General features: G+C 46.8%; 2 protein-coding genes and 1 long non-coding RNA gene across 8 annotated transcripts in view; 1 reads left to right on the forward strand and 2 right to left on the reverse strand.

Annotated features, from left to right (window-relative positions):
• Positions 1-6,394: 6,394 nt before the first annotated feature.
• On the reverse strand, positions 6,395-18,990 carry LOC119567009. The gene is made up of 4 exons (XR_005226643.1): positions 18,757-18,990; positions 14,740-14,921; positions 13,806-13,882; positions 6,395-8,766 (listed from the first exon to the last, which is right to left on the reverse strand). It is a non-coding gene; the product is annotated as an uncharacterized LOC119567009 (long non-coding RNA).
• Positions 18,955-59,426, forward strand: TMLHE (trimethyllysine hydroxylase, epsilon). 6 transcript variants are annotated; one of them, XM_043521959.1, is made up of 11 exons: positions 18,955-19,115; positions 20,030-20,137; positions 35,075-35,354; positions 35,683-35,765; positions 39,291-39,472; positions 43,469-43,645; positions 45,894-46,173; positions 47,621-47,740; positions 51,637-51,873; positions 54,588-54,726; positions 56,122-59,426. In XM_043521959.1, the coding sequence occupies exons 5-11, from the start codon at positions 39,292-39,294 to the stop codon at positions 56,251-56,253; spliced, it is 1,266 nt and encodes a 421-aa protein (XP_043377894.1). In that variant the 5' UTR covers positions 18,955-19,115; positions 20,030-20,137; positions 35,075-35,354; positions 35,683-35,765; position 39,291; the 3' UTR covers positions 56,254-59,426. The 6 variants fall into 6 exon arrangements, with proteins under 6 accessions (XP_043377894.1, XP_037763995.1, XP_043377895.1 ...); XM_037908067.2 differs by lacking the exon at positions 35,683-35,765; XM_043521960.1 differs by lacking the exon at positions 35,075-35,354.
• Positions 59,427-68,847: 9,421 nt separating this feature from the next.
• The window catches only part of LOC102948186 (probable G-protein coupled receptor 34), a 2,374-nt gene continuing 167 nt past the window's right edge, over positions 68,848-71,054 (reverse strand). The window contains exons 1-2 of the mRNA XM_027818613.2: positions 70,446-71,054; positions 68,848-69,097 (exon numbers count right to left, since the gene is read on the reverse strand). The exon at positions 70,446-71,054 is cut by the window's right edge and continues 167 nt beyond it. Coding sequence (XP_027674414.2) covers positions 68,848-69,097; positions 70,446-71,054 — 859 coding nt within the window. The remainder of the gene's footprint in view (positions 69,098-70,445) is intronic.

A 71,054-nucleotide genomic window follows, 5' to 3' on the forward strand; every position in this document is an offset into this window, starting at 1 on the left:
ATTGAAAGGAAGTGTAGGGAAAGAGCTCTTATTAGCAGCATCACAGCCATATATTATCCTGTGGAATTACTGCACAGGCCAGCGGGCAGCCAGCCAAAGTGGCAGCTGCTGCACAGGGTGCTGGGCGTGACCTGGGTTTGCAGAGACACAGGGACTTGTATGGTGCCCATGGACAGCCCCCCACAACCACAGAGCTGCCCCCGCTCCCTAGGGTTAAGGAAGGGCCAACCTCTTGGACTGGAATGGACACTGATAGACTGATGAATGGATACTGGCAAAGCCACCAGCAAACTGGCTAATGGGATCCTGATCAGCAACATGGTCCCTGTAAGCTCACTGTACAATGTTATTCTTGTTTAGTGCTGAGAGCAGGTGACTGGCAGTCCGGACACCGGGTTCCGTGCTGTGCTCTACACTGGATAACATTGGGCAAGTCACTTAGTGCCAAAGACTGCTCTCCGGTGTAAATCCGGGTAATACATTGGCTTTGTTAGAGTTGCTCTGGAGTTACACCACTGTAACAGAGAACAGACTTTGGCCCTTAATCTCTCTGTACCTTGGTTTCCACTACAGCTGTAGATTGGGGATAGTAATACAGACCTATCTCCCAGAGAGTGGGAGGCGTCAGCCACCCAAGTATATAAAAAGAAAGGGAGTACTTGTGGCACCTTAAAGACTAATTTCAGGTTTCAGAGTAACAGCTGTGTTAGTCTGTATTCGCAAAAAGAAAAGGAGTACTTGTGGCACCTTAGCGACTAACCAATTTATTTGAGCATAAGCTTTCGTGAGCTACAGCTCACGTCATCAGATGCACAAAAGCTTATGCTCAAATAAATTTGTTAGTCTCTAAGGTGCCACAAGTACTCCTTTTCTTTTTGCGAATACAGACTAACATGGCTGCTACTCTGAAACCAAGTATATAAAATACTCAGAGTGCTCTTGCATGAAAACTGATTCTGAGATATGAAGTAAAATAAAATGGCACCTGAGTGTCCCAGCTGCAGGAGACCCCACACTAATACATCGTAGGGCCTTCTCTAACCCCCAGTACCGTGTGATCTGCGCTCCTCACGGTCTGGCACTGTGATGGTGGGACGTGCTGCTACAGATGGAGACTGAGACACACAAAGACTAAGGCTGAGATCCTGAAATATATTTAGGTGCCTAACTCCTGTGGATTTCAAAGGGAGTCAGGTGCCTAAACTCCTTTGAGGATCTGAGCCTAGGTCTGTTCTCATCTATGAAGGTTTCTGTACCATGCTTATCGCTGTACTATCTGAGCGCTTGCCAGCTGTACATGTCTATCACCGCTCAGCCTCTGCCCAGAGGGGGAATTATGGGGAGTGTCTTGTTTTGGTAGAGTTTTTTAATTGTTTTATAAATAAAGATACGTGTTGCTTGTTTATCCTAGAGAAAGCAGGTCAAAGAAATGGACCTTGCCTTTGGAGCAGAAGCTGGGGAGGTTAACAACACTCCCAAGTTCCTGGGGGAGTTCATTCCACAGATCACCCCAGAGGAGTTTTACTTTTATGGTTGAGAGTTCCCTGGAGCCCAGGGACACCACTGTTGACCACAGTCTTAGTCTCAGAGCTCAGGCTGGTCTGTTAGATACCTGTGGCCCAGGCCATGGAGCACTTTGAAGATAAGGATCATGGGGATGTGAGAGCTCAGTGACAGTGAGGAATCTAAGTGTGCTCTGAGACGCGGCCAAGGTCACAGAGGACAGCCATGGCAGAGCAGGGCCTTGAACCCAGTCTCCCAAGTAGCAGGCTAGTGCCCTAACCATTAGGCCCTCCTGTTTCTCTAGCCAGAGCTCTGCTAATAGCTGAGAAGTGCAGACAGTCGAACCTTGACATCTTTGGCCCAGTCCAACACCAGACCCCTGTGAGGTGACTGGTGTGCTTCTCTTTGGTGAGGCACTCCCTCTTTCTAGGGATCTTTGCCGCACTCCTTACTGGAGCCATAGCAAGACAGAGGAGCTCTCTGACTGAGCAGTCCCCTTTGACAATAAATAGGATGACAGGAGCTCTCAGGTGGCGACAGTGATTGCAAGTGAGGTTTGCCAAGTCCCACTGAAGCACAGGGCAAAATTTCTCATCACAAGGAAAGTAAGAGGCTTTAAAAACTGCCCAAAGGAGGAGCTTTGGGTGCCCTTGTTGCCCAGGAGGAGGGAGATCAGGATTATCTGCCCTGTGGGCCCGCCCCCTCAGAAGAAGGATGGAGAAACCCCTTGTCACATCCCCGGAGAGCCAGCTCTCTGTTCAGAGGGAAGCTGGTAGCCACTGTGGTAGGAGAGGGTTCCACTACAACTCCCATGATTCCTGCTGTCAGCCCTGGGGAGCCTGGCATCAGCTGAAGGGGGTGGTAGGCTGAACTGCCAGAGAAAGGCAACATCAGAAAACAAGCTTGCTACCTAGGACACTCTGATCTGGCATTAACCCTTCAGTCACAGTTGGAAATTAATTAACTGTTATTAACAAATAATTCTGTCTTTGCCCTTCTATTTAAGCATTTCTATTTCTATTTCAGCAAGACCTGGCTCTCTGTCCTGACCCTTCGGCATAAGAGCTTTATACCAGGATGTTAATGAACTGAATGAGCTAGTGCTGCAGCTTCCATTTTTCTTGGAATTTAGTCTCTCAGCAGCTGGACCCTGCCCAGGATTGAAAGGCCCTTCCAGCTCAGCTGAGTGAGTTACGCTCCACTCATCCATTTATATATGGCATATATTCAATACCCCATAAATATTTTCCCATTATGGGCCATGCCAAACATATATCATACCTTGTAGGAAACGGAGAGTTTACAACCTAATGGCTCTAGTCAAGAGCTGCAAAATGAGTTACTGACAGGTTTTCAGACCTGCACAGAGCTCCTCCTCCCATGCCTTTTAATAGCCCATGCATGTTTAAATCCACTTGGTCACAAGGATGCTACTCAGCTAAACAGCCATGCAGGCTGGCATGCTGTATCCATGCTCAAGACTGATTCTTTGAAAAGGAAACATCAGTTCTTGCAGCTCATGTGCTGCAATGTATTTTCAGACATTCATGGTATTTGTGTTTCACATCCATACCAGGCTGCAGAGACACTACTTCTTTCCTGGTGAACATGAGATTAATCTCCGCACAGCTCCCTCTCCCTTTGCATGGGTGCTGGGGCAAGGTCTATGTGAGGGGCTGCTTAGTAGGAAGAGAAAGGGGAGTGACTTTGGGGAGGTCATGCTCTGGGGATAGCCTCTCCAAGCCAGGGAACTAACTGTTTCCTTTTCTGCTTGCATTATCATGCTTCCTTGTCGGGAACGTTACCCCTTGAGGAGAACACCTGGCTGAATAATGAAACATAACAATATTTTGCGCGATATTCACCTTAGTCTCAAAGCACTTTACAAAGGAAGTAGGTATCAGCACCCACATTTTACATATGGAGAAACTGGGGCATCAAAGGTGAAATTCACCCCTTGCCTGTGGGCCAACATAAGGCAAAATTGCCCAGTGGGTCCTAAGTGGTGCCTAGGCCCATGTGCTGGCCCCTTAAACTGGGGCAAACTTTATCCAGAAAGAGTAAGTAATGTGAAATCACACACAACTGGTCAATTCTTAGATTCACAGATTCCAAGGACAGAAGGGCCCACTGTGTTCATCCGGTCTGACCTCCTGCATAACACAGGCCAGAGAACTTCCCCACAATGATTCCTAGAGCAGATCCTTTAGAAAAATATCTTGATTTAAAAATTGTCAGTGATGGAGAATCCACTATGACCCTGGGTAAATTGTTCCAACGGTTAATTACCCTGACTGTTAAAAATATATGCCTTATTTCCAGTCTGAAATTGTCCACCTTCAATTTCCAGCCATTGGATTGTGTTACACCTTTCTGTGCTAAATTGAATACCCCATTATTAAATCTCTGTTCCCCATATAGATACTTAGATAGACTGTGATCAAGACACCTTCACTTTCTCTTTGGTAAACTTAATAGGTTGAGCTCCTTGAGTCTATCACTATAAGACAGGTTTTCTAATCCTTTAATTATTCTTGTGGCTCTTCTTTGACACTTCTTGAACTGTGGGCACCAGAACTGGACACAGGATTCCAGCAGTGGTCACACCACTACCAAATACAGAGGTAAAATCACCTCTCTGCTCCTACTCGAGATTCCCCTGTTTATACATTGCAGGATCACATTAGTTTTTTTGGCCACAGTATCACACCTGGAGCTCATGTTCAGCTGAATCAAGGACCTCCAGATCTTTTTCAGAGTCTCTGCTCCCAGGACACCATCCCCCGCCCTGTAGGCATGGCTGGCATTCTTTGTTCCTAGGTTTGCACGTCCGCATTTAGCTGTATCAAAACACACAATGTTTGCTCACGCCCAGGTTACCAAGTACTAGAGCTGACAATGGAACCCAGGAGTCCTGCTTCCCAAGTCCCTGTGCTAACCATTAGAGCACGCTGCCATTTAGGCAGCAGCTCCCTGATCAGGGCACCCCTCCATGAAGGCTGGCTGGCGTCTTCCAGGCTTCTGCAGTGCAATGGCCTTTGCCGAAAGATGTTTCCGTGAATCCTCGCACTCTGTGCTCCCTGCTTTACTCCGAGACGCCAAGGTTCCATTTGTTATCAACCCCCCAGGAACACTGCGACAGGCAAAAGAATATCCAGGGTGAGTGGGATTGGGAGAGCACGTCCCCCAGGCTGAGCTAATCATAGAGGAGCCATGACGCAAGGATGGGGGAGAGCGGGGTGTTGACCTTTCCCAGGCTCTGCTGTGCTCCACGCTCCAGTTCCCTGCCAGTTTATTGGCCACTGGAGCGAGACCAAGGGAACATCAGCCAGGACAGAACGAATAAACATCCGAGCCTGGGCTTCCTTCCTTCCTTCAAGTAACCAAAAAAAGGGGGGCAAAATTAAATTAAATGTAAAAAACGAACACAAATAAATAAACAATTGTGTCTCGATGGGGACACAGTGCATTCTGCGGGGAGGGGGCAGGCTAAATTCAGAAAGGCGCATCTCAGAGGAATCCTCGTGAACGGTGAGGCCCCAGTGTCTTTGAGAAACCAGGCAGGGTAGCACTCAGGGTGAGTCCACACTGCAATTAAACACCCGCGGCTGGCCTGTGTCAGCTGATTCAGCTTCATGGGGCTCAGGCTAGGGAGTAATTGCAGTGTAGACATTCGGGGACCTTCCCCGCCCTTAGCACTAGCCCAAGTCACCTGACATGAGCCAGCTGCGGGTGTTTAGTCATCATGTAGACATACCCTTAGAGCCCCTGGCTTGCCCTGGTAATAGTCTACCTTGTACTATAAGCCTGAATAAGTCTGATCCACATAGCCCATGAAGCTTTTCCATTCTCCAGTGGACTTTGGATCAAATGGTATGTACACTACTGCACATCTGCTTTAGCTAGGGATGATCTTTGTGTTGATTTTTCTTTTACTATGTTCCTTGCAAAATTGCCTGGAAAATGTACCAGCCAGGTACAAAATTTTCTTGCCTGCCCTGTGCCAAGGCAGCAAGAAGACAGACTAGCTAGCAGATCCATCAGAACAATTGCTTGTCCTGAGTCAGCTGAATTTGGCAAGACTGTGTTAGATATTAGCTGCACAATGGCCTCCCCCAACCTGGGAGTGTGGAAGATTCACACCACACACACCTGGATTTCCTTAATAAGTGCTTAACCTCTATCTGAAAACAACAATATATTTTCAAAGAGTCACAGAGATCAAAATATTGGCTCAGTGAGCAAGCACAAGTGCAGGTGAGAACATTAGTTGCAATGTTGTGTCAGATCGTACCTGTGTAATTAGCCATTTCTAGAAAATGGCTGATTGTCTTTAATGTGTGTCGGCAGGGCAGGGGGCAGCTTTCCAACAGGAAGCTCTTTTGCACAGGGATCGTGATGCGGCAAATGGAGTCCACACGTTGCAGCTGGACAGCTCAGCTTAATATGCAATTACCACCTCCTGCCACTCTGCCATGAGCGGGGAACGCTGAGGCACTGAATATTATATATATAAGGCCACGTCCCACAGCTCTTACTCCTGTAGAACTGAGTCCAGCGGTGTTGGAACCCAGTTTACACTGCTGCAACATCCCCAGCCTCCACTGATATCCCCCAAAGCCATGTTCCCTCCCGCCTCCAACTGTTAGAACAAGCCAGGCTCTGTGGTATATGATACACTGTGAGTTTAAGGAATGCCTCTCACCTAAGACACAAGGATGACAAAGTGTATTACCCAAAGCTGGTGGAAACAAGTTCGAAGGAGCAATTTTCTATTGGACGATGCAGTTTCATCAAAATCTAAACATTTTGTGGGAATGTGTCAATTCTGAAAAAGTCAAAAACCGTCCTTTAGATTTTTTTTGCATTGTTTTGATGTCAGAATCTCTCATTTCAATAGCAAACGTTTCATTTTGTCTTTATCGTTTTGATTAATCCAGTTAGATTTTTACATTATATTAATATGAAAAGAACATATTATATTTATACAATATATATGGCATTTAATGTTTTATTTTATATTATGTTTTGAGGTTATCAAAGCAAAATGGTTTTACCTTATTGAAACAAAATTATTTGACATTATTAAACAGAAACGTTTTGATCGTCCTGAACTGAAACTTTCCAGAATTTTTGTTCTGTGGAAAATTTTGAAATTTTGGGTTTTCATTCCATTTTATGTTGAATGGCAATCCCGTTTTCTGACTAGCTCTAAAATCCCCATTTTTAGTGGAGGAGACAGGGGCCCAAGAGAGAGGAAGTTTAGTCCAGGGTACAGCCAGGAATAGAACCTAGGAGTCTTGCTGTGACCACTACCCAGTGCTTCCACCCTGGAAGTATACTTTGACCAAGCATGGACTGATGGCACAGACAGAAGAGCTCCCTCTGTCCCTTTCCTAACCAGACTGCCTGGAGTGGAGCATCATGATGTTCCTTACACTGGAGAATACAACTGAAGCCTCCATGTGCCAGCAGAATTGGTCACATGACCATCAAGGGTGCAAATGAATAGGAAAGGTAAAATAAAAAGGTAATTGTCTTTCACATGGCAAGTTGTTGGAGAGGGCGCAAGCTGAGGAGAGGATGCATCTGTAGGATATGGAACGGCTTTCCTAGCAACACAGTGATGTGCTGCTGACCTCAGAACTCAGGAGTGATGGATCTGCAGGCAGAGCTGTCAGTGTCTTTCCCAGGCAGGAGGCTAATTCTGTGTCCTAGAAGCCGGATGTAACATCCCATCATTGCTCCTCAGCCCAGGGAAGGAAACAGAAGCATTATGAGGGCTGCTGCTTTTTTTTAAACAACTTGTGACCCATATAGTTGCCTCTAAATTAGAGTAATTTATGGGGGAGGGGGGAGACAGTAAGTTCCCAGGTCCTGAGCTTTGCTGGGGAATCCACTGCAGGCTCTTGTGCTTTAATCAGCCCTAGGTACATCTACACTGCGATAAAACTGGCCCAACTCAGGTGACTTGGGCCCACGGGGCTTGGGCTGCAGAGCTAAAAATAGCTCTGTAAACGTCTGGGCTCGGGCTGCAGCCCTCCCTCATCGTAGGATCTCGGAACCCAGGTTCCACCCCAAAACCAAACATCTACACTGTGATTTTATAGCCCCATGAGCCCAAGTCAGCTGAGCTGGGCCAGCTGCAGGCCTTTGATTGCCGTGTAGATGCACCCCTAGAGGCCACCATACATCTCTCTGTGATAATCAACACGAGACTCTTGAGATACATGCCCCACATGTGGCTCCTTCTAGCCAGGCATCCCAGGATGTCCTGAGGCTGATGAATCATCTGCTACAGGAACAAAAGAGTTATTTAAAACCAAGCAGAGAGAGACACATACGCGCTTGTAGAGACGCACACATAGACATGTGCTATTGGGGTCCAGGCCTTTAAGAGCTGAGACTCTGGTCAGGGCGCTGTGATGCTCTTGTTGTTGTGCACAGCCAGTTGGAACAAGGCAAAACATAAAGCAGAGCTCTTGCAAGCACTGTAAGCACTGAGTGCTCACTGAACACCACAGATATGAATTCAGTGCCTTGAAGAGGACCAGAATTCTCAAATTCTCTACCTAGAATGCCAGATCCCTGCAGAAGTCCTAGCTAGTCACTGTTCCCTGGTATTAACTATTCAATAGTACTTATATTATTGTTTTTAATATTTGTGCTATTTGGTAGCAACCCCACCAGGATCTGTGCCAGGAGCTGTACAAAGATGTGGGAAGACATGATCCCTGCCCTGAAAATGTTACAGTCTAAGAAGGCAAATGACAAACAAGGGGTGGGAAGGGAAGGGCAGGTGAAATGGAAAATGATAGGTCTGGATTTTCATTATTATTATTATTGTAAATGAATAAAATAAGTGCTAGATAGCCCATCTTCTGATCAACCATAACATCTACACACTGGTACTATGTAATAAACTTGTCATACCCACAGCTGCATTTTCAATGTGCATTCATTACTTATGTAATATTATTGTTTATGTGCATCACCCTAGCATGTTGGAGCCCCAATCATAGACTGGGACCCTGTTGTGCTGTACAAACACACAACAAAAAGACGGTCCCTGGCCCAAGGAGCTTCCAGTAGCACCATCTCCTACTAAGCAGGGATCTGTGACTCTGTGTCAGTCTCTCTGTGCAGTTCTCTTTGATGACAAAGTTGGTCTTTGGAAGAAGCAGGTCGAATGCTGTTGGGCTATGGAAGGGTGGCTGCTAGGGCTCAGCTATCACATGCGAGCATTGCAGGGAGCTGTGACAGCTGTGGATGAGAGAGCCAACAGGGAAAGGAAGGGATAGGTTAAGAAGATTCATGTACTGAGCCTCACACATTGAGCAATCAGTTGCTTCACACCAGCGGTGCAAATCTCAAGTTCTCAACTTCATGCCCCGCTTCAGCTTGACTGTATGCTGAAATACTTATGAGGCCAATGGGATGTCACCACTCCATGATATCATGAGACAACATGGCATTGCGGCATACCTACATGATGATACATCTCAATGCAGACCCATCATATTGCAATGTCTTAGCATTGTGCCACAGGGTAACAATGTGCTATTGCAAAGGAAGGCTACTACCACCTTTGGGGAGGTGAAGGAGGGTAGGTCTTTTTCCTCGAGACACCCACTGAGATCCCCTTTCAGCCAAAGCATTCTGCAGTATAATTGCAGAGAATGCTGGAGCAAAAGAGAGAGAGGGCTGGAATGTTGGCCAAGTGTATGACGAGTGGGAAAAGGAGCAGGTAGTTAGGCTAGACAATGGACAGCAGTTGGGAGGGGGGAAAAGATTAATCCTAGGATCATGGGATTTGTCATTGTCCACAGGCTGGTTGGTAGATATCTCCTTTATAGCCATTAGCATGGACACACACTCTCTCTCTGGAATCAAGGGGCTGCAACAAATTCTCATGGATGCTGAAATACCTCAGCTCTGAGCTCACTCTGAGTGACTAACTTGTTTATCTCCTGTGGGAGCTGCTCTGCTGTAATCAAGCATTTGGGAAGCATTAGATCTCAGCCAGCTCCTCTCGAAGTTCCAGTCACATCCCCCTCCCCAAAGAACATATGCTAAAAATACAAAGCCCAATGACACATCACTGTGTTTTTTCTCCTAAAAGTAACTCATTGCTAATCACTCCATTACTTTACTACATCCTGTTGGATTAGCAGTAGAAATAGTTCAAAGACTCAGAACAAATGACAGATGTCAGGGAAATCAGACGCTTTTTGCAGAATTCACAGGCCTGAATTTCAGACATTAATACATGCAAGTTACTGCTATTGCATGTACAAAACAGGTATTGGTGAATGCAGAAGGTTAGTTATATGCATAAATGGCCATCTGTGCAAAAAAATGCCCAATTTGCAGGTGTAATCATAGTAACTGGGTGTTTCTGTTTAGATGCACAGTTGCATTTACTTTTTTGTTTGTGTAACTGCATGCATTTTTGAAAATCAGTCCCTATGCGTTTTTAATTTTCTTATTGCATGGTAAAGTAATTGCACAGTTAGCAGTAAGTTACTCATAGGGGGATAAAGTTAATGGTAATGCTCTGCCTGAGAATAAGGGAGACCACATTCATAAGAGCTTTTGTAACTGTTCAGTTTTGTACTGTAAAGAGTCAGATTCTCAGCAGCTTTCAGCGCTATCATAGAATCATAGAGTCCAATCCCCTGCTCAAAGCAGGACCAACGCCAACTAAATCATCCCAGCCAAGGCTTTGTCAAGCCGGGTCTTAAAAACCTCTAAGGATGGAGATTCCACCACCTCCCTAGCTATGTCTCATGCCTATACCTTCTGTATCTACATGCAAGGCACTGAAAATGTACCTTACGAGTTACACTAAAATCAGGCTAACAATTCTATTTTTCAAGTCACCTGATTTATTTAATATCAATGCAACAAAAGCTGATGATTTAAAAAACAAAGGTGTTAGGAACCAATTATGCAACCCTGCCATGAGTCCCAGATGTACAAATGTAGGGCTTACCAGCCTAGTTGCCTCAGCTGACTCGACTGTCAATCCAGGGTCTAGAGAGAGAGACAGGTGTCTCAGGTACTCTGGACCTAAACCATCAAGATCTTTATAGATCAAAGACAATAGCTTGAATTCCAGCTGGAAATAAACTAGAAGCCAGCTCAATCTAGACACCTCTGGTGTCGTGCATGCAAGAGGAGAGTTTAACTACTGGCCAGAACCCAGATACAGCAGATTATGTTTGTCTTCTCCTGATGCATGAAGATAGAAAGAACATCCAGTGTCACTGCTGCTATCTCGACTTCCAGAAGCAGATGGAGATTTAACAGGATCTCTAGGCTGTAAATCTTAGGCCCTGTCTACATACACAAGTTGTGCCAGTTTAACTACATCTATTTAAAACCACACCTTGGTTGAACTGGTGCAACTTTGTGTGTGGACCAGGTCTTACTAACAACAGGCAGGCATATCCCCTCAGCTGAAAGGGCTGAGATTGCTTCACCGTCTCCTTGCTTTGGTTGCCTTTCCCAGCCTTTCATTATCATCTCTGTCAAAGCTGGGGTAAGCTTTCTCCAGCCAGTTCTCATCCAAACCTGCCTCTAGGCTAGACACAGGGAAAGATAAGTAACTAAACTGTGCAGACCCATGAAATAAAGATGCACAGCTGAGTACTAGCAGAATATTGATTATACTGCACTCCAACCCAGCTAAAAAGAAAAGGAGTACTTGTGGCACCTTAGAGGCTAACAAATTTAGAGACCAAACCACCTATCACCTTTTGCAACCTCATATACACATTGAGCAGGAGGGACACCCACAGGAAAAGAAGAGCAATACGTCTGCCTGCATCCTTTCCAAGAAAAATGAATGGACCTTGTCATAAATATAAAGGGAAGGGTAAACCCCTTTAAAATCCCTCCTGGCCAGAGGAAAAATCCTCTCACCTGTAAAGGGTTAAGAAGCTAGGATAACCTCGCTGGCGCCTGACCAAAATGACCAATGAGGAGACAAGATACTTTCAAAAGCTGGGGGGAGGGAAAAACAAAGGGTCTGTCTGTGTGATGCTTTTGCTGGGGGCAGAACAGGAATGGAGTCTTAGAACTTAGTAAGTAATCTAGCTAGATATGCGTTAGATTATGATTTCTTTAAATGGCTGAGAAATTAAGCTGTGCTGAATAGAATGGATATTCCTGTCTGTGTGTCTTTTTGTAACTTAAGGTTTTGCCTAGAGGGATTCTCTATGTTTTGAATCTAATTCAATTGAATTAGAATCAATTTCAATCTAATACCTGTAAGGTATTTACCATCCTGATTTTACAGAGGTGATTCTTTTTTACTTTTTACTTCTCTTAAAATCCTTCTTTTCAGAAACTGAATGCTTTTTCATTGTTCTTAAGATCCAAGGGTTTGGGTCTGTGGTCACCTATGCAAATTGGTGAGGATTTTTACCAAACCTTCCGCAGGAAGTGGGGTGCAAGGATTGGGAGGATTTGGGGGGGAAAGACGTTTCCAAACAACGCTTTCCTAATAAATAAACCCAGATAAACGTTTGGTGGTGGCAGTGGAAGTCCAAGGGTAAAATAGTTTGTACCTTGGGGAAGTTTTAACCTAAGCTGGTAAAAGTAAGCTTAGGAGGTTTTCATGCAGGTCCCCACATATGTACCCTAGAGTTCGAGTGGGGAAGGAACCTTGACAGACCTACTCAAGGGTGACTCTTTCTATTCCTGTTATGGTCTGTGGTGGATGGTATCACAGTCTAATGGAATCAACAGGTTTCAGAGTAGCAGCCGTGTTAGTCTGTATCCATAAAAAGAAAAGGAGTACTTGTGGCACCTTAGAGACAAACAAATTTATCAGAGCATAAGCTTTTGTGAGCTACAGCTCACTTCATCGGATGCATAGAGTGGATGTGTCATTACACAAAGTAAAACTATTTCCCCTTATTTCCCCTCCTACTGTTCTTGTAAACTGCTGGAAATGGCCCACCTTGATTATCACTACAAAAGGTTCCCCCCACACACACCCCACCCCGCTCTCCTGCTGGTAATAGCTCACCTTTCCTGATCACTCTTGTTTCAGTCTGTATGGTAACACCCATTGTTTCATGTTTTCCGTGTATATAAAATCTCCCTACTATATTTTCCATTGTATGCATCCGATGAAGTGAGCTGTAGCTCACGAAAGCTTAAGCTCTAATAAATTTGTTAGTCTCTAAGGTGCCACAAGTATTCCTTTCCTTTTTTTTTTTTAATGGAATCAACATTAACATTTGACCTTTGCCCATCACCAGAAGGAGGTCATCACTGGCCAATGAGACCAGCATCACTTCTTTGTCATACTCATAGATATCATACTGGAAGGGTTAAGAATCTCTGAGACCTTCAGATGCTGCCAGGGACACCTCATCCAATCCTTCTCTATGTTCTGTCCTATAAAAGGAAGACTAGAAATAGGGTGTTATAGGGGGAGACTGTTGGTTTTTTGAGCATGAGCTTAACAGTCGATCATTAAGAGTTGCCCTCCCAAAGGGAGGTAAAGCCAATATGCACCAGTAATGGACACAATGTGTCTCCACTGGCTCTTGCCAACCAAGAAGGACATTGCTTCAGATCACAACTGGCAGTGTGAAGCTCTCCAGAACCCCAGTGGCCGCAATTGGCCAGGAACCTTGGCAGAGAAGATGTCACTTTTGCCTCCACATTTCCACCACCATGGAAAGGACCAACCCAATTGGAATCTAAGCAATCATATCTATAATGTAGATATAAAACTCCTTAACAAGAAGAGCACTCAGGACTGTTTCTGGGCAAAGACAACTGGGGTTCACTAGGTTGTCCACCATGCAGAACAGTGCCACTGATCAGGACTTAGGTAGAGGTGAAGGTGAAAAGGGAAAACCCCTTATTCACCTTTAGTTAGTGTGATATGTTAAAATGTGTTTATATCATGATCAGTGATGCTAACCTTCCCCTTTCCAGCTTTATCTATCACATTGCAGCTGTATACCAAGGAGACCTGTCAGGATGGGGCAGATGGAGGAGCATTTAGGAACCACCTCACTGAAAGGGGTGAATAGAAAAGAATCACAATGTCCACCTAACCATCTATAAAATTATCTATCAAGACAAGTGGTCATATGTGAAAGGAGGTTGGAGGTTTCAAGCCTGGTTCCTCGTGGACATTTAGCCACATCAGAGAACTAATGCAGTTTGGCACAATTTTCTGTCCTTGCTCAAAACACACCTGATACTGAAAATAGGAAGCATTATAGATTAGTACTGGTAAAACTGTAAACGTCTCCAGGACTGGAATATCATACCTCAGGGAGAAGAGGACTGGAATATGAAGGAGGTCAGCAGTGAGGTGAATTTGCAGAGCTGGGAATGGGAGCCAGGACTGGAATAGACATGAATTAGCAGAGCTGTGTGGGAATCCATTATAAAATCATAGAATCATAGGACTAGAAGAGACCTTGAGAGGTCATCTAGTCCAGTCCCTTGCTCTCATGGCAGAACTAAGTATTATTTAGACCATCTCTCATTATACAAGTGAACACTTTGATTTCAACAAAATATATCTGGTCTCAGGAACATAGAATGAAGGATCAACAGGAAGAGACATCTCATTCTCTGGCTGTAGTATGCAGTCCACATATACATTCACTGGTGTGAACTTCTTTTGAATAGACAAAAAGGATTCAAGTCCAAAAATCCTTTGACAATGAGGCCCTCTAGTGGGCAGATAGAAAAGTCCCACAAATAGTTTGCATCGAGTTCATACATTAGGAAAAACTCATCTTGATTTATTTTAACTTTCTGGATCCAAAATATTCCTTTTATTTCTAGTCTTCCTTAACCAGTGTGCTACAATATCCATCTTTTCTTCCAGTTCCAAAGATTCTTTGTCTTACATTTCTTGAACTTTGATCTTAGCCCACAAATTCAACCATCTGAGAGAGCAAATCACCCTGTAGATTCCTCCAAGAAATATGATTCCCTTTTCTCTTTTTCTAAGTGAATTTGGTGCCAGATTCCCAGCTCTGGAGACTAAAGCTGTCGCTATATTCACAGAACAGGCATACCAGAGGCTGGGCCAGTACAAGCATTCTTATTCATGCTGCAATATGTTGAGAAATGGGAGGAATTGCTGAGCTTGGACCATTTTAAAAATGTGAGAGCTGTGTCCTCAACCAGTCATAAGGCAAGTAAGTGCCATGAAGGAACCTCTCCTTGATACATCATGCAATCTCTTACCTGTTTATGATCTGAAACAATGAGAACCCAGAATAGAGAGTGCAGGCCAAAGAAATGCTGAGGTCCTTTGATACTATAATGGTCTTCTCCATGCCACCTCTCCCTTTGATATATGATTCACAGATTATTAAATTCAGCTAAGTTGTGCCCAGTCATATCAGGTCTGAATTTGATCAAAGAATCTAGAGATGGAAAAAACCTGTTAGATCATCTAGTCACAAATCATCCTTCTTTCTCTTACTGAAGGTAAGGTTGGTACTACATCTGCTTTTCTCCCTTACCCCAATACTTCCCCAAGACTTTAAATAAATAATTGTTCTTTTCACAGTCATATGCTCTTCAGTTTGCAGACTGAGAAGTGTAGCAATTTACTATGAAATCCACCTGCAAGACCTAAATGTCTAAATGATCTAGATGTCTCCATGGTTATGTAAACATGCAGAGATGATTGGCAAGAGGGGAAGGGTGTAGGACTGTCTTAAATTCAGCCTGCAAGAGGTTTAGGAGAGTTTGATGCATACTGGATCCTTACTGTACATTCTGCCATGTGACATAATGCAAATACTATGATGTGGGGATGTGGCACTGTCACATGTGACACAGGGAGCTTGTGCTGTCATGCAAGACAAACACCATGACAAAGAAGCTGGGGGAGCATGAAACAGCCCCCGGCCATGTCCCCACCCTCTGGGCTTCCCGCCTGGCCCAGGGCAGGTGGAGGATCTGTGCCCCTTCCCCACTCTGCCTCTTCCCACCCCTGCTCCGCCTCTTCCCCCAAGGCCCTGCCCACCCACTGCTCACTTCTCTCCACCCGCTCCCTCCAGGCCGCCCTGCCTGCCACTCACTCCTCTCCACCCCGAGGCTCCCCGCACCGCTCCTCTCCGCCCCCTCCCACGAGCTCCCCCAGCCGTTCGCTCCTCTCCACCCCCTCCCCCGAAGCCCCCCCACCTGTCACTTGCACCTCTCCACTCCCTCCTCCGAGGCCCCCGTCGCTCACTCTCCTCTGCCCTCTCCTGCCTTAAGGGTCTGTGATGGGGGGGAAAGGGGACAGAGAGGAGCGAGCAGCAGGCAGGAGCCTTGGGGGGAAGAAGTGGAACGAGGGTGGGAAGAGGCAGAGTTAGGGCGAGAAGAGGCACAGCGAGGGCAGGCCTTGGGAAGAAGAGGCACAGCGTAGGCAGGGCCTCAGGGCAGAGTGAGGGCAGAACACAGGAAGAACCCTGGTCCAGATGCCACTGGCCTCCTTGGTTCTCCAGAACTTCCAGCGGTGGCACTCCAAAAGCGGCAGACTGGCACACCTGCATCTGGCATTTCTTGCCCTGTGTGGGGAGGCTAAGCCTCACCAAGCCTCTTAAACCTGCCGCCTATGTCTTCTCTTCTCCAGACTAAAGAAACCCAATTTTTCCAATCTTCCTTCAGAGGTCATGTTTTCTAGACCTTTAATCATTTTTGTTGCTCTTCTCTGGACTTTCTCCAATTTGTCCACATCTTTCCTGAAATGTGGTGCCCAGAGCTAGACACAATACTGCAGCTGAGGCCTTATCAGCACAGAGTAGACAAGAAGAATTACTTCTTGTGTCTTGCTTACAACACTCCTGCTGATACATCCTGAAATGATGTTCATGTTTTTTGCAGCAGTGTAATACTGTTGACTCATATTTAGCTTGTGATCCACTATGACCCCCAGATCCCTTTCTGCAGTACTCCTTCCCAGGCAGACATTTCCCATTCTGTATGTGTGCAACTGATTGTTCCTTCCTTAGTGGCATACTTTGCATTTGTCCTTATTGAATTTCATCCTATTTACTTCAGAACATTTTTCCCATTTGTCCAGATCATTTTGAATTTTAATCCTATCCTCCAAAGCACTTGCAACCCCTCCCAGCTTGTTATCGTCCACAAACTTTATAAGTGTACTCTCTATGCCATTATCTAAATCATTGCTGAAGATATTGAACAGAACCAGACACAGGACTAATCCCTGGGGGACCTCACTTGATATGCCGTTCCAGCTTGAGCTGTAGCTCATGAAAGCTTATGCTCAAATAAATTTGTTAGTCTCTAAGGTGCCACAAGTACTCCTTTGCTTCCAGCTTGACTGTGAACCACTGATGATTACTCTCTGGGAACGGTTTTCCAATCAGTTATGCACCCACCTTATAGTAGTCCCATCTAGGTTGCATTTCCCTTGTTTGTGTATGAGAAGGTCATGCGAGACAGTATCAGAAGCCTTACTAAAGTCAAGATATACCACATCTACCACTTCCCCCCATCCACAAAGCTTGTTACCCTGTCAAAGAAAGCTATTAGGTTGGTTTGACATGATTTGTTCTTAGCAAATCCATGCTGACTGTTACTTATCACCGATTATCTTCTAGGTGTCTGCAAATTGATTGCCCTAGCCCTGATCCCCCTCCCCTCCCACCCTCTGAACCCCTCAGTCCCAGCTCGGAGCACCCTCCTGCACCCCAAACCCACCTCAAAGCCCACACCCCCAGCCTGAGCCCTCACCTCCCCTGCACCCCAGCCCCCTTCCCCAGCCCTGATCCCCCTCCCACCCACTGAACCCCTCGGTCTCAGCTGGAGCACCCTCCTGCACCCCAACCCCCTCATCCCCAGCCCCACCCCAGAGCCCACATGCCCAGCCAGAGCCATCACCCCCCCCCCGCCCCAACCCCCTGCCCCAGCCCAGAATCCCCTTCCGCACCCTGAAATACTTATTTCTGGCCTCACCCCGGAACCTGCACCCCCAGCCCAGAGCCCGTACCCCCTCCCACACCCCAACCCCTTGCCTGAGCCCAGAGTCCCCTCCCATACTCCGAACCCCTCGGCTCCACCCCCCATCCCAGAGCCCCCTCCTGCACCCCAAACCCCTCATCCCCAGCCCCACCCCAGAGCCCGCATCCCCAGCTGGAGCCCTCACCCCCTCTGGCATCCCAACCCAGTTCCTTGGCCCGGAGCCCCCTCCTGCACCCTGAACTCATTTCTGGCCTCACCCTGGAGGGTGGAGTGAGTGCAGAGCAGGGGTGGGGCAAGAGGGAGGAGGGATGAATTGCTCTGTCACTCGGTCTCCCCACCCCCCACTCGCTCTTTTTCACTGGGCTGGCTCAGGGGTACAAGGAGGGGGTGAGAGCTCTGGCTGGGGGTGCAAGCTCCAGGGTGGGGCCAGAAAGGAGGAGTTCAGGGTGCAGAAGGGGGCTCTGGGCTGATGCAGTGGGTTGGGATCTGGGAGGGGTTCCAGCTGGGGATGAGGACGTTGGGGTGCAGGCGGTGGCTTCAGGCTGGGGCATTAAGAGTACAGGAGGGGGCTCCAGGCTGGTGCAGGGGGTTGGGGTACGGGGAGTGTGAGAGCTCCAGCTGGGGGTGCAGGCTCTGGCGTGGGGCTGGGGATGATGGATTTGGGGTGTAGGAGGGTGCTCTGGGCTGGGACCAAGGGGTTCAGAGGGTGGAAGGGGGATCAGGGCTGGGGCAGGGGGTTGGGGCGCTGGAGGGGGTCAGGGTGGAAGCTTCAACTGGTGCTTACCTCAGGCGGCTCTCGGAAGCAGTGGCATGTCCTCCCTCCAGCTCCTACATGGAGGTGCAGCCAGGTGGCTCTGCATGCTGCCCCGTCTGCATACGTCGCCCCCACAGCTCCCACTGGCCACAGTTCCTGGCCAATGCAAGCTGTGGAGCTGGCGTTTAAGATGAGGGTAGCACACAGAGCCACCTGGCTGCCCTTACACGTAGGAGCTAGAGGAGGGCCATGCCACTGATTCCGGGAGCCGTGCAGAGCCACGGCAGGCAGGGAGCCTGCCTTAGTCCCTCTGCACGGTCGACCGAACTTTAAACAGCACGGTCCGTGATGCTGACCTGAGCCGCCAGGGTCCCTTTTTGACCAGGCATTCTGGTAGAAAACCGGACACCTGGCAACCCTGCATGCCAACTTCACATGTAACACAAATGCCATGACACAGGAACCACAACGCTGGAATGTGGCCCTGCCACGCAAGGCCGACTCCACGGAGCCCACGTGTAACCCACCCTGGGCGGAGAGGAGAGACCCGCTTTCCCCTAGACAGGCGTCAGCACACCCTGTGGTTAAGAGAACTCCCACCACTGCTCGGGGTCCCTTTCTGTAGCCAGGACACCTCCACCGCCGGCTCATAGCCGCTCTGTCCGGAGCCCGCACTCTCTATGGTTAGGAGGGTGCCACGCCGCTCTGTCCGGAACCCGCATGTTCTATGGTTAGGAGGCCTTCTTTCACCCTCCGGTACCGCTCTGGCAGCTGCTCTCGATGGTTCGCAGGCCCCACTCCTGGGCGGGACCCCGCGGGAGGCGGGGCGGAGCGGAGCGGAGCCGTTGTCAGGGGGGACCCGTCTGTGCTTCGGACTGCCTGGCAGGTGACTTGAGTGCAGGGCGGCCGGAGGGGGGCTGTGTTTGGGGGAAGCTGGGGGTGGCCGGAGGGGGGGCTGTGTTTGGGGGAAGCTGGGGGGCCGGACGGAGGGGGGGCTGTGTTTGGGGGGCGGCCGGAGGGGGGGGCTGTGTATGGCAGGGTGGCCTCTGGACCCAGCAATCCTGTGGGCAGGAGTGAAAGCCCTGATGAGCCAGATCCGGTCTGTGGGCTGTAGTTTGCCCTCCCCTGCTATAGTGAGATAATTACTCCATTATAGCTCTGCTGGTCAATTTTCCTGTGTAGACAAGTCCTTAGTGAACGCTAAAATAAATTGTGTAAATGGGCCTGCAAAAATCTAAGGTGATCAGAATTTGTAAATATCTTATTCTTGTTTTTATCTTTTATTAGTAGGGAGATTTCCTTTCAGTTTATCCAGAACTTGCTAATGCCTCTTTTGGGTTCTTTTTTTATTAATTGGTTTCCTTCCCCTTGGTAATAAAGGCCTGTTTAGTTGCACGATTACCTGACTACTGGCTCATCAAAGATGTATAAGTTGCTTCTGCTGCCTCATTCGTGTGTTACAACTCTATTCTTCTCCTATGCATAGGCTTAACTTCCTAGTATATAACAGTAGTTGAGCATTCCTGGAGATGAGAATAGCTCCCCCCAAGTGTCAATTTCATTCCTCACTGCTTACCACCTTAACAGTAATCTAGGATCAGGTAGACTTCTTCATCTGAAAATTCAGTTGCTGGTGAATCTCATTTTCTGTTCTTCCTGCTTCACTAATGTTACAAGTAGGGTGGTTTCAAATATGAGGGCAACTGTATCATCTTTGTGTTTCAGAATTGTCAAATCTTTTGCATGTGTTAACTGAGCTGCCTACCTAAACTCAGTACCCTTCCCTTTTTTTTTTTAAAGTTCCAATTTGGATGTCTTGGGACAATCATAGGAGCAGTTCCAGGCGTCTCCAAAGACACATCTGGAGTTTTCGGTGTCTAGCAAGAGCCACATAAATGTATTAAAAATGTGAGTAATATGCTTTCAGATAACAATTTGAGCTGTTCAGCTTCTGAGCAGTTAAATGCAATTAATCTGTCTGTCTAAGCTGTTTTCAAATGTTAAATGTCCAACTGCATAGCCATGATTGAATCCAGGCCACTTTGCCCTGCTAAGTGCATAAAACCGGGTCTGCAAGCTCTGGATGTGGCAGTCAAAGTCCCTCCTGCTTCTCTTGCATCTTGACAATATTTTCTCCCTCATAAGCAAACAGATTTATGTTTTTTTAAAAAAAAAAAAAAGTTGATGCACAAACCTCAGGAGTCTTCTGAGCAGTGGGGAAGCATATGATTCGAAGGCGTTATTTTAATAGCATTCATGATGAAATTCATGTGCAGATCTCTCAAACTCAGCTACCTTTTGGACATTGAATTGTACTAGTCCTGTCTTACCTTTGAGTTGTCTCAAGTTTTAGATATCCTCTACAAATCTTGCTGTTAAGCAGCCCCCATTGGAAAGTGGGTCTAGAAGTCTAGCAGGTTTTGGTGCCACTAAAACCTGTTCCACTTCAGATATATGGGTATAAGTCTTTGAAATGAAGCCCATTGTGTTCATAAGAGTTGGGGAGCAATTTAACGAAGTGTGGTGTTTGCTAATTTAAAAGCTGATGTCAGATAACAATGCTCTTTTTTAAATCCTGTTTGGTTTTGTTATCAATTCTTCCAGCTATTGTATAATATATCTTAACCATAAATCTCTTGTTTGTGCTTTACTCTTTTTCATCTTCCGTGATTCTGAGGCCCAGCTCTCTGTACCTGGGCTTCAGCTGAAAACAAAATCTCTACTACTTTTCTCTTTGAAATCATATCTTCTCCCACTTTGTTTGTTGGTGAAATAAGCATACTTCACAGTAATCGAGTTTTCTCTGAGCACTCCCACCACCTGGTAAATAGGAAGTAAGGAACCAGAGGCAGCAAGACCCATCCCATTTACACTTGAACTACTTGGCATACAGGCCAGGTCTACACTAGAAACTTTTGCCAGTATAGTAACATGAGTATGGGGTGGGTTATTTTACAACAATGCTATACCGACAAAAGCCCTAGTGTAGATGCAGTTGTGCTGGCAAAAAGCTGCTCTTGCTGGTATAGCATAATTAATTGGATGAACCAATGTAATCTATACCCGCAAAAACTGCAACTACGCTAAGAGAATTTGCCAGTATAACTATCCTGGCAAATGTTTTTTAGTGTAGACTAGGCCTACATTTCTTTGCTCTACATTTCATTCACCTCTTCTATATGGGAATGTAGCGAGGCGATGACTCACGAGTGTGGCACCTCCTGCTGGTCATCTCCAGAATTAGCTCTTTCTGGCCCAGAGCGCCCTCTGCAGGCCGGTGTCTTGCCTGCCGCTGGTCCTGTGTCCCTTCCAGACCCCGGAGCCTCTTTATCTCAGGGTTCTGCCCCAGCAGTACCCCCACACTCTGGGTCTCCCCTCCCAGGGGAACCCCCAACCATCTAAACCCACCTTGCCTCAGTGGCTACAGCCAGTCATCATCTAACCCCCACTCACTGGGGAAGACTTCAGTGTAATGGCCACTCATCATTGGCAAGGGGTTAGGACCAGCTGCCTCCACCTGTTCCCAGGCTGCCCCTCTGCAGCCCCAGTACCTTTCTGGGCCTTTACCAAGGCCTGCAGCCTGGGGGTTTACCAGGTGGGAGCTGCCCCTGCCCTTGCCCACGCCCACTCAGGCACCTTCAGCTCCCAGGCAGCCAGGTCCTTCTCTTTCTACAGCTAGAGAGAGACTCCTCAGCTTCTGGCCCATGGCCCTCTTATCAGGGCAGCTGGGCCCTAATTAAGCTGGCCACACCTATGGTCAGCTACTCAGTCAGTTTCCCCAGCTGTTCTTAACCCTTTTACCCAGCTGCAGCCCTCTCCAGGGCTGCTTTTAACCCTTCCAGGGCTGGAGCGGGGTCACCACCCCGCTACAGGGAACTTGATAAATGAATTGGAAGTTAGCTTGGTTTCATTCTAGTGTCTGTAAATACCTCTATGTAATTTCATAGAGCAGTGCTGGATGAATTATATTAGATATCCTGATATACCACACATGGCATCAATACACTTTTAAGTAATGGACAAGCACCAGTGTTCTGAGGCTTCTGTAAATACTCCTTGTATGTCCCTCTCTTATAAGGGATGAAGGGAGTTAAGAGATACAGAAAATGTGGGTGTGAAAAATCTGTCTTATTAGCTGGCAGCATTCTTCCTCAGATATTGGAAGGGTTTAGTTTGGCGTGGGAGGAGGGGAGAGGGAAATGTTGAAGGATGGATTAACACATGTACCTGCACAAACAAGAGGAGATTTTGAAGATGTTTTGGATGTGAAAAGTAACTTCTGAGTTTCTAGGCAAAAGTGCATATTGCTAATATGGACCAGAAAGGCGGCTGATTTCAGAATTATTGCAGACCAACAGCTTTTAGTTGAGTCAACGAATGAGATCATGTCACTTACACATCTGATTTCAGATAGTGACAATTGTGGCAGGGAAGAAAAAATTCCCCTTGAAAGATTTCATTCTATATAGTTGGGAGGGAGAAAATATTTACAGTAAACCAAATGTGTTCAGAATCCAAATGAACCATCACCTCTTCATTAATGAGCAAGAGATGAAATAGTAGGGGTTAGCTTTTTTTTTTCAACATTCCCTAGTCCATGGCATGATACAAAACCCCCTTCAGGGTGTCGTGGAAAAATTAACCACTCATTGTGTTTGGATCAGAACAAGCCTGAAGCTCCTTTATTGATTACAAGCGCCGGGGGGGTAACAGCTCTAAGTAGCTGCCCCCCGATGCAAAGCACACACAGCTTTTTAAAGCTTAAAACCACAGGCAAATTACACATACTTCCATATTAATTACCTTATTTGGAATACATTGCAAAATTAACACTGGTCAAAAGCAAAAACAAGCGTTTCCCCCACTAGGCCCTTCCTGTTGTTCACTGTCTGTTCTTTTGCAGTCAGTGACCTTTCTAACACAACTGTTGTGGTTATATATTTCATAAGCTTGTCTATTGCAAATTTGTTCTGTCTGGGGACTTTTCCATCATGCCCCTTCATGCCCCTTATGTACAGAAAACCATTGTTCTGTTTTGGGGACTTTCCAATGTGCCTTCTCCTACCCCTTGCAAACATAAGCAAGCAGGATCTCAGTTTACGGCCTGCAGGCAAGCTTGACCAAAGTCAGGGCCTTGACCTGAGTTTTATGCCCTGTGAATTTTCCCTCACAAGGGTATAGATATTTGCTCATTATATTTGCTCTCGTTCTCATTTTCAGTGTATTCCCATATTTTATATAGCCCTCTCTCTCAGAAAAATTACACACCTTAATTCCTCTTCTTATTCTAGTGCTTGCACATGTCCATTCTTATTTAGGTGTGTGCATGCCCCGAGCACAGCTGTCAGAAATTTTTCCCCTAGTGGTATCTGTCAGCTCAGCTTTAGTGCCCCCCTGGTGCCGCACACTCATAGCGCTGGTATAAGGGGGCCCCGCCGATTCATCACTCCTCAGTTCCTTCTTACCACCCATAACGACTGTTCAGAACATCCCTTTCTTTGCCTTGGCAAAGAGTTTTTGGCGGTTGTCCTTAATTGGCTATTTATATATAGTTGTAGTGTTTTTTAAATAGGTAGTTTTAGTAGATTCTTAGTAAGTTAAGGTTAGCAGGGCACCTCTCCGTGTCTGGAGAGGAGGTCCCGGCACCAGTGCCTGCCTCATTCCATGGGGTTTAAGGCATGCTCCTCCTGTGGGAAGCCTATGCCCAACAGTGACCCACACTTGAGTTGTCTCAAGTGCTTGGGAAAAGGCCATAGAAAAGACCTCTGCCAGATTTGTCAGGAGTTCAAACCCAGAACATAGAAGGACTGGGCAGCGAGACTTAAAGTTCTCCCTATGGAGGCCACGCTGAGACCTGCCTCAGAACCGAGATCGGACTCAGCGCTGAGCACATCAGCATCTGTGCAGAGTGCACTGCTAACTGCTAGAGGCCCGCGGCGCCACTCCCCAAAGAAGAGGCACTTCAGGCATCACAACAAGAGCTGTCCACTGGCACCAGAGAGCAGCAGCAAGGGAGATAGGGATGCGGTGAGACCCAGGATGGTCCACTTTCCCGCAACGGCAACCAGCCCCAACAACCATGCCGGTGCCACAGACTCTACAAAAGGAGCTGCACTCCAGCCAGCACTGCGCCGACTGATTTGTGGTCCCTTTAATGACAGAGGTGTATGCAGCAGCCAGGGACCTTTTGACTCTGCTGATACTGGGATCCCCTGGTGGCACCAGGAAACATTGAGGTTTCCACCATTGAGAGACTGGTGCCAAGACCCTTCTCTAGAAGGAAACCACCTCTGATTGCCTCTCCTCCAGCTTCACCGCGGCACCGTTCACCAGCACCGGGAGGGTCGGCAATGCTGTGGGGACCACACTTCGTATGCCTCTTCCTCCCTGGGGTCGGATTCAGGCACCTATTCCGAGTACCAACAGAACCGTCGGCGCTACAGCCACCACTCCCCATGACTATTGGTGGGTTCCGGAGCTACAGGGGCGATGAATGCCTGGCCTATAGACCTATGGGGGATGAATCCCATGCAATGGCCATTCTAGAATGCGTGGGTTTCCCCTGGGCCAGGGTACCAGTTTGCGGTGCTCTTTCTCGGTCCGGTTGGAGACTATGGCACCACCGTGATGAGAGACGCTGGAACCGACCAGTACCAAGGCAGGAGCTGCACCCAGTACCAAACACGGCATGGGCCTGGGCTTGCAACCTGGTACATACCCTGGCGTGTTTGGTAACTGGTACCGAACAGCCGGCTCAGGCATCCCGAGTAGAGGAGACAATGGAAGAAAGGACAGCTTTTCATGCCTCTTCCTCTGTGATCTCTGGACTGGTGATCTGCTAGGTCACTTCAGTCCTTGTTCTCTGGGAGCCAGCCTTACCCTGCTCTGCTGTGAGAACCCCCACTCCTGGGCTGTACACGCACAGCCTCTGGCATGTAAGCTGCTCTGAGCTACTTGTAACTGAATGACACTAGCCAATACCTCCGGTCCCAGAGACAACCCTAGGAACCTCCGTCTTGCAGTGCCCAGTGCCTCCGTCTTGCAGTGCTTGGATGCTGCAAGCTTATATGAGTTTATCAATTTCACAAAGAAATTGATATGTACCAGGCTTGTTCTCCCAAGGGGAGCCTCTGACATGCTTCAAAGCAAACGCATTGCTTCAGGTAGAATAAACAAACAGATTTTAAGTGATTATAAGTCAAAGCACAAGAACTCAGATTTGGTCAATTGAAATAAAAGCAAAACGCATTCAAAGCTGATCTTAACACTTTCATTGTCCTTACAAACTTAGATGCTTCTCGCCACACGCTGGCTGGTTGCTCTTCAGCCAGGCTCTCCCCTTTGATCAGTGCTTCAGTCGCTTGGTGTGGTGTCTGTAGATGTAGGTGGAAGAGAGAGGAAGAGCATGGCAAACATCTCTTCTTTTTATCATGTCCTTTCCTCCCCCTTGGTTTTGTGTCTCCCCCCGCTCCCCCCCTTCAGAGTCAGGTGAGCATTACTGAGTCTCTCTAAGCTAAGCAAGGTTGAGCAATTCCCGTGGTGTGGCCTCATGCAGGTGAGTCATTGCATTGTAGCTCCCTTGCTGGACAATAGCTGTTGATGGGTTGTTTGATACCTTGCCCGGGCATTGGTTACTTTCCTTGCTGTTGCCTCTGGGGAGCAAATATCCGGCTGTTTCCCTCAGCTTACAGCATGTTTTAGTGGCAACCATACTACACAATTCTCATAACTTTATACGCATTAATGATATACATATATGGATAGAGAAATGACTTTCAGCAGATCATAACCTTTCCCCTGATACCTTACAAGGCATGCTTTATACGTAAAATCACGGTTATATGAAAATTAGGAATATGGGGGTTACAGCCCACTCCCCGAAGATATAGAATGTCACATCCTGCTTTTCACTGGATGACGATCTTATAGCAAAGAGGGCTTCCCCTTCCCCCCCACCAAATGATTTAAGAACCCCCAAGACTTGCTAAAGCAGGTGGCTATTTTATCAGCATCAGGGCCTGCAAAAGTTGTGCTGCCACTGCGATGAGGCAATAATGAAGCCGATTAAAGTCCTGTGTCAGACGCCTGCCTCCCTCCCACCCACAGCCAAGAGAATGGAGCACAAATATTTCATTCCAGCTCAGGGCTGTGAATTATTACTTTCTCATCCCCCGCCGGGATTTCTCATGGTGGTGGTGGCCAACGAGAGGGACCGGCAAGGACAGATGGATCATGTGCAGAGAGCAAAGGAGCCAAAGAAGTTAGACTTACTTGGCAGAAAAGCATACTCGATGGGGGTGGGGAGGGCTCCAATTTTGCATAGCAACCCAGCAAGCATTGCTGGATCGCTATGACTTCAACATGTGGGAGTCAATGGGCAGATTTAAAGCGAAACTCCCTCAAGACAACTAGCAGGAGTTTTCAGCAATGGTGGACGAGGGCAAGACAATTGCCAGGGCTTCCCTGCAAGTGGTCTTGGATGCTGCTGGTTCTGCAGCTAGATCCATGGCCGTGGTGGTTACCATGAGAAGGAAATCTTGTTTGTGAGACGCTAGCTTTCCTCAGGAGGTCCAGAAGACACTGCATGCAGGAATTGCCCTTTGAAGGCTCTTTGCTCTTTTCAGAGCAAACAGACGCTAGGCTTCACGGCCTTAAAGATTCTATGGCCACATTAAAATCTCTAGGGCTACATAACCTGTCTCAGCCTAGAAGGCAATACAGACCCCAGCAGTTAAGCGCTATTACACCCAGGAGCCTAGCCATAACCAGAGGAGAAGGAGTAGGGGATTCAGTAGAAGACCACCTCCACCCTCCTCCATCACAGGACCTTCTTAATTGGGCCCACACTGCTCAGGCAACTCGAGACACTCATTTTGACAAGATTCTTGAGGATGACATCCAACCCCCGCAATCTCAGGATCCATTCCCTATCTTTTCTGACTGCCTTACCCACTTCCTCAAGGCCTGGAAACGGGTTACTTCTGACTGCTGGGTTTTAAACACAGTAGAATTGGGGTGTGGTTAGATGTTTGTCTGCGTTTGTTCTCCCTGTGTGCTGTCCCAGCTCTGTGCGGATAGTTGACACAGCAGACCTCGAGAGAACTGCCCAAAGACCACAAAATCTGTTAAGGTACGAAGGCATCCGGCCAGGTTTATTGTCGACGAAGCACGGTGCTAGTATCACGCAGACTCTACCGGACCACTAATACATGTATGCCCGTGACAATGGACACAGCTCAGTCAGTGACGGGACTTTCCACTGCCCCGTAGGCTGGCCAAAGACACTCCCTCTGAGATACATCTTTATACACCAGTTCAAACAAGTTACATATTACCCCTGATATATCAGGGTGCCACCCGTTGCCTTGTACATGTTGGTTTGATCAAAACATCTCTGTCCATCATGCTGTCATCCTGACCTTTTCTTTAGGATGGGTCAATGTGTTCCTGTTATCTTTGGGGAATGTGCTGGTATCAAGGTGTTCTGGTACCACCCTTCTGGAATGTGCTTGTGTGAGTACTCTGTGCCCAGCGCTTCTTAGGAGTATGCGTTTTGCAATATTAGCCCTGTGCTTGCCAAATTCTGTGACCAGGATCTGCCTCTTGCTCACAACCTGACTATGCTTCAGCAAAGTTTGACCGCTACTTTAGTTCAGGCCTCTGATACAAGACCTTATGTTTCAGGCCCTCTTCTTGCTACACAGGGTATACCCTCCAGTTTCTTTCTACGTTCTCCCCCACCCCTTCCCAGTCCCTCTTCAGGGACCCTTCTCATGAGCCTCTGCTAGAGCAGAAGGTGCAGTCCCTCCTTTGAATGGGAGCTATGGAAGAGGTTCCACATCAGCTAAGAAGAAAGAGGTTCTATTCCAGTTACTTCCTGATTCCCAAAGCCAAAGGAGGCCTGAGGCTGAGCCTAGACCTGCACAAACTCAATCGTTACCTCAAAAAGCTAACATTCTGCATGGTCTCTTTGGCATCCATCATTCTGTCGCTGGATCCAGGGGACTGGTATGCTGCCCTCGATTTGAAAGACTAATATTTTCATATTTCGATATTCCAAGGTCACAGATGATTCCTGAGGTTTGTGGTGAATCAGGGGCATTATCACTTCACTGGCCTCCCGTTTGGCCTTTCAACTGCCTGGCAGGTCTTTACCAAATGTATGGCAGTGGTAGCAGCATTCCTAAGGAAAAGAGAAGTTCATGTCTTCTCGTACCTGGACAACTGGCTCATCAAAGGCTGGCCCCAGCACAAGTACAGTCCGACATTGCCCTTATACAGTCAACCTTCTGGGACCTGGGCCTTGTGATAAACATACAGAAATCAACTCTAACACCTGTTCAAAGAATAGAGTTCATCGGGGCTCTTCTCGACTGGATGTTGACAAAGGCCTGTCTCCCAGATGAACGTTTCCAGTCAATTTAGTCATTAATACGCTCCCTTCAGTCCCACCCCATCACAACAGTCAGACTGTGCTTAAGCCTTCTCGGTCACATGGCTTCCTGCACATATGTAATGCAGCACACAAGGCTGAGACTCGGACCTCTCCAGGCTTGGCTGAGCTCGGTGTACTCCCTGTCCAGGCACCATCTGGACAGGATCCTCACTGTGCCGCCTCAGTCCTTGACTCCCTTAAGTGGTGGCTGGACCCCAGAGTATTATGCAAGGGAGTACCCTTCACAAGGCCCCAACCATCTGCACATCCAGTCTCTGACACCTCAGTGCTAGGTTGGGGAGCCCATCTAGGTCATCTCAGAACACAAGGTCTATGGTCACAGGAGGAGCTATTGCTCCATATCAATATCAGGGAACTCAGGGCGGTCTGTCTAGCTTGCCAGGCATTCCTGCCCCATATTACAAACAAGACCGTTTCAGTTCTCACGGACAATACGTCAGCCATGTATTACATCAACAGGCAAGATGGGGCCTGTTAATCCCCTCTGAGTCGGGAGGCAATCAGTCTATGGGATTTCTGCAGCACTCATGCAATCGAGTTGTAGGCTTCTTATCTGTCAGGGGTACAGAACCACCTCGCAGATCACCTCAGCAGGTTCTTTTCCGCTCACCACGAGTGGTCCCTTCACCCGAATGTCACATGGGACATCTTCCGCAGGTCGGGTTATTTCCAGATAGATCCGTTTGCTAAACGTGCCCACAGGAAGTGTCAACAGTTCTGCTCCGTGAAGGGTCACAGCCCAGGATCCATCACAGATGCCTTCCTGCTGACATGGTCTGTGTTATGCCTTTCTGCCCATTTCATTGATTCACAAGATGCTGACAAAGATCAGAGAGGAGCAGGCCCGAGACATCCTAATAGCTCCAGCTTGGCCCAGGCAGCATTGGTACACAATGCTAGTTCAACTGTCCATGGAGATATCGGTCACACTTCTGCTCCACCCAGACCTGACTTCTCAGGACCACAGGTGTCTGTCTGCTCCACCCGAACCTTCCTTGCATCTGAAAGCATGGAGTCTTCGTGGCTAAATCCTGATGAGTGAGCCTTTTCGGAGCAGGTCTATAAAGTCCTCCTAGGCAGCAGGAAACCCTCTACGAGGGAAGCTTATTGCACCAAGTGGAAGCGTTTCTCCTTTTGGTTTTCACAACGTGGAATGTCACTTCTGGAAACCCTCTTACAACTCATCTTAGACTATCTTCTATCCCTGAAGGAGCAGGGCTTGGCCCTCTCCTTGATCAAGTGCCACCTGGCAGCCATCTCCACATTCCATCTGAAGATAGGCAATAGATGGATCTTTTCTCATAAAATGGTAATCTGCTTCCTTAAAGGCCTGGAGAGGATATTCCCTCAAATGAGGAAGCCAGTCCCTCCATGGGATTTGAAATTTGTCCTTTCAAAATTGATGGGACCACCCTTCGAGCCACTAGCAACATGTTCACTACTTCACCTTTCATGGAAAGTAGTCTTTCTAGAGGCAATCATATTGGCCAGGAGGGGGTCAGAGAGCCGAGCCCTCACTGCAGAACCTCCTTATACAATCTTCTTTAAGGACAAGGTGCAGTTACGTGCACACCTGAGCTTCCTTCCTAAGGTGGTGTCCCAATTTCACTGCAACCAACCCACATTTTTGCCTTTTTTAAAGCCTAAACCGCATGTTAATGGGGAGGAACAATGCTTGCACTCTCTGGATGTTAGGCAGGCTTTGGCGTTCTGTATTGAAAGGACCAAGCCATTTCACCAAAACCCTACAGTTCTTCATAGTGATAGCTAAAAGGTCTTCCCATTTCCGTTCAGAGGATCTCGTCGTGGGTAACATCTTGTATCAAAACTTGCTTTGACCACACAGTCCTTCCCCCTCCGCCGAACTTCACATCTCATTCAACAAGGTGTCAGGCCTCATCAGCAGCCTTTCTGACTCAGGTCCCCAATCAGGATATCTGCAGAGCAGTAACCTGGTCCTCAGTACATACGTTTTCAGCTCATTATGCCATTACTCATGGGATGATGCTGGAGTAAGCTGTAGTCTACAGAGACAACATCACATAGTTTTCCACATCCCCTAAGCAATCATTTGGCTGATAGTCTGGAAATTGCTAGTGTTCTAAGGATTAAAAATCCTCCAGTGAATCAATCGCAATTTAAACCAGAAGCAGATTGTTTCAGCAACCTCCTTCTACACCTAAACCAAATTTGTGTACCAAATTGTGTACCAGAATAGTACTACAGTCTGCTTGCCCCTGAACTCCGAGCCCACCTCCTGTGCTACAGCTTGTGAGTCACCTAAATCAGAGTGGACACGTGCAAACACTCAAAGAAGAAAAAATGGTTACTAACTTCTCTGTAACTGTTTTTCTTCTAGATGTGTTGCACATGTCCATTCCAAGACCCATCCACTGGCCCCACTCTCGGAGTCATTGGTAAGAAGAAACTAAGGAGCGAAGGCTCGGCGGGGCCCCCTTATACCAGCGCTATGAGTGTGCAGCACCAGGGGGCTCTGGAGCCAAGCCAACGGATACCACTAGGGGAAAAATTTCCGACAGCTGTGCTCGGGGCGTACACATACCTAAATCAGAATGGACATGTGCAACACATCTCGAAGAATAACAGTTACGGAAAGGTTAGTAACTTTTTTTTCCCCCTGTCCAGCTCCAGTCGTCTTGTGTGTAGACTTCAATTTCTGTAGTAAAACTGCTTTCCCAAAGTGTAAGAGCAGCTATCTTAGTGCTTTATTACTGCTCTAAAGTTATTGGAGAATCATTCCAAGTACTATCTTGCTTAGAGACTAGTGTGGTGTGTTGTAATTTTTGTATAACTGGTTCTGTGAACTCGTGAAAAGGTTGGAGGGATGAGAGAGAATGGTTGACCTCTTTCTATCTCCTGCCCTCCCAGGTGCTTTTACACAGTGTTGCTGCTTTAGATGGACTAAACTGTCAAAACTAGATTTATATGTTTTGCCCTGATGTCCTGTACCCCATTTACTTTACTAAACTTTAGGGTGGGAGAGGGAGCTGACCTTTGAACTATCTGATTGATAGACCGCCTGAATCCAGACAAGGCTACTTTCCAAGTTTGAATGATAGCACACTTGGTACACAAATTTGGTTTAGGTGTAGAAAGAGGTTGCTGAAACAATCTGCTTCTGGTTTAAATTGCGATTGATTCACTGGAGGATTTTTAATCCTTAGAACACTAGCAATTTCCAGACTATCAGCCAAATGATTGCTTAGGGGATGTGGAAAAGTATGTGATGTTGTCTCTATAGACTACGGCTTACTCCAGCATCATCCCATGTTGCTTAGATCAAAAGTACATTATCCTGGTCTTCTGTTCTTAATATCTGTTTAAAAGATTCCTTAAAATGAAAGAATGACATTCAGTGGACGTGAAAGGGAGGCTCAGCCTGTTCTCTGGGTGATAGACTGTGGTGGAGAGATGTGTGGGAAAAGGATGGCTTGACCTTTTTTTCCAGTGAAAGCCATGACTTTTTGGCAACAATTGCTTAGATGATGCTGTTTGGTTAGTTAGCCATAACTGGCTGTGTGGACAGGAGTGCCAGCAGTTAGGGAGGGAGCTGAACTCTCAAAAGACTTTTGGCAGCTGCCTGATAAAATCTGTTTTATCTAAACAACCGATTTGCACAGGATGCATGTGTGTTGCCCTACTGTCAGTCAGATCTACGGAGAGGCAGTCTACATGGGTTCAGTGGAGTGGAGAGGCCTTTTCCCACTCAATGCTATCATCTCTTCACCCACTGGGGACAATGTAATCTAATACTTAGCACTTACATAGCATTTAACATCTTCAACATGTTATACAAACTTTAATCCTGCCAGCACCTTTAAAAATTAGGTAAATATTATTGTCCTTGTTTACAGAAGGGAAAGCTGAAACAGAGATGTCAAGTGTTGTGTCCACAGTTCCAGCCTCAAACTTAGTTCACTAGAATATGCTACCACTAGATTACATATGAGCTCTCTACTCAGTTATACATTGATTCTTGTCCAGTAGGGTGTCTAATTATTAACTCTTCTGGCTACAACAAAATAACTTCTATGACAGCATGCAGAGTTTTAAAATATTTGGGGTATTTTACTTGCTTCTTTTAACCAAACCCTGAGTATATGTTGATGTGTGCTATAAAACTTCAGTGCTGAAGACACTTTAGCTTTATAAGAAAGTTAAATATTTTCCTTTGTAGAAGAAATAATGGAAAAAACCACACATACAAACTAGGCAAGAATTTTCATCTTGTTGGGTCTGCTCTGATTTGCATTTGTCAAAATGCCCTGGACCCAGATAAATTTTGGCCCTGTCTTCACTACAGTTCAAACCCATGTTAGTGTAATTTTGTCTAATATGGTTTGATCCAAAGTTCACATCGGGATTATTACTTCAAATTTTATTAATCTGTGAATTATAATAGGTTTCTCTATGCTTCTGTCAATGGTCATTCATTAAGGGGGAGGGCACTGTTTTTACCTCTTCTCCAGCAGGTGGCAGTACACCTCTGACATGTTGAGAGCTAGCTTTCCTGCATTTAGCCCAGGATTAATTAGTGTCAGAGTACAGACCCAGCAAAAATAGAACCATGTTAAATTGGACCATTTGAATGAAGTAAGTACTATCATAAATGTGATCATGTGTGGGGGAGATAAAAAACAAGGTTGGTTAGTCTGCAGGAAAAGAGAATTACAGAAAGAATAATGTGCTATGGTCTTTAAAAAGAAGCAGATGAAAGTCTTGATGCAAATGAGTTAAGAGTTGGCAGATTTCAATACAATTACTGCAAGGTGGGTCTTGTCTCAAGCAGTCAGCGTTAAACACCAGGTATTTGTCTTATGGCTTTCATTTCGAGCAAAATTAATTGCAGAGCCGACGTTGTCTCCTGATGTCTTTATTAACTACTTAACTGTTGACATAACCTTAATTGTGGAGGGAAGGGGAGTGGGGATTTGTCATAGCAGAGATCCAGTGTGAAAAACTGCCTGCTGCTGCAGTGTAGTGCAGTAAATCCGGAAGATTGTTTCTTGGCAGAGAAAATAATTCAGGTTGATACAAGAGTGTAATCCACTACTTGTGTTCTTTTTTTTTTTATAAATGGTACTTGTGCTGTGTAACATGTGCTCCATAAATAGTTAAAACTGCTGCTATGTTACTATAGGAAATGCATTATGAGCATGCATGTAATTTTAGACACCCATTATCACTGGGTTTTATGTACCTATCGATTGTTTCACTTGGTTTATGATTGGACTTTCAGTGCTTGATATAGTTTTAATAACTCTCTCATTTACCCCTGGCATTGAATGGTAACCTTCCCAAGGGAGGCATCTCCTTATCAGCCTTCAGCATTGTCCCTGTTTAATCAGTATTCTCTTCACAAAGGTTATCTTAACTCTAGCAGTGCGGCCTCATGATGGTTGGTTGCATTTTCTAAAGCAGCATAGAAATTCTAGATTAAAGATGCAACTGTCTCTTCAGGCAACCAGCAGCAAATATTTATCCCGGCTGAGACTTGCAGACAATATACATTTTTCTCAGGCTGCTTAGGGGGAACAGTGTGCAATTTTTTTTTTTAATGCTAATGTTTGTGAGGGTTGGTTGCAATACTGAAATTCTGCCCTATTTCCTACATTACCAAGTCATTAATTGGAAACATTTGGTTTTAGTTCAAAGCTTGTAAGAAAATAAAGGATTAATCAAAGGAAGAGTAAATATGAGCCATTCAGCATTTGATGAAAAACTTTTTTTAAAAAGCCAAATTAGAACAAGAGTTTGCAGCTTCATTGATTACAAGTAAATGTTGTTGTTGTTAAACAGTGCTGTTAATCCAGCACCGGACTGTGACATACTCTTTCCCAGGTAGTGGCAGGCATAATGTGGGGTTTTGTGGGATGATAATGATCTGCTCGCTAAAATCTAGATGGAGACCATAGATTCATTTAATGCTCTACCAAAAAAAAAAAATTAAATCAATACAAGGATTTTTTTTTTTTTTTTTTTTAATACTTGGATCCTAACTAACTTCCTTTGCTCAATATTTTTCTTTCCTTAAAATGGGAACTGAAAGGACTTTAATAAATGAACTGAAAGGCCATCTGATTTCACTCACTGTAAGTTCCTCTTGTATCCTCTGCAGAGATACTATTCTGTTACTTGCAGCTCTAATCCCTATGCCTCCTATAGCAACAAACGGGGTTTTTTACTCTTTCTCCAGAAGGCTGTGCTATGGTGTTTTTTCTTAAATAACCATACCGGCACCACTGCTTAAATTTTCCACCCTTTTGCATTCCCTTCCCTAGTAGTCTCTCCCTCCCACCCCTATACTCTTTGTCTTGGGTTAAGATTCTATTGACATGTTTCTATCTTTCTCACTCCTGTTGTTCTAGGCCTTTTGCATAAATAGTGTAAAACAGTATCTTAAGTTCTCTGTGTACAACTCTATCCTGCCCTGATAGAGGGATGGGCTTGATGATCCAATACATCTCTCCCGTCTCAAAATCCTCTGATCATTTGGATTCAGACTGAGATGATTTAGCTGCTTCTTCCACCTGCCCACTTGTTGAATCTTAAGGGACTTCGTCTTGGTACCTCAAGCCATTGCACTTCTCTGCATTGATAACTAGATCTGTCTGTAATGTGGACAACTTAAAAGTCAACAGTATAAAGGTAAGCTGAATACAAGAATATGTAGCTGTCTAAATGGCTAATTTTAATGAGGACAGGTCTAACTTGCTGCTTTCAGTCAGGATTCATTAAACTGGCACCCAATGTAAATGCTCTCCAGTATATGGATTTTTGGTTTCAGATTCTCAAATTCTCCTTTTAGTTTTAATATCCGTAACTGAGACTTGAATGAAATACACTGAATGCACTTATTGCAGTGACTGACTCCTGCCAACAGAGCAGAAACACAGTATGATTCTGATTGGATTAGATAAGCAGATCATTTACCCACTAAATGTTTTTGTTCTCTGGCAACCTTTGATGTTGAAAGAGGAAGGAAATAAAAGGAGTGTGTGTGTGGAAGGAGATAACTACAGTTCAAGCTCCCAAAGGCAGAGGCTGTTTTCTTAAGAGGTTTGTAGCAGCAATCTTTCTATTTTGTGTTCTGTATGTAGAAATGTATATAGACCCTGTAGTTTTCTTTCAGCTAAACTTGTGGATGCTCCAAAAGCTGAAATGAACCACTGTGCTCTTCAATATATAGTATGAAAGGAGAGATTGTCATGAAATACCAAATGCATGGTATGGTGTTGGGCTAGACCGGGCTTTTTCTTAACCTGCTAGTTGAACTTCATCAAAGTCATTAGCTAAAATTAACCTTTTGACTGGCAGTCTGTAGTTTACAGCTCACCAAAATGAAAGTTCGTGTCGTCTTTGCAGAGTGTTTCAGAACTGAATGCATTTGGTCTTATTTACTTGACACTTAGATATCAAAGCAAGAGATACTTTACCCTTACATTGGCTAGGTAGTTTTTGTCCCTCTTCTGTACTAGTTTATAACTGACAATTAATACAGAAGTGCGTCTCTCATCTAAAGAAGCACCCATTTGTAATCTGAAGCAATCAAATTCTTGGTTAAGCTGCTTCTCTTAGCCCTGTTTCATCCAAAACAGATCTAAGGAGCAAAAAAACTGTAGATTTTTTTTTTTAAAGCCAATATGAGAGTCTCAGGGATATCGTCTCGGGTTCAGTGTGTACAATAGTATGTAATACAGTTTGGATTTGTAAATTGTATAAATGTCGTAGTTAACTGCTGAGCTCAAGATAGCATCTTTTGAAGACTTGTTTGCCGTTTCATTATTGTAAAGGTTTTTCACCAGATTTAGCTTATTCTCTTTTTAGGGTTAATGATGATAGAAGTATGAAGTTTGTCCACAAAAATGAGTGACTGTTGCTGGCTAGAGCCAGACATAGTGGAAAAGCAGGCACTATCTCCTTTCCTCAGCCAGCTCTGCCAGGGCACCTTATTCCTGAGCTGCAGCACTATGGCTTGCCATTCTGGCCCCAGTTTCTCTTGAGCACCTACTGGACATTGTGTGGCTCTGTGAAGTGAATAATTAGGAACTAGAATGAGACCTGGCTAACTCACTTCCATGTGTAGCCACTGCACTATCTCAGATCTTGTTTAAACAAATGCTTAGTTTTCAGCAAGCTGGGGTGTTGGTCTACCTTGCACTAGCCTGCTGCGCACTAAGGGCTTGTCTACATTACCTGCTGGATCGACGGGCAGCGATTGATCCAACTGGGATCGATTTATCGCATCTAGTCTAGACGCGATAAATTAACCGCCGAGTGCTCTCAGTCGACTCCGGTACTCCACCGGGGCGAGAGGCGCAGGCGGAGTCGACAGGTGAGCGTCAGCCATCGATTTACCGCAGTGAAGACACCTCAGTAAGTAGATCTAAATATGTCAACTTCAGCTACATTATTCACGTAGCTGAAGTTACATAACTTAGATCGCTTGCCCTCCCCTCCTTTCCCCCCAGTGTAGACCAGGCCTAACTGTCCATGTGAACCCTGCTGCCACTCTCTATAAGTCCCCTAGTGCATACTGATCTTCTCCCATATCAAAGCAGCATAAATTAAAGCGCACTACGAAACTGTTAGTGCATGGCAGCAGGATCCGCGTGGACGCCTAGTGCATGACAGCAGACAGCCTACTTCAGGCTAGATTTACACCCCTTGCCACATACTAATGTTCATTTAGACAAGGCCTTCTTGTGGCATCTGGCTCTTAGGAATGTTGGGTACTTATTTGTTTCAATCCTATCTGATTCACTAATTAATTTTATATAGGAGGGAGCAGTGTCAGATGGTCAGAGCAAGGGAGTTGGATTCAAAGGGCTCCTGGGTTGTAGTCTCTGCTTCACAGTGACCTGCTTGTGCCTCGGTTTCCCCAACTGTAAAATGGGAATACTTACCAACTTCCTAGAGGCAGGGGAAGCGTAGTTAGTCATTTTTTATAAAGTACTTTGTGATCCTTGGGTGAAAAGTATCCCAAGTGCAAATTATCTGACCCCCCCCCCCTTTTTTTTTTAAACTGCTGTACATTGGACATCATTTAAAAACTTAACACTGGCCAGTCTGCTGTGATTTCCGAACCATGGTATCACCTAATACAGGAGTGATGTAGGTGGTGACTTTGGTACTAGGAGTGGTGGTGCATGTAAGTTTTCAATGTCTTTCATGCTTAGGCACTTACGGTGATAATTCAGCGCTTCAAAAGGGCTTGTCCCAAGCCACAGGCCTGTAAGGCAGCAGCATACTTTTCTCTTTTCCCTGCCTTCCTTCTGCCTCACCCTCTCCATACGTTGAGCCAAAACACTTTGATTCTAAGCTGAAAGCAGATGATTAGCAAAACAGTCTGCTTGCTTGCAGCCTGTTTAAGAGGGATTATTAGGTTTTAGTAACCACCAGAATTAGCAACTTCCTGATTGTTGTTTCCTATTGTCTATGAATAATTTATGTACTGAGTTCAATTAATCGTTTTACTGATATTCTAACCTTAGAATTCTGTTATGTCTAATCTCAAACAACTTCCATTTTATAAAGGTCATTCTTTTTTCTATTATTCAGAGAGAGTAACCTAGTTACTTCCTCTGCTTAGCAGATAGGGTCTTGCACCCAGATCCTCAAAGATACTTAGGTGCCTATCTCCAATAAGAGTTAGGTACCTACATACCTTTGAGGATCTGGGCTTTGGAAACTTGCAGCCTCTCTATTGCTGCTGTTCTTACCAGCACCTGGATATCCATGAACAAGTAAAGCCCTAAGTGGAGATGCTAGAAAAGAGATCAGGCTTGGTGTTCAGAAGAATAGAAAGGTATGGCGAATCAAAGCAGAGTTAGGGAAAACCTTCTTTTGTGATTGATAAAATGATGAAGGAAACACCCAAAATGATGACAAAAATGAAATAAATAAAAATCACTTTCTATATTCTCCATCTCCTGCTTGATACAGTTATAATTTCCAAACATTCCTATATTTAATGTTATTGATCTAAAGCTGTTGATTAAAAGCAGGGTAAAGGGCTCCCAGATATCATTGTGATGGGTGCCCTGTCAGTGTTGTTATAACAACAGATGTGGATTCCTGCTGCCACCAAGACAGCTGGGTGGGTTCCGATTGAAGCTTAGAAACCTGCGTGGCTGTGCAGTAATTGAGAGAATATAGTAGTAGTAGTATTCAAAGTTCAGCAATAAAGCTCCCTATTATAAAAACTTATTAATTAAAAACCTGAAGCATATTAAATTATTTTCATTGTACAACTGATGATGGCTAGATAGATGGTGTGGGGCACGGGTCACTTGTTGATTTGAACTAGAGAACATGATGGATTCTATGTAACGTGAAACAACTCGGTTTTACTTTGGGCACACTGCCAGGCTTCACCTAAACTTGCTCCTAATACTGTTACTTTCACCCACACTTGTCTTTCATCTAGCTGTTGTGTCTTGTCAGTAACATAGACTGTAAACTAAACTATTTTGGGTTGGCCCTATCTTTGACCTGATTGCCACCTCTGTAATAAAGATAAATAGTAACATAGAACCAGCCACAGTAACACTGGTCTCTCTCCTTCCTCTTGAATTTCCCCAGTATGTGGTGCCATAGATTGACACATCTATTCTCCAGCACCCAGTGCCTGCTGAATAGAGGCAGTGGACACCAAATATCATGGCAGCCCCGTTACAGAAAGAGCCTCCCTGCTGTATCCCGTTGGCACCATATGGCCCCTGCATCTCTGAACTGTGCCTGGCAATTACATGGTGATCATTTAGGTAAGGGGAGAGAGTGTGTATGCCTGCATGTGTGTTGGTGTGTGTCCACCTCTCTAGCTTAGTTGGGGTGGGAGGCAGCCTTTTCTGATTGTGCTTTACAGTGGTGGTGCTCTTTCAGTCAAGTCACTCTTGATTTCCACTAGAGTCAGACCCCAGCCCTCTTACTATATGGTTTAGAGGTTTGGTTTGGTATTTTCAGGGACGTATGGGACCAGGTCATCTCCATGCCCTAACGCTTTTGTGGCAGCCCAGTCTAGCAGGCTAAGGCAGAGTTCTAATCCCATCTCAGCCTTGACTTGCTGCATGGCTTTGAAACTGGGAGGAGAGGTAGATACGCTGGAGGGTGGTAGGGATAGGATACAGAGGGCTCTAGACAAATTAGAGCATTGGGCCAAAAGAAATCTGATGAGGTTCAACAAGGACAAGTGCACTTAGGACGGAAGAATCTGATGCACCGCTACAGACTAGAGACCGAATGGGTAGGCAGCAGTTCTGCAGAAAAGGACCTAGGGGTTACAGTGGATGAGAAGCTGGATATGAGTCAACAGTGTGCCCTTGTTGCCAAGAAGGCCAATGGCATTTTGGGATGTATAGGTAGGGGCATTGCCAGCAGATCGAGGGACGTGATCGTTCCCCTCTATTCGACATTGGTGAGGTCTCATCTGGAGTACTGTGTCCAGTTTTGGGCCCCACACTACAAGAAGGATGTGGAAAAATTGGAAAACGTCCAGCGGAGGGCAACAAAAATGATTAGGGGACTGGAGCACATGACTTATGAGGAGAGGCTGAGGGAACTGGGATTGTTTAGTCTGCAGAAGAGAAGAATGAGGGGGGATTTGATAGCTGCTTTCAACTACCTGAAAGGGGATTCTAAAGAGGATGGCGCTAGACTGTTCTCAGTGGTAGCAGATGACAGAACAAGGAGTAATGGTCTCAGGTTGCAGTGGGGGAGGTTTAGGTTGGATATTAGGAAAAACTTTTTCACTAGGAGGATGGTAAAACACTGGAATGCGTTACCTAGGGAGGTGGTGGAATCTCCTTCCCTAGAAGTTTTTAAGGTCAGGCTTGACAAAGCCCTGGCTGCGATGATTTAGTTGGGGATTGGTCCTGCTTTGAGCAGGGGGTTGGACTAGATGACCTCCTGAGGTCCCTTCTAACCCTGATATTCTGTGATTCTATGAATCCACTTCACCCCCTTGTCAGACAGAGAAACAGACCGGTAAGGCAGCTGACAGACCAGTTAATAACCCCCAGTAGCTCCAGTGTTTAAATGATACCTGATACTTCTTAGCTAATTTCTGCTCTATATGTTACCTGAAGGCAATTCACTATTGATGTGTAGCCTTTCAGCGCAGCTCACGTGGACACATACAGTCACCATGTCAAGATATACCTTGGACATATCAAATGAGTAGGGCCCTACCAAATTCATGGTCCATTTTGGTCAATTTTACAGTCATAGGGTTTTAAAAATAGTAAATTTCATTATTTCAGCTCATGAAATTTCAGATTTAAATGTGTTGTAGTTGTAGGGATCTTGACCCAAAAAGGAGTTGTGGGGTGGTTGCAAGGGGTTTTGTAGGGGAGGTTGCAGTACTGCTAACCTTACTTCTGCGCTGCTGCAGGCAGCAGCGCTGCCTTCAGAGCTGGGCAGCCGGAGAGTGGTGGTTTCTGGCCAGGAGTTCAGTTCTGAAGGCAGAACCGCCGTCAACAGCAGCGCAGAAGTAAGGATTGTTAGGGGGCTTATTCCTTCACCCACTTACTTCCCTGGTCCTTCTTGCATGAACAGAGAGCAACAATACCCAAAGTCCAAAGGTGCAAACAATTCGATGTTTATTGGGGTGAACTTCCAGCAAGCATGATTCCAGTTTCCTTCCTTAGCGTCCCCCTTCCCAGCTCTGACACCACAGAGCCTTACACCTGTGTCCTTGTTCCCATTCCTGCCCTTAGCCAAACATGATTCCAATTTCCCCAGCCCCATTCCCTGTTCCCATTTCCCCTCCCCACACCCACCCACTCACTTCCTGATTGATTGCAGGCTATATAGTAAAACTTGAGTTCTGCTTTGCTATACCTTAACCAATCATTTTCCTGAAATTTAACTAACCAATCCTAACATATTGTAACATGATTATGTAACCAATTATATCCCACCACCTTAATTAGTTTACACCCAGCAAAATTAATTATACAGCAGACAGGAACAATCACAGAACCAGAAAGAGATTATACAGACAAACAATAGCAAAGTGGGAACTATAATGACAAAACAATACAGAAGTGAGGATTTCATATCCCAGCTATTGATAAGTGAGTTCTTGCCAGACAGGATGCTATCAAACTAAGTTTCCTTTTACATTTTCTAGGCACTTCCCTTTCTCTGGAGGTGATAGGCACTATCAGGACAGGATTGTATTCCTAACAGCCCAATAGCATCTTCTTTCAATGTGACTAGTTTGGTGGCATACTATGGCATTGCCATCCTTACTTCTGCAGTGCTGGGCCTTCAGTCAGCAGCCGCCACTCTCTGGCCACCCACCTCTGAAGGCAGCCACTCAGAAGTAAGGGTGGCGTGGTATGGTATTGCCACACTTACTTCTGTACTGCTGCTGGTGGGTGCTGTCTTCAGAGCTGGGCACTTGCCAACAGCCGCCGCTCTCCAGCCGCCCAGCTCTGAAGGCAGTACAGAAGTAAGAATGGCAATACCAACCCCCCAAAATAACCTGGCAACCCCCCTGGCAAGTCCCTTTTGGGTCAGGACTCCTAATTTGAGAAATGTTGGTCTCCGCCATGAAACCTGTATAGTACAGGGTAAAAGCAAACACAAGACCAGACTTCAAGTTGGGGGAGACCGGATTTCAGGGTCCATGAAGCGTTTTTCATGGCCGTGAATTTGGTAGGGCACTACAAATGAGGCTAGTTTAGGGGACCTTTGTATTTGAAAGCATCTCTTTTAAGTATGTAATTAAAGGAGATTGCCCAGTATTTAAGATACCTTTGGTCCAAAGGATGATGCAATGCCCAATTGCATATGGATCTGGATACTTGGATTTCAAAAGCCAAGCTGGACTAGAGGGGGAGGGACTCTCCTCTTACACAAAGACATTCTTAGAGATATCAAAGCTGGATAAGACAGTTTTAAGCTGTTTGGGGATGGGAGAAAGGCAAAAGCGCCCTGCCATGCTGTAGGTCAAGGAATATTTCAGTGTCAAGCTTAGTGCCAGTGCAGTGGTGGTTTCCATTGTATTCAGATTGACCTGTTGATTTATACCTATCCTATTTGGCTGGACTTTTTCCTCTTTCTGTGTTTCTATACAGTTGCCCATTAGCAATATGATTTCAGCCATACTGAAGGGAGCATCTTATCTCGGACAGTTGCCTGCAAAGGGAATGAAATAGTCTGGTCTGTCAAGGAATAGGGAAGAAAGGAATAAGTAACTGCCTAGGTGCATGGCTAAGGCTGCAGTCTTCCTTCCCAACAGTGTCACAGGAGGGGACTTCTGTGGGCTCCGTGAGAATCGAACAACCTATAGAATACTAGGCCCTGGTTAAAATAACACTTGCCTAATATTCACAACACTCCTTGGAGGTAGATAGTGTGCGTGTGCAGTGGTTTGAGGGTAAATACTAATAGACTTCGTAGTTGCTGCAAGTGGGCTTATACAGGTGGGGTTCTTAGCCTTTTGGGGTACATCTATACGGCAGCTGGGAGGTGTAATTCCCAGCTTAGGTGGACATAAATATGCTAGCTCTGATCAAGCTAGCATACTAAAAATAGCAGTGTGGCCACAACAGCTCAGGCTAGCCGCCCAAGTCTGAAATCCTTGATATGTACTTGGGCCGCTGCAGCCATGCTGCTATTTTTGGTGTGCTAGCTCGCACAACGCTTACGTGTATGTCTAGCTAAGTGGGGATTACGCCTCTCAGCTGCAGTGTAGACAACCCTTGGTTTTAACTTGTTTGACCAAGGACTCTTTTAACTATCTATTTCCCCAGAGCTCAGGTACGCAGAGACCCTGATGCGCTTTGATTATGTGTGGCTGCGTGATCACTGCCGCTCCGCATCCTGCTACAACGCCAAGACTAACCAGCGCAGCCTAGACACAGCTAGCGTGGATCTATGCATCAAACCAAAGACTGTCCGGGTGGATGAGACCACGCTCTTTCTAACATGTAAGTCAAGGGAGTCTGCACTAAATGTTATGAAGGGGCCTAGCTGCAGCCGAGGTAAACATTGAAGAGTGTCATTCTGCGAGATGTCCCTAGGTGCTTTCTACAATCCGCACATGCCTTAAATCATTTCCAGGGTTGTGTTGCTTTTAACTGAAAAGAAAACTGTCAGTGTGTCTAAAAAGCTGTTTCTCACTGGAGATCTGAAACTTGGGGCTTGTCTGCATGGGGAAATTTACTGGCATAGCTATATACTGCAATAGTCATAGGGTATGTCTACACTATAAATTAGGTCGAATTTATAGAAGTCGGTTTTTTAGAAATCGTTTTTATATAGTCGATTGTGTGTGTCCCCACACAAAATCCTCTAAGTGCATTAACTCGGCGGAGTGCTTCCACAGTACCGAGGCTAGCGTCGACTTCCAGAGTGTTGCACTGTGGGTAGCGGCAGAGCTGTGCTGCTGTAAGGTCTTCCGTGTAACTGCTCTTTGCCGGCAGGAGAGAGCTGTACTCCCGGAAAAACACAACCACCCCCAACGAGCAGCGGTAGCTTTGTCGGCAGGAGAACATCTCCCATCGACAAAGTGCTGTCCACACCAGTGCTTTTCATCGGTAAAACTTTTGTCAGTCAGTTGGATGGCTTTTCTTTTTTTTTTCCCACACCCCGACTGACAAAAGTTTTACCGACAAAAGTGCAGTGTAGATCTAGCCATAGTAAGTGTGTCCACGCAGGGAGTTTTAGCACTATAACTCTAGTGGTAAGCTTCTCGGTTTAGACACAGTCTCATTATTTTGCATCTTTTTGCATGCATGCTGACAGTTTGTTACACAATGGTTTGTGAGACCTGCTGATTTAGTCTTTAAGAAACAATATCAATTAGAAACCTAGTGTATTTCAGAAACGTTTCAAAGTAGCTTCAGGTCCCACACATTACCTCAGTCCCCTGCCTATTACCGTGATTGAGAAGCATGTTTTTTCCACTATATACTGTTGCTTTCCGCTGTTGGTTGTGTTAAAAGACCCACACAAATGCGGAAACATTTCAGCTTGACAGCACTTTGTGTGTAGTCATTGCACAAAATAAACAAAGTTCAAGATATTTTTTTTTCCTCTTCTCTTGGGTGTTTTTTAACAAGTAAAAAATATAATTCAGAGAGGTGACTTTTTAAGGCATATCTTTTTAAATAGGATCAAACCATCGTAGTCACAAAACAAGTGGTGCCCTTTTTTCCCCCACCAAAAAAAAATTCTAAATGAATGTAAGAACTGAATATAGGCATATGGTAAAGATTTCCCAGTGCCCCATGGGTGCTCTTTCGCTTACATTCTTGGGCTGATGGTAAGGCGGTCCTGCTGTGGCAAAGAGTGCTGATGGATTACAGTAAAGGACTTACATTTTTATTGTGTTTCCTGGGGAAGTCCAGGTTTATCTCTGGATCAAGTGTTGTTTTGGGAAGAGACCTAGCTGTGAACAGATAACTTGAGAACAGAGAGTGGTTCTGGCCTGTGCTACAGTTATAAACATTCCCTCAGAGTCTAAAGCTCTGTTCCCTTTTTTCGCCAAATATGTTTTTGTTTGAACTAGAGAAAATGCAGACACTCAAAAACTACATTAGAAGATGAACGACTTCCTTTCTTTTACATTTTCCCTCTTAATGTGAGGGTCTGATCAGAACTCCTGTCTCCTACTTTATCCTCTACCCATTGTTCTCTGCTCCACAGCTCATCACTTTTTCTCCGGCTCTGAGGAGTGATTGTAGATTTGTCCCATTAGAGCTCAGCAGTTTATTCAGACCATTCCTGTGCTATCAGTGCCTGATTCCCCATGCATTACCACTCTGTACTGTCTAGGGGGTTTTAATGGATCTGATTTCAGGTTATAGGACTGCAAAGCTGATGCATTCTGTTCTGAACTTTGACTAAGGCACGATGTCAGACCTAGGGGGAATATGGAGCCCTAAGACTAAAGTAAAAGTAATTTAGCTGGGAACTAGAACTTGTAATGCAAATAAAGGAGTCACCAGGTGCACTGAAATATGAAATAACAATGTGGTGTATCAAATGCTCACTTTCTCACTATAACCTCAAAGATAATTTCTTCATGTAACTTGTCCAAGAAAAATCTAATTCCGCAGTAAGAAGTTGTTGCTAGACAAAATTGTAGAGTGATGACTACATCCCAATCCCATGTTTTAACTGACTGATCACCCCAAAGCTCCAGTGGCAACAATGCTTTCTATTTTATCACAGGGCCAGATGGTCATGTGACCAGGTATGGGTTAGAGTGGCTGGTGAAGAACAGCTATGAGGGTCAGAAGCGGCAGGTCATGCATCCTCGAATTCTCTGGAATGCTGAGATCTATCAGCAAGCCCAAGTGCCCTCCGTGGACTGCCAGAGCTTCCTGGAGACAAACGAGGGGCTGAAAGAATTCCTGCAAAACTTCCTGCTGTATGGCATTGCTTTTGTAGAAAACGTCCCCCCGACCAAAGAGGACACGGAAATCTTAGCAGAGAGAATCAGCTTGATCAGGTAACTAGAGGTGCCCCAAGGAAGGCCACATGCAACTTACTAGGAGCTCCAAGGGCCACACACATAACAAGGAGCAGATTGTAATCTCCCTCTTTAGTATGAAGGTGCAGCCTTCACTTACCCTCGATCTCAGAATATAACTCCAGTCAAGGTGAAGTATTACATACTGGGACCTGCAGTCTCTGTGGCCAGGCCATTTGATTCAAGATGGAATGTTGCATTGTAGAACCTGCCATGTCCACGGGCCCCACCTCTTTATTAAAGTCAGGATTATGGCATTGTGGAGCTGCATAGGCAGCATCTGGCTACTGTTGTGCTAATGGATAATATGAAGATCAATGAGTAAGTGTTGGACTGGGAAGATTTGAGCTTCACTAGGAGAGAGATTTCCTGTTTTAATACGAAGGGTTGGGAGGGCAGCCCTGGGCCTGGGAGCTGGAAAGATTAACATAAAAATCTGTAGTTGGCTCGAAAGGAGAAGTGTGGGAAAGATATTTCAAGTGTACAACAAAACAAAAACTCCACTGGTCTAGCCTGGGTTTGAATTTCAGGCTGTCTCCAAACTGAGTGCTGTAGAAACAGCTTATATGCCCCAGGCCATCAGCAATACAGAGATTTACATCATGGAATTTCCACTCTTTTCATGCTGGTTAAGGAGTCGCATTGATGGGTTCCCAAGGGAGTCCTATTTGTCTTATCTATCTAGGTACTTATAGGCCTCATTACTGAGACTCAGATCCTCAAAGGTATGTAGGTGCCTAACTCCCTTTGATTTCACTGGGAGCCAGGTACTTAAATACCTTTGAGGATCTAGGGCTGAGTGCTTTTCAGCTTTCTACCAGTACAATTTGCTTGTCATCAGCCTGTTTCCTCCGCTGCTGGTCATCTTCCTTCCCCATGGTTCAAGGCTTGGCGAGTGGGTGTTGGATGGGAAACTCTGGGGGCCTTGGAACTCAAGCAAGGTTTCTGTGCAATCCCAGAGGAGGTGGGTGGAAGGGGGAATGTGCTGTGTGAGGGTCAGCATCTTCAGACTGTGGGAATGCCTCACATGACTCAAGAGTGAGGCTTTTGTTGATTTTATAGGAATAGTGTTCAGCTGTAAGAGGCGATCCATTCATCTGCTTGAAGGATATTGGTCACGAGACTTCAAAGGCTATGGGGGTTACACAGGAGAGGTTGGAGCTCTGTTATGAGGGAGAGGAAACAAACACTTAAAGTAGTAGAAACCCCTTCACTTGAGACATTAGTAATGAGTCACTTAATTTATATTATAAAATATGCAGCACACGATATTCTGACTTTCTAACTTGTACACTTTGGGGGATGGTGGCAGATACACTTATGAAAACAGCTAGGATGTTCCCTAAAGCAATCTGTGCCTCACCAGTTGTGTTTACTAGCCCCTCTGTCATGTACACCTGATCAGATCCTGTCTTTTCTCTTCCAGGGAGACCATCTATGGTAGAATGTGGTATTTCACCTCTGACTTCTCCCGAGGAGACACAGCATACACAAAACTGGCTCTGGATCGTCACACTGACACCACCTACTTCCAGGAGCCCTGTGGGTAGGTGCTTGTGCTGGTTCCCAAAGATGCAGCTCAAAGGGCAAGAGTAATTTACAAGACTGAAGTTTCTAATGGCAGAATTTTTGATAAGTGGGTTGGCTGGTTCTAGACCTTAGCCAGGCACTAAACAGACTCACCCATTCCAACAGTACGGTACTGCTGCATCAGGAATCTGTCAGCATGCTTTAGTTTTTAAATCCCACTTTTTCCCCACCTAAAAATTCCTGGTCCTTCAGGCACACATTCTTATTGGGGGTTGGCTCTTGGGTGACTACATCTTGCTGTCAAAATGACTCAGGTACTTCTTTGGTGCTCTTTTGGGATGACGTTGGCCTTACGACCATATACACAATAGGCCCAGCCACCCAACTACTTAGCAGTTTATGTGCTTTACAGCGTTAGTAAAATTACTATGAAAATCTATGTATAGATTCCAGAATCCCAAAATTCACAAGTTGCATATTAATGACTGATTATTTGTAGGCTGTGATGTGTGGGTTGTGCTGACTTATTTACCATCATTACACATGATCTGAGCAAGAACTCCAAATAAGTTTGGATTTACTTTCTTCCAGTGGTGTATTACTATCATCAGTTAAACAGCCTGCTGCTCGGACTCCTCAATTCCAAAGTTCATGCCTGTCTCCATTTTCAATATGTTCAGAACTGCAACATGCTCATTAAATGCTCATTCCCAGACTCTGTGTTCACAAGTAGTTTTACTCCCGTCTGGCCCCTGTGATGTAGACATTATACCCTGTTTGTGATGCAGGTTTTGATGCCCTGAGAGAAAAAGGCAGCTGGCCTAATGTGGATCACACTGTTGTGCAGGAGACTCAAGGCCTCATTTTCAGTCTGTCTTTTCATAGCGGGAGGTTGGGAATGCTGCGGAGACAGCTCCCTCAGTCACCAGGCAAAGGCCCAATTAGGGACCAGTGTTACTTAGCACTTTCTAAATACGGATGTAAAATACTAAAATGATTAAACGGTAAGCCTTAGTCTTACTGGTTAACCGACCCTAATTGATGTAACCCCAGCTGCGCGGGCCGGCCAGAGCAAGCGGCCACAGCCCCTCTACCTTTAATCGGTTAACCGATTAAACAACATAATTTTAATCATTTAAACTGTTAACTTTTTAAACGGATATTTACATCCCTATTTCTAATCATCTGAAAGGTGGCAACTGCAGTATGGAGCTTTGAAAGCAGAGGAAGGAATAATGGTGAGAGATCCTCTGGCTGCATATAAACTGCAGAGCAGCCCTCAGGAAGGGTAGAGGGAACTTACAAAACTGCCTGCTGGAGTTAAGCTCCAGCTGCCCAGTTCACATCCCATGTACTGTCATGGCAATGAAACTAGCACGAAACATCTAGGTGGCAGGGAGTAACTTGCATAGCAGTGAGGGATGTTAAATGAATGATTTATTAGTATGCCCTGTATGTGGGAGAGGAGTACTTGCACAAGGCACAGGTCGTGCTGGCACACCGTCATCCAGGAGCTACGCTGCTCTAGTATGTTCTGTGAACAGCCAGGCATTATTCTGAGCCCTTTTTTGCGGAGTATGCTCTTCAGAGCTGATTTTATTAAGGAACTATCCGATGAAAACTCTACTGAAACAAATAGAAAAAAGTCCTCAAGAGTGAATGCCTTTATTTCTTGCAGAGTAGTAAAGGTTTCTGATTAAACCAGTAGCTGGAGAAACTGCTAATCTTTAGCTATTGTTGTTCCTTTCTGCTTTGAAAGAAACCTGTCTCCCTAGTGTGTCACTGTCTGCAATGGCCTGCAGCATTATGTCTGGTTTTGATATCCTAAAATGAACAGGTAGGATTACCTCTAGGTGTTACAGGATGCTGACCTTTTGAAAGCCACAGTGTCTTCAAGCAACCTTTCTGCAGCCCTATTGGTCTGTCAGCAGCTCTCCCCATTGTAAGGAAATCTGCCTTTGAATCTGTAGTGCGAGTTTTGAAGTCTCTTGCAGCTTGAAGGTGTAAGGAGATAGTTAGAGCCCAACAGAAAGAAGCTGCAGGTGCTGGATGAATGAGCTGGATGGATCACTAAATACCTTTCTCATGGGGCCTCCTAAAACTTAGGACCAGTCAGTTAGAATTGGACCGGAGACTTCCAGGGAAAGCACAGAATGCTGCAGAAAGTGGTGGTGGTAATTTAATGGGTGAAACTGTCAACTCATAAAACTGGTGCTGGGGAGCTCTGTTTGGCTGGAGGGTGCCATCTGACAGACTACACCTTACCAAGTAGGTCTGAAGAGAAATAAATGAGAAAGATACGTAGGAGGTGGTAGAGGGGTGAAGTTTGGGTTGTTTGGATTCCCTTGTCTGAGCAGTTCCACACCTTACAATATTTTGCGGAGGGCTGGCCCAGTGGCTAGGAAATAGCTTGTGACTCAAGTTATGAATTGAATTCCCTTCTGCCATAGACTCCTTATGTGATTTGGGCAAGTCACTCAAGCTCTGTGCCTCAGTTTCCCATCTGTAAAATGTGGACAGTAGCACTTCCCTACCTCACAGGGTGTTGAGGATAAATATGTTAGATTGTGAGGTGCTCAGATGCTACAATGATGAGCATCTAAGAGAGAGAGGTTCGTGTTTTAAGTAGAACTTTAACTTTGGTTTCCCTATTTTTCCAAAGCTAGCTTTTTTTTTTTTAACTCACTTTATTCTAAGGCATTTTAGAGGAATTAGTTTTATGCCTGTTCAACTTTTAAAATCCAGGGTGAATCTTCTTTTGGGTTGGGAATAGTTTATAGTACTTCAATGCAATTTGATCATTGTAAAAACTGCTGTAGAAACTGTAACACAGTATTTTAATTAAGCCATGTCCTAGTGCAGGGGTGGGCAAACTATGACCTGGCTCCTCTCTGGCGCTCCGGCCGGGGCCCTGGGTCGGGGGCAGCGGCTCGGCCGCGCTCCGGCCGGGGCCCTGGGTCGGGGGCAGCGGCTCGGCCGCGCTCCGGCCGGGGCCCTGGGTCGGGGGCAGCGGCTCACGGCTCCTGGAAGCCGCAGTATGGCCCTGCTCCAGCTCCTACGCACTCCAATGGGAGCCGCAGGGGTGGAGCCTGCGGATTGGGCAGAGCTCAGAGCTGCCTGGCCGTGTCTCCGCATAGGAGCCGGAGAAGGGACATGCCACTGCTTCCGGGAGCCGCTTGAGGTAAGCGCTGCTCTACGCCTGCACCCCCTGAGCCTCTCCGCATGCCCCAACCCCCCTGTCCCAGCCCTGATCCCCCTCCCGCCCTCCGAACCCCTCGATCCCAACCCAGAGCACCCTCCTACACCACTAACTCCTCATCCCCAGCCCCACCCCAGAGCCCGCGGCCCCTCCCGCACCCTAACCCCAATTTTGTGAGCATTCATGGCCCGCCATACAATTTCTGTTACCCAATGTGGCCCTCAGGCCAAAAAGTTTGCCCACCCCTGTCCTAGCATGTCTTCCAATCCCTAGTAAGAGAAGGAGCCATTTCAGACTTCAGTTGGGGTGGCGGGGGGTAGGGGAACACTTTACTAAATAAAGCTGCAGTCTTTAATTAATAACTTCAGTTATAAGACTGGGCTTTAGAATTTCACAACTACTTATATTTTAGGGTTAAACACTTCTTAGCTTTTTGCACTGGCTGGCTCTGTCCTCATTCAGTGAAATGCATGATACCTGACAACGTAAAACAGCAGCATCTACCACTTGCTATTGAGCCATGTCAGGTGTCCCAATTAAATGAAGTATACTATAAAAGAGACTCTGAAGCTGTCATGAGCTGCTTCTTTTCCAGGTTCATTCCCTTTTCTTGGTAGTTATCTTCCTATAACTACCCACATGACTTCACTCTCTACCAAGTGACAGACTGACTGGATTTTCGTTTGTGATGTGTGTTCTCTCCCCCCTTGCAGTATCCAGGTGTTCCACTGCCTCAAACACGAAGGGACAGGTGGCAGGACGCTGCTGGTGGATGGCTTTTACGCAGCAGAGCAGGTTCTCCGGCGAGCTCCTGAAGAATTTGAGCTCCTCACCAAGGTGCCGCTGAAACATGAGTACATTGAGAATGTTGTGGGCTCTCACAACCACATGATTGGGATTGGGCCGGTTTTGAATATCTACCCCTGGAACAATGAGCTCTATTTGATCAGGTGAGAAGTAATGGATCACACCATTGTTTGGGGGGTGGAGAGCGGGGGAGCAGCCATTAAAGACATATGTAGCTTTTCCAGCATGCTGGTCCTTTTGCACAGTGTAGACTGATAGAACCACTCTCCTTTACATCCTGCATTTTCTCCTGCTCTCCCAGCCAGTACCAGTGCTGAACCATGTACCAGTGCTGGGGCTGCTGGCTCTTCTAACTGGTACTTTAGGCTCTCTACCCTATCTTTTAAAGATAATCCTCTGTTCTGAGCTCTGGCAGTGCCACTTCTTGACCATCTCCCATTCAGCTGCGAGCTGTCTGCCCTGCAACGGAACAGTTGCAGGACTGGGTTTGAAACAGCCTCCGCTCTAATATGGGTTACAGCACACTTGGCTGAAAGGGAGGGGACGGGCCCTGTCTACAGGCAAGGTTTTCGTCTGAAAAATGAGGACAGTTGCCCAGAAAGGGTGGGAGCCACTATTCTAATCTGAATATTTGATGTAATTCTCACCAACTTCCACACACTTATTTTTCAGTCGTTACCCATGCCATTCATTATAAAGTCTAAACCCGTGGCAATTCCGTGCCTGCCAAATTCCCAGACTGACAATGAGGAGGTGTCCAGGGAATTTTCAGGGCATCATCTCCTGGGCAACCAGCCAGAAGCCCAAACACTATATGTTTCAACAGAGAACTCCGGCTCTTAAATCTCAGACTGCGAGTCGCTGCCAACCCCAATGCACTCACCCATTGCCCTGCCCAGTCACGTTTCTGCAGGGGGGCTACAGGTGGCACAGGTCTTCCTCTTCAGCTGGATCTTGCACTATTTAGGTCAATGAGAGTCATGCCATTGACTTCAATGCCAGCAGGATCAGGCCCCTTATACATAGGTCTTTCTGTATGTCCACCTAGTCTACAGGGATGTGGGGGTAAAACTTAGCCCAAGTTTTATTGAATCTTTGATTCTGGTTAGAATGAAAGCTGTCCAGCTTGTGCTCTTTATTTTGGATGATGATCAGTTGTGTTTGCCATCTCTGTACCTCATAACAGCACCTAAGATGAACTATAAACATTCAGCCCTGTAACTCTGTTTCATTAAACTTCATTAAACTTCATTATTGAAGCAGGCTTCCACTGATTGTTTCCTACTGAGGATGCTGATTGGTCAGTTTGTTCAAGCACTGGTATTCCCAAAACAGTGTTGAGCTAGTCCAGGGGTGGGCAAACTTTTTGGCCTGAGGGCCACATTTGGGTGGGGAAATTGCATGCAGGGCCATGAATGTAGGGCTGGGGCAGGGGGTTGGGGTGCGTGAGGGAGTGCGGGGTGTGGGAGGGGGCGCGGTGTGCAGGAAGGGGCTCAGGACAGGGGGTTGGGGTGCAGGAGGGAGTGCAGGAGGGGGCTTGGCAGGGGTTTGGGGTGCAGGCAGGGTGCATCAGGGAGCTCAGGACAGAGGTTCGGGGTGCAGGAGGGGGATCAGGGCAGGGGGCTGGGGTGCAGGAGGGATGTGTGGTGCGGGACTCAGGGTGGGGGGTGGGCTCCAGCCTGGCGCCACTTACCTGGAGCGGCTCTGGGGTGGCAGAGCGCTGCTAAGGCAGGCTCCCTGCCTGCCCTAGCCCCACACCACTCCCGGAAGCGGCCAGCACTACGTCGCTATGGCCCCTTGGGAAGTGGGGGGCAGAGGGTTCTGTGTGCTACCCTTGCCTGCAGGTACCCCCCCCCTCAGCTCCTATTGGCCGGGAACGGGGAACCGCAGCCAATAGGAGCTTCAAGTGTGGAATTCACAAACGAGGGCAGTGCACGGAACCCTCTGCCCCCTCTCCCCCCCCACCTACCCCCCCCCCGCCAGGGTCCGCAGGGATGTGGTGCCGGCCGCTTCCGGGAGTGGTACGGGGCCCGCAGCGACATGGGCATGGCAATCCCGTGGGCCGGATCCAAAGCCCTGAGGGATTGGCTCCAGCCCGCGGGCCGTAGTTTGCCCACCCCTGAACTAGTCACTGATAGTAGATTGCACAATCTTACTCTCCAATCTCCTTTTATTATGACAGGAGGAGTTTAAGGTTCTCCATGATACATCGGGGTTGATCTTCCGCTTAGAGTTTATACCCATCTATCCCTTGACATACAGGTCACTAACCGTGCATCATTTTTGACTTTGTTCCTACTTGCCAGCCATAAAGAAATAATCACTCTGGTGTGCGGGCCTTTTGCCTGCTCTCTGCATTGCATGAATTTCACCCTCTCAGCATTCCAAGCTGGCAAATGAGTGATTCAGAGTCACTTAAATGATGCTGCCTCTGTCTTGAAGCACTGCGATGCTCTCACTTCACCCTGCCCAGTGTAAATTGTCAACTGTAGTTAAAAAGAGTTTTTATAAGAAAGGGACACAATCAGGTCATTTGAGGCCGCAGGTTTAAAAAAAATCCAAAACAAAATATTAACAGAAATGTGGTGTGTTGTGTTTTTTGTTTTGTTTTTGGAAAATAATTCAGTGAGGATAGTTTTGTTTGGATTTAACTTGTTCCTTCTTAAATCCCCCCTCTTCGCCCACCCCAGCCCTGCCACATTTACTACATAAATACAGAGTAACCCCAATGCGTTTTTTGTGGCCTTCCTAAAGACGTCCTTTGTGCATTAGACTATAGAGGTTTCCTGTGGAATATCTGGCTCTGCTCTGCTCATAGATCCATGGTGACCGTCTCTTCTGTTTTGTTCTGACCCAGGTACAATAACTACGACCGAGCTGTCATCAACACGGTGCCTTATGATGTCGTGCATCGCTGGTACGCCGCGCATCGCACACTCACCACAGAGCTACGGAGACCAGAAAACGAACTCTGGGTCAAACTGAAGCCAGGCAAGGTAGTCACAGGATGTGGGAGCATGTGATCTCACTTCACTGAGGGTGGCAGCACATATTTAGATATAACAGGGACCTGGCAATTAAGACAGCTGATCTTTCCCCCGACTTGGTGTAATACTTTGGATAAGTTCCCTGTGCCTGTTTCCCTCTCACAACCCTGTGGCAGGATGAATTGTATGGGCAGCACCCAAGTCTCCATTGCATACATTCTTACCACCAGAAAAGTGGGGCAGAGGGAGGATATGGCCACAAGTCAAAGCAAAAATAGTGGGAATTCACCCAAAAACAGTGTGGGAGGAGGGCTGCCACAGATGGGGAAATAGATCTCCTGATCTGTGAAGTAGGGCCAATAAAAATACCAGTGTGAGGTAGGTTGTGAAGGTTAATGTGTGAAGTGCTTTGAGGTCTTGTAGAAGTGGGAGATCTTATTAATGGAAATATATGAAACATGTAGACGGCGTCTGAGGAAACGGATGAGACCGGCATTCCTATCAAGCTCTGTCCTCAGGCTGCTTTCAGAGTCTTGCACTGCAAAACAGTCTATAAAATCAATATTCTCCAACCCCAGACATGACTGAAGTTTGTGGTGCACAAACCATGGAAGCAGAAAAAAGAAGGGTCCACCCCAGGGTTTACAATGCCCAGGATGTGCTGTGCTTTAACCCCTTGTCTAGCATTACAATTACAATGCACAGAACCAGACTATATTAAAAGTGTGCAGATCCTAGGCATGTTTTGGCCTAGCGGACACATCTGTCCAAGCCTACCGAAAAGGTTTATATATACACAAGATAGATTCAGCCAGTGGAGATTAGTGTCAGAAAGCTGCTACAACCTCCCTCTGCTCCTGCATGACAGAGGGGAGGATATGCAGCCCAAAAAGTGGAGTATGACAACCCCTGAGGTTAGAGTTTGTGCCCCTTCCACCCTCTCCCTGTTACTGCAGGAGAAGGGCAAAGGATACGAGGTTTATATTGCTGGTGAACTCTGCCAACAGGCCACTACCATAGAAGCACCAAGCAAATGGTATAGACTGTGCCAGTACTGTCTCATTGTTTCTTTGTACTCCACTGTGTGTCTGTGTTATCTGTCGTCTCTCATCTTCGATTGGAAGCTCTTTGGGGCAGGGTGTGCCTTTTTGTTCTGTAGTTGTACAGCACTTAGCGCAGTGGTGCCTTGGTCCATGACGGGGGATCCTAGGAGTTACTGCACTGTAAATAGTAATTCATTGTTCATTTCAATGCCTATATATTGAGCAACCTGCCAGGAGCAGCCCAAGGGCCACACTTAATGTTTCAGTGTGCCATTTAGGTGATAATCTGCTCTAGTATGACCTCTGTTCATGTGGACACTTCTTCACTCTGTATTCTCAGTGCTTTTCTCCTCTTATGTAGGCGCTGTTTGTGGATAACTGGCGCGTCCTGCATGGGCGGGAATCGTTCACAGGATACCGCCAGCTGTGCGGGTGCTACCTGACAAGAGATGACATGCTAAATACTGCACGTTTCATGGGGCTGCAAGCTTAACATAGACTGTCAGCAGCAGAGAGGCAGCAAAACCTGTCAACCACAGTGCTCCCAAAACTGTGCGTCACCAGAACGAGCACGTTTTAAATACCTCATACACCCTATCCCTGCCAAAAAGTTCTCGGTGCCTGGGGCAATGGGCAGGAATTAAGGGTCACCAGAGCTTTACCTGATTGTCAGCTATTGGGCAGAGGGGGAGACCTCTCTTGCTCCCCACCCCCATGGCCTTTCAGCACAGTCTGACTCAGCTTGAGAAGGAAGAAGCCAAGAATCTGAGTTGCTGCTGAAAATGCTTACAAACACCAGCTGATGCAAAATTCCAATCAAGTGCCTTCTGGATTTTAAATGAGGTGGTAAAGCCCTCACATTCCCCTAGGTGTTTTGTCAGCAACCTTCCAGGATTCATTGCACGTGGTAGGCCAGAGTAGCTATTTGCTTTGTTTTGACCCTGAGCTAAACCTGATTCCAGCTCGAGAGAGGACAAGAGGATTTCTTTGGTCCTGCTTGAAGCAATGCAAACACCAAGTTACTCCAGCGTGAGGGTGGTGACAAGTTTCTTTTCTCTTTCCTGCTCCTTAAACAGGCCACACCCCTGGCTACACCCATGTGCATGCATTTCGGGGCAGATACAATGTCATCTTTCTCCAGTAATTGAAGGCAAACTGTGCTGACTGATGGCCCAAAAGCATCAGCCAGTGTAGTATTGAACCTCTCCAGGGAGATCTGTGGGGAAGGAGGAGAAGTGAGAAGGATCTGGGAGGGAGCAAGGTGCAGTTCATCAGGCAGCAGTGCAAGGCAAGGACACTATTTCCGACACCCCTCGGTTTGAGCAGCAGCAGGCTTGTCTCCACTGTTCCCACAGCCTTATCTGGTCAGAGCTTCCCTGCACATAGGGTGAAGGCACAGCTGCTGCAGTGTTTCTTGCAGACTTGCTGCTTAGGCCTTTCTGTTCTCTCTGCCTAAGGGCTACAGGCTTAGTGCAGGGAAGCTGGCAACCTGCTGCTGAGAGAGGCTTAGGGTTTTGCATCATATTTTCCTCCAAAGGTCGCTAATGAGATGCCTTTCAGGCCCAAAAAGACATGGATTGCATAGGAGTGTCTGGCATTTTAAGGGACACTGTCAAGATAGAAATCCTCTTTAAAAGCAGACCCTTTCCTGTTACCAATGACAGCTGACCATGACCAATCTCATTTATTTTTTCACTCTTCAGGCTGTTTGCTTTTTTCACCTCACTAAGCCTGGAAGATGAAACGAGGCTGGTCAGTCTCGCCTCTGATTCTCCTGAACTAGCCAGCTGCTGTTCTGCTGCAAACAGAGCATGGGGACGTTTACCTATAAAGCCAATGGTCTTCATTTAGTTCACATACAGATTAATGTCTCCTAGTACTAGGGTTCATAAAATTTCTCTGAAACCTACCTGGGTGAAACGATTAGACAATGTCCGTTTAAGGGACTCGCTCCGCTAGACAGCAAGGCTTTGCTTCAGTCATTGGGGTTTGTCAGGGAGTAACTGCAGCACCCAGTGTAATCCACCAACTGGGGATATGTGCAAAAGTGATCCATTAGCTGTGAATTCATGTCTGCAAGTTTTGGGTGGAGAGGGTCTTTTTTCCAGTTGTGTGTTTTCCAAGACCCATGGACTGGAGGCTGCTCTGGTGCTGACCGTTTCTGCTATAGGAGGCAGCTCTCAATTTTTGTCACAGAAGGAAGGAAAAAAGCCTCATCAAGCCTTCTGCACAGAATTCTTCTCTTGTAAATTGGTGGGAGGGATAGCTCAGTGGTTTGAGCATTGGCCTGCTAAACCCAGGGTTGTGAGTTCAGCCCTTGAGGGGGCCATTTAGGGATCTGGGGCAAAATTGGGGATTGGTCCTGCTTTGAGCAGGGGGTTGGACTAGATGACCTCTGGAGGTCCCTTCCAACCCTGATATTCTATGAATTAACAAGAACTCTGGTACTTGGTACACACGGAGACTACTGCAAAGCATACATTTTGAAAGCCTTTTACACATAAAAAATGGATAAAAGCGAAAACGTTAAAAATCAGGGTCTTGGCACTTCATGCATCTCAATGAGTGATACCACCTGGGCAGTGCCACTTTCTGGCCTTTGGTGCTTTTACTATAATGTCGTCTTGGTTCCAAACACTGCACTGGGGCGGCGGGTGATTTCAAGAACAGCCTAGATATAGAAACAGGTGGAAAAACCTGTTTGTATTGGGTGGTTTAAAACTGTAGGGAGTGGGGAGGGAGTTTGCCATCGAAATGTTGGGCCTGAAGCGCAGCTGAGAGCTTTGCATTTGAGAGGGAGTGGAATTCACGAATTCCTTCACAGCCTGGGGGATGTTCTGTCAGGATTTTGTTGGAATGGCAGTGATGTTTGCACATGGCAAAGTGCTACCAGATTTCCTGAGTCCGAATCTCTGTATTTCAAAGAGCAGCACTGTGGGTAACACAACCAGTAACACTCTATCTTCTCTCCAGTGGGGCCAGCTGCTCCAAGCAGCACTTGTTACTAGGTAAGGCTCTGCTACCTCCGGAAGCTCAAACACCCAGGACTCAGACTAGAGCAAGGGAAAAATTGCCTCAAGGTTATTGACAAGAGACTGGAGTGAAACCTGTGCCTTTCTGATAGGGAACCGGGGTATGGTAGGTGTAAGCTCCTCTGGACCCAGCAGACTGAATAGATGGGGGACACCAGTCTACCTAGAAGCGACTCTGGTGGAAACTGAACCCTGCTCCCTAACTCGCCAGAAGTGACTATACGCTCCCCATTATAATGACGTGGTGCTGGTTTGTTTTCCCCGTGAAGCACATGGTGGGGAAAGCTACCAGGAATTTGTAAGCTTCTGAAACATATTTTTCCTGCATGTCCTTTTCAACTTCTCTTAACCTCCCTCCCCAGCAACAAAGGTGGAGGGGCGAGAACTTGGTTTAACCTTCCTCACCACCCTTCCCTAGATCTTAGGGATTTGGAATTTCTTCTGAGCAACTTGCTGGAGTCAAGTATTTGGGGAAACAGTATTTCTTAGTCACACACTAGCGCTCTGTCAAATCTATACATTTGTCTTAACATCATGTCTGGAACAGTCTGTTCACAATGATGCTCTTCGATGTACTCAAGCTTTTCAGACTAATTTTTGCTAATAAAATAGGAGTTGCTTCTTTTTTTCACCACAGTGAGTTGGAGGCTCAGGTCTGTGAGCATGGGACTTATCTCTCACCTGTGTTACATTGATCCTGCCATTACATGTGCTCCATTACATCTAGCCAGTCCTCAGTCCAATCTTCTTCAGGGTTTTTCTCCTCCCAAGGATGTTAAATCTCCAAGAGTGACTTGGATCTTGGAAAAGTTTTTTTGAGAGGGTAATTTTCCTCTCTGCCTGAGACACACAGTAAAGATGCCAGGTTGTGATATCTTTTCATGAAGTAGTACCTACTCTACAAGTGTCAGGGTTCCCGCCACACACTCTGAACTCTGGGTTACAGATGTGGGGACCCGCATGAAAGATCTCCTAAGCTTATATTCTACCAGCTTAGGTTAAAAGTTCCCCAAGGCACAAATTCCTTTCCTTGTGCTTGGACGGTATTGCTGCCACCACCAAGTGATTTACACAGAAATTCAGGAAAGGGTCACTTGGCGTCCCTATTCCCCCAAACCCATTCACCCCCTTTCCTGGGGAGGCTTGAGAATAATATACCAACCAATCTGGTTAACAATGTGAGCACAGACCAAACCTTTTGTTTATAGGACACTGAAAATCAATCAGGTTCTTAAAAGAAGAATTTTATTTATAAAGAAAAAGTAAAAAAAAAATCACACCTGCAAAATCAGGATGGAAGGTAACTTTACAGGGTAATAAAAAGATTTAAAACACAGAGTATTCCCCTCTTTCTCAGCTTCACAGTTACAAAAACAAGAATAAAACTACCTCTTAGCATAGGGAAAATTCACAAGCTAAAACAAAAAATAACCTAATGCATTTCTTTGCCTTACTTACAATTTTTGTAACTTAGATGGGTCATTTCAGGTAGGTTTTCAGGAGATGTTGTACCTGCCTGGTCTCTCTCTCCGTCTGGAGAGGGAACAAACAAAGAGAGCCACAAACAAATCCCCCCCCTCCAAGATTTGAAAGTATCTTCCTTCCTCATTGGTCCTTTTGGTCAAGTACCAACCAGGTTATTTGAGCTTCTTAACCCCTTACAGGTAAAGATTCAGTACAGCTGCCCAGGAGGGATTTTATGCTACCCTTATCAGTATGACAACAAATAGTCCCATTGAAGCGAATGTAAGGTGTGACACATGCAAAGCTTTGGAAAAAATATAATAGTCTTTGATTATTCCTTGAGATGTGATGTACTATGGATGCCTGAAATATTCAGATTTTTGTATCAAATTCATAAAGGTTAATAGGAATGGTTATGGGCTGGCTAGGGATTTTATTCCTGGCTCAATGGGGGATGCTCCCTGCAGGAACTGAAGTTGCTGGTGGGTTATAATGCAAATCCCAATACTGAAACAATGCAGATACATCTTTTTAAATGCACACCCGGGGAAACAGCACCCAGATTGATGCAATTTGGTTCCAGACAAAGGACTTGAAACGGTTCAACAATATCAGCCCTGAGGAGAGTCACTCACACTTCAGTCCAAGACCTGACATGAGACTGACCAAGAGAGAGGGGGCCTGAAGTACTTTAGTCCTTTCAGTGTCTCCATTTGGAGGATGGGTGACTGCCTGGTAAGTTAGTCCTACGTAGAAGCTATTGGGTATTACACTCTGCTACTGCAAGAGGATTAGATGTGGAGCTGGCCAAAGGCCTACGTGTCTCCGGCTTCAGATTCCGGCAATAACCGGGCCTGGTCTGCCGAGGAGCTTGTGATCCAGGGACTTTTGTGCCAGCTGGCTGGCCTGATGGCACAGGAGGACATAAGGGTTAAAGGGATCCGTGGGGGTTATTACCTACATACTAGTCTGCCACAGAATGCTGTGCAAGGTCTCTGAGCGCCTGTGTCACACTGGCCATTGTAAGTACTGCAAGATGTATGTATGGGAAATCTGTGAGGAATTATATATATATGCTGATGATGGTCCCTAGGTTTGGCAGCTAGGGCAGGTTACCAAAAGGTGACCCACATACTCCTACCCAGCAGGGTGCAAAAAATGCTTCTCACTTGGGCTGGTCACCTGCATGAGTATTGGATGGTTCACAATGGATGCTCACTTGTAGTCTGAACAAAATGCTAATCAGTGGATTGGTGGGGGAGGGGTCAGAAGGAAACAAAACCAGCAGGGGCATCCTATTTGCAAGTAAAGACAAAGACCTTTTGGAACTCTCTGGGTACAGCAGATGGATGCCAAGGGGAGAAGGGAAACTGCCAGTGGATTTGCTTCAAGAAAAGAAATCTCAGCCAGGCTTGGCTGAAACCACTGGGAAGAACTTTGGGTGAGATGGGCTTCGTTAGACTAGTTACGTTTAGGCCCTAGAAAGCATGTCATGATTTTATTTTATATGTGACCATTTGTCTCTACTAAATCACACCTGCAAAATCAGGATGGAAGGTGCTTGCTGCTTCTCCAACCTCTCTCTTTTGTTAAATAAACTTAAGTTTGCTGTAAACTGTTAGGGACTTATTCCTTCACCTGGTCCTTCTCACATGAGCTTACTTCCCTGGTCCTTCTCACATGAACAGAAAGCAACAATACCCGAAGTCCAAAGGTGCAAACAATTTGATGTTTATTGGGGTGAACTTCCAGCAAGCATGATTCCAGTTTCCTTCTTTAGTGTCCCCCTTCCCAGCTCTGACACCACCGAGCCTTACCTGTGTCTCTGTTCCCATGTTCCCCCTTGGCAAAACATGATTCCAATTTCCCCACCCCCACCTTTAGTTCCTGATTGACTGCAGCATATATAGGAGAACTTGAGTTCTGCTTAGCTATACCTTAACCAATCATTTTACTGAAATTTAACTAACCAATCCTAACATATTGTAACATGGTTATTTAACCAATTATATTCCACCATCTTAATTAGTTTACACCCAGCAAATTTAATTATACAGCAGACAGAAACAATCACAGAACCAGATGGAGATTATACAGACAAACAATAGGGAAATGGGGACTACAGTGATAGAACAACACAGAAATGAGGATTTCACATCCCAGCTATTGATAAGTGAGTTCTTGCCAGACAGGATGCTATCAAACTAAATTTCCTTTTACATCTTCTAGGCACTTCCCTTTCTCTGGAGGCAATAGGCATTATCAGGACAGGATTGTATTCCTAACAGCCCAATAGCACCTTCTTTCGATGTGACTAGTTTGGAATGTGAGGATGTGACCGATCGCTTCCCAGCTTATGGCTGCCTCTGCTGCTTAGCCAAAGGCCTTAGCCTAAGAACAGGGCCTCAAACAGGCAGACAGTGATTTTGATTCTTGATTCTTTTATACCTCTATAACTAGCTAAGTGATAAGAATACACCTAAATTCTTAGAGTATAGGCTTTGCAGACAGGCCTGAATATCTATATCCTAACATAAATATATCTAAGTGCTGTGTGTTAAGCTGAAGCTGTGCTGCAGGGTGTAGTTAGTAAGCTAGTACGGTTCTTTGGGGAACAGCGGGTCTGCTAATTGTGAGGGTGTCCACAGGAGCAGGGATGCTTGGAGGACTTGGGGTTTGGAGTGTGCCTAGTGCTAACCTATAAAGGGAGAGCCTGTTTTATTATCCCTGGAGTTTTGGCTCTCTGTTCTCCCCTAATACTAGGGGATCTTTAACTTCTGTCAGGTCAGAAGGCTGGAGATGGGCATGAGAGGCCACTAGTCAAGGTCTCCTCTTGACCTGCAGCATTCCCCAGTACCAGACTTCAGGTGACCTGACTCTCACCTGTCCCAAATGCTCTTACAAGAGAAAATGTAGTCATCTCTTCAGTTAGAAATTCCTACTGCGGCCATCACTGCACCTGCGCATCCTCCATCGTTAGTCACTTTCTGGAACAGTTCTAACACCCCAATTCTGGGTTGGTCCCCAGTGTGTCTCCTCCATTAGCAGTGGGGTTACACCCTGCACATTGGAGGCAGAATTTGGGGGTAAACCTTAAATTCTAAAGGACTAAATTTAAGCAGGTTAGAGACTAGCACAACTACACTGCAGTTGGTGGAAATGGGCCCATTTACCCCAAAGCTGAATTTGGCTGAAAGACTTTAACTGTAAAGAATTCATGTAATACTTCTCCCTTCTCTATTAAATGAAGCAGCAGACACTTCATTGTGCAAGATCAGGTGTACACTAGAACCTTTCCAGTATAGCAGTGTCAGTAAAGGGTGCGATCTTGTTTTTTGGCAACATTTCTGTGCTGATGGAAGTCCTAGTGTAGACCCAGTTGTACGGCATAAAAGTGCTTTTGCCAGTGTAGCTTTTTTCATTCACCAAACCACTTTAAACTATGCTAGCGCCTGCAATTAGTTGATCAAACTTGTCACATTTTCTATTGTCAGTTGCATACACCGATTCCATTCCCAGCCAACGTAGTCCCAGGGTTAGCATTTGGCCAATTGAATAGGAAGCTCACAGCCGACAGGGTACTAGTGGAAGTGTTCAGGCTATGAACAGAAGCATGGGCTTCTGATCCTGTAATATGTTGCAACAGGGAAGAGCTTTGGTTTAAGTTCTCAAAACCAAGACAATCACAGACTCTAATGTCCCATGCACTTTTTACAATATTGACCTTTAAAGGTGACCTGCAAAGGAAAAGCAAAATCAGCAAAATTGTTGGCTTTTTTATGAGAAGTAAGAAAGGCTCACGTTTCCCTCACCCTGCAAAAGAAGAGGACATTGTTCTACTTTTTTTTTTTTTTTAAACTATGTTAGAAATTCAAGTCTGGTCAGGCTTGTTTTTCCTAAAAGCCTATACCACACTGCCTAGGCCCATGCAGCCCCACTTCTCCTCTTCAAGTCACAAGAGGGAGTGTGGTCTAGCAGTGAAAGCAGGGGACTAGGAGTTCTGGGTTGTATTTCTGGCTCTGCCACAGACATGCTACATGACCTCGAGCATGTCCCTTGGCCTCTGTGTTAGTTTCCCACAGATAGTAGTTACCTACAGCAGAGGGGTGGGTGGAGCTTAGCATATTAATGTAGCACAACAAGGTAAGAATTGCCACATTGGGTTATACCAACAGCCCAGGATACTGAGTACAGGACCAGGTTCACAGGGACATGGAAGAAATGCAGCACCTCGCCTGGATTTTTGTGTTGCTGTGGAATGGACTTCTGCCTTGATTAACAGTAGTTGCTTGAAAACCCTTGTGAACACAGGGGTGGAAGGGCCGGGGTGTACCTATTGCGGATGTTGGGATGGGTGGGCCTACAACTGAAGATCTGCTCCCTCAACCCAGGGGAGGAACCACTGATCCTAGGCCACCAATGAATTCTGGGGACAACCAAGGGAAAACCAGGGTCATAGGCCAAAAAATCAGGGCTCCAGCCAGGGACACTGAGCAGAAAACCCCTGACAGTGCCCAACGCTCCTCCCAGGTGGCTAAGGAGTCATTGGAACTCTGCTCACAGGTTTGATTTGATGAGGGACCAGAAATAGAACCCCCGCCCCGTCCACCTGCCTCCTGCTAGAGCGATGGTTGGTGCCAGGAGGAGGTCAATGAGTAGGTCTTATGACTTTGTGGGGCCACATGTAGGGCATGCCAGGATCAACAGGGGAGGGGGAAAGCGCTGGAAGAGGGGTTGCAGCCTGACACACCCTAGAGAGATGTGTGCCATCTGTCTCCCCCTTGGCGCAGAAGGGATGGGTGTCAGGAGAGTCCATGGACGATGTGAAGTATGAATCTGTGGTCACCAACCAATATCCACGGCGGTCTGTGGAACCAGAACACTGGAGTTCCTGGCCCTGGGCAGGTGGCAGCAGGGCCTGCAATTGGGGGTCGGGGCAGGAGACGAGGGCAAGGAAGTGGACGGCATGAAGCTCAAGCATGTGCAGATGTTCTCAGGGCATGGTTCAGAGGTGATCTAGCTGGTATTGTGTCGGGGGTAGCTGGGAGAGCTTTCCTAACAGGGGGCCTGGTGACAAGCTCTAAGGGTCCTGGGGTGAGGAGTGGGTGGGGAGCGCCCTCTCGCAGGACCCATTTGGGATAAGCAAGAGCAGTGTGGGTTTAGGCTGCCCTCACCTCTAGGAGCACACAACTGGGGAAAAGCAGAATGGGCAACCCCATGCACTGGCTGAATGCCGTGGGGTCCACCCAGGCCCTCCAACTGTAGTCCAGGAGGTCTCCAAGTCTGGTGACGTGCCAGGGCCATCCTCCAGTGGCCCAAGGAGGCGCCACCACCTGCACACAAAGGTGTGAGGCATGTAGCAGGGGTTCTGTGCAGCACTTCTCTCCTCGGCACCCGCTAGGGACCTAATTACCAAGCATAGCTTCCAGGTCCTGAGGAGGTCCTGATAAAAAGACAGGAAGAGACTTTTCAGGTGGAGATAAAGGAGCTGCCAGTCACATCATAGCCCTTGGAGGTGGTGGAGGAAGGTGTGTGCCTGCAGGCTCCATGCCAGACCTAGGACGTAATGGAAACAAAGGCAAAGAGGCATTGAACTGGTTGAATTCTGCATGTACTGCCTGCAAACCCCCAAGAACTAGAGAGGAGGATGCTCCCTTCAAAGAAGTAGCTGCCCCACACCATATCCTGTTTCCTTTACTATAAACACAGCGGTGGTACAACATGCTGACGGAGGTAGGACTGCAGCTTGCCTGCAGCTCAGCCCTTGGACGCTACCTTCTCTGTGTTGGTGCTTTCACCTTTTATCCAGAGAGGGCTCTGTAGCAGCTGGGGCAGCTTCCTTCCCCCAGGTACAGTCAGGACTTCCCCAGACTTGTGAGCATCACAAATGCTTTGCTGGTGCTAGTGTAGATTGGGCCCAGCTGTCACCACCACAGTCACCTACAGCCACGCTCAGAACAGGATTGGATGCAAGCTGGTAAAAAGGCCAGCAGCTGGTCTACCTGGAGCCCACACTGTTGCTATCCCTGGTGCGACGAGTTTCCTACAAACCTCTGTATACACACAGCCCAATATAGGGTGGCAGAATGGGAGTTGGGTGGGGCACTAGAACCCCCACAATGGAAATATTGGGGAGTCTGATGTGTGGTTCCACCCCACCAATATCTCAGAGAGATGAGAGTGGGGCCCGGCTCTGCTTCCACCTCCGGGCGCACACAGGGAGATGAGAGCGGAACCTAGAGGGGCTGGAGCAGCCACCAAGCACATGGGATTGAGCCAGTTGTCTGGGAGCAGATGATAACAGCTCCACCTTCCAACTGCTGCCAGTCCTACACTGCACATACGCCAGCCACCAGGGTGGGGCACCAGCACCTGGGCAGGGGGCAAAAAGGCCTTGGCGCACAGGTCCCCAACTGCCAAATAACAGCCCAAATACCTCCTCCCTGCCTGGAGTCAGCTCCCCTCCCACCCTGAGTCTCAGTTGCTTCCCTCACTCCCCCTCTTATCCTTCCACACCCTACCCCCTTCACAGCAAGCTCCCCAAGAGATCCAACTTCCATGTTTAGCCACAGAATAGGTCCAGGGCCAGCTTCCTGCCCGCTCTCTTGACTTTGTACACCATCTAGTGCCAACGATTTTGCTGATTTTGCTTTTCCTTTGCAGGTCACCTTTCAGGGTCAATATTGTAAATAGTGCCTGGGGCATCAGAGTCTGTGATTGTCTTGGTTTTGAAAACTTAAACCACAAGCTCTTCCCTGTTGCAACATATTACAGGATCAGAAGCCCAAGCTTCTGTTCATAGCCTGAACACTTCTACTAGTACCCTGGCGGCTGTGAGCTTCCTATTCAATTGGCCAAATGCTAACTCCAGGGATATGTTGGCTGGGAATGGAATCGGTGCATGCAACTGACAATAGAAAATGTGAGAAGTTTGTGGCCACCTGCTTTAGTTCTTGGCAGGAGCTGTACAGAAATGGGAGGTTAACCTGGTGTAACAGACACTGGCAGCAGAGAGAGAAGGCTCAACTTGTCTTTATTTCAGATTACAGCATTTGCACTGTTTCCTGGCCCACCAATCTTCCCAACCCCCTCCCCCGCAATATATTGGATGTGTTCACCCACTGCCCAAGTGTCACTCAGTTCCTGCTGCACCTCCTGCTCTTGCTTGATTTCCATTTGAGTGGGATGTGATGTCTATACAAATCAGATCACTGACCCATCCATTTCCCCCTGACGCACAGTAGCATGGTGTTCTTGTGGCCGAGAAGTCACATCTTTTCCTTCTTCTCTTCTCAGAATCCTCATAGCAGGGGAGCCTGAGGAGGGGAAAGGCCTATGCCAGCATGCTCTCTCGAATGCCTCTAGTCCTTCTCCGCTCTGAGGAATATGCTCATGAACACAGCAAGACTCTGCAAGAACTGCAGCCTTGCTCTCTTCCGCACTCAAGGGGTCTCAGTTAGTCCTCTCCTGCATTTTCCCTCTTGAACACCTCTAGTTTAGAGGGCTGCAGTGTAAGAAGCGATGAAACAATTATAATTTCTTTCCCAGTCTTCCTAGTATGTCTCTGGCCCTGTCTATGCTGTAACAGCACAAATATGGCTGGTGTAGCATCAGCACTTCCTACATCCACAGAAGTGCCTTTCCATTGCTGTAGTTCACCTTCCGTTGACCTAGCTGTGGCTGCCCTGGAGGTTAGGTCGACCTTATGATGTGCTCAGGCTTGGGGGAAAAACCCAAGCAACCCAAACCTTATCTCTGCTGGCCCCAGTCAACAACACCCAAACCTCCGGCATGACAGGGCGCAGCTGGGCCAAATGTGAATAGGTGATACTGTAGCACTGGCCTGGCAGTTAAACTCCTCCAACCCTCACCCCTGAGACATCTGCCATAACCACTGTAACAGGGCAGCCACCTCTGGAGCGCCCCCTTGTGGCCAGAGGCCACTCAGCAGCACCCTGCCTCTGTTTCCCCTCTTGGTTGTTCAGTTACTCCACCATCATAGTCCGAAAGGTGATTAAAACACTCCCCTTCTGGGATCCAGTTTATTTAGTCTTTACACAAACTAACCCTCCTGATGCCAATGCCAGTTCAGTCTCTTACCCCCGCCCCCTTCGTAGGGAGTCCTCAGAGCTGGGGCCCAATTCAAAGTCTCCAGGCCCCAACCCCCATGCAATATCTCTCTCCCCTTGGGTAGGAAGTCCCCAGCCCTCCTCCCAGGAGCTGGACACCAAGTCACCAGTCACTCCCAGGCTTTACTTGGCTGGAGTTCCGCCTCCTGGTCAGGGTTTTCCCTGACGTCTCTACCACACAGTCTCTACCACACAGGTGGGCTGGAGCAGTTCCTTCGGTAATCAGGGCTGGCTAACTACACACCTCCAGCCCTTAAGGAGCAAGCCCCCAGTTAGTGTGGATCGCTGCTGTGGGCTGGCTGAGCTAAGCTTTGGGTTGGTTTGTGTGTGTTTTAGTTTTTATTTTAAGTAATACTAACGGGAGCTGTTCGCATATTTACAGACTGCAGATCACGTGCTCTGTCTAGTTTAAGGAAGATGTGGGTGGGCCAAGCTTCCTACTGCACAGGGCCCCAAAATTCTTTAATCCTGCCCTGGTTCTGTGATGGATTTACTGTGGTTTAGAGCCCCCTGGTTCCTCAGAAGAGCTCTCTTCAGCTTGCCTTGGATGGTGCATAGCACTGCTTTCCTGAAGCTGCTGGACAAGAAGAAGAAAATCACGGGGTCCAGGCAGCTGTTGGGGGCCAAGATGCAGAGAACAAGCTTGTTGGTGAGGTGGAGAGCCTGCTTCCACTGTGTGCTGGAGATGACATCCCGCTGAGCCAGGATGTATGTGTAAGTGGGGGAATAGTCCCGCTATTGTGGGGAACTTTCCTGGCTTCTGCACTTCCCTGGTGAAATGGGCTAGCGAAAGGATCTGAGTCCTCGCTCCCACTTCCTTTACCCAGTGGCCTCCCTGCCCTTGAGGACTCCCCTTCCACTCTCCTGTCTGGCAGAGTCCTCGTAACCCCAACAAGGCTAGGCCCAGGATTCCTGGGGGGCTCGACCCCCAACCCTGCTGTGGTCACCTAGGACAGGGGCTAGGGTGTCCCCACTCCGGGGTACTCTCTCTGCACTGGGCACTTCTCTGACCCACTGACCATTATATACAAGTTAAAGCAAAAGCAAGTTATTTAATCAACGATTAATTTTAAAAAGAATAAGGAAAAATGGGAAAAGTTAAAGGAAACATATCAACCCGCTCTGTGGCAGGGAACATCACAAACAGTGTCTCTGGAATGTCAGGGCAGTTCACAGTCTGTTCCTTGTAAGTCCCAGGCCTTCTTCTCAGGTCCTGGCTGTGCTGTAGGGACGCTGTGGGTTGGACACTTGCTCTGGTGGTGGCCACACGCTCTCAGGCTCTAAGTGGTAGGACCCTTCTTCCCAGCGTCGCCCCCGCCCTGTCGGGGTTACGATCCAAGCCTGGCCTGCTGAGCCTCTTGGCTGAGGCGTCTCCCTGTGCTGGGCCCACTGCCCAGGGTCCCCCTCGCTCTCCCCAGCTGCTCACTGCACCCAGCTCCGGACTGCTCCAACTCCACCACTCTGTCTCTGCAGTGCTGCTGCTGTTGCTGCTCTGCCTCCAGCTCCCTGGGCTGCTTCTTTGGCCCCTCTGGCTCTGGTTCCTGCAGCTCTGCTCCCAGCACAGGTCTGCTCTGCAGGCTGCTTCTGTCACTCTGCTCCCAGCACTGACCTGCTTCCTGGGCTGCTTTTCTTCCCCTCTGGCTCTGGTTGCTGCAGCTCTGCTCCCAGAGCAAGTCTGCTCTCTCTGGGCCGTGCCTCTGGCTTTGGGGCTGCAGCTCTGCTCCCAGGACAAGGTCCGCTCTCTCTGGGTCTGGCACAGCTCTGCTCCCCAGCTCAGCTTGGGCCCCTGCTTTCTCCTTAGCTCGGCCCCACTCTGTCTGACCCAGACAATTCCAGCTCACAAGCAGGACGGGACCTCCCTGGCCTCCTGACTCTGATTAGCCTGCCCGCCCTGTCATTCAGGCTGACGTGGAGCATTGGCCTCTCCCCATTGTTCCTGGGGGCTGTCAGTCTCAGGGTCCTGATTCCCCATCGACCCTTCCCCCTTTTTAGTACTGGGAGCTAGCAACTAAAACACCCCCACTGAATGTTAGTAAGGGGGCAACAGTCCCCTTACATATGGCATGCGGACAAAGTGATAGGGGGCAAAGCACACAGTGAAGATGACCAGGACCACAAAGGTCTTTGTGATGGACCTGCTGCTTGTCCTTCTGCTCTGCTGCTGAGCTTTCCCTGAGGAGACATTGTGGAGCTTGGCAGATATCTTGCCATAAAAATAGAGGAAGAGAGGCAGGTGAATGAAGAAGGTGGCCACAGCGACCATGTTGAGGGCTGCCCCCAGTGGGCGTTTGCTCCTGCAGTGGAAGCAGTTGTCGGCATAAGGCCCCTTTTCTCTAGTCTTGAAAAAGAAAGACAGCGTGAAAATGGCATAGGCCAGCCAAACCACCCTCGCAGCTACTGTGCTGCAAGGCAGGGTGTGGATTTTAGACTGCTGGAGAGGTCGAATGATCTTCAGGTAGCGGTCCAGGCTGATCAGACTGAGGAACATGATGCTGACATACATGTTGAGGTAGAAGAAAGCACCAACTACCGTGCAGAGGATCAAAGGGCTGCTCTGGTTTTGATAGGCCACCCGGAAGGGTAGGCAGAGGGAGAGCAGGAGGTTTGACAAAGCTAGGTTCCTCATGTACACTGTGATGGAGGTCTTCCTCTGCATGTGGAGCCAGAAC

The sequence above is a fragment of the Chelonia mydas genome, chromosome 9 (assembly GCF_015237465.2).
Source record: "Chelonia mydas isolate rCheMyd1 chromosome 9, rCheMyd1.pri.v2, whole genome shotgun sequence".
NCBI lineage: Eukaryota > Metazoa > Chordata > Testudines > Cheloniidae > Chelonia > Chelonia mydas.

What these genes read in the sequence shown, in the direction of transcription:
- TMLHE (XM_043521959.1), top strand. Translation starts at nt 39,292, where the DNA reads ATGTGGTGCCATAGATTGACACATCTATTCTCCAGCACCCAGTGCCTG. An exon ending in ATTACATGGTGATCATTTAG is followed by an intron (nt 39,473 to 43,468) that starts GTAAGGGGAGAG and finishes CTATTTCCCCAG; the next exon opens with AGCTCAGGTACGCAGAGACC. An exon ending in TCAAACTGAAGCCAGGCAAG is followed by an intron (nt 54,727 to 56,121) that starts GTAGTCACAGGA and finishes CCTCTTATGTAG; the next exon opens with GCGCTGTTTGTGGATAACTG.